The following is a 63,538-nucleotide window of genomic DNA, read 5'->3' on the forward strand; positions in this document are numbered from 1 at the left end:
CAAACAATTGAGAAAGCCAGTAGGGAAGAATAACACAGAAGTGAGAATTGTGTGCAGTTTTTGCCTGGTTTCATACATCCAGAAGTGTTCCCCAAAATAATTTTTCCCAATTTTGAGTCTATCTGGAGTTGCAAAATGGATCCAGGAAACAAAACAAAACAAAACAAAATTTAAGGCTCATCAGTTGGTGTTAGGAATACTTAAAAGACCTGTACTTTGATGTCATGAGCTTGACTATCAGATTTGTACCTCTTGACGTCAGAGAAAAACATGAGAACAAAGAAACCAGTCCTCTGCGTGTTTACTTAGGATACTTTCAGGCCTACAACAACGTCATTGCTTTCAGAGCCAGATATGTGTAATTCATGCAAAAATTGTAGGTTTTTCACAAAAAAACACAGTTTTTGTATTTAAAAATCCATGTTTTGTATTTCAGAATTCGGGGGGGGGGCCCCACTTGTGCCTCAAACCCCAAACTTCCTGTTGTTGGAGTGCAGTTTCTGAGGGATGGTAAGAGCTGTGGTCCAGCAATATCTAGAGGGTCATGTTGTACATCTGGATATTGCTGGACAACAACTCTGGGTACAAACAGTACTTCAACAACAGCAGGAATATTCAGAGGGCTATGTTATCCATTGAGCCAGTGCGGTGTAGTGGTTTAAGACTCTGGAGACCAGGGTTCAAATCCCTGATCAAGTGTAAAAACCCACTGGGTGGCATTGGGCAAGTCACACTCTGTCAGACCTCAGAGGATGGCAATGACAAACCCTGTCTGAAGAAACTTGCCAAGAAAACTGTGTGGTAAGTTTCCCTTAGGGTCACCATAAGTAAAAAATGACTTGGAGGCACCCAACAACAACAATGTTGTCCATTGGTGTTTCAATTCTTGTTCAGTTCTCTCAAGGGGTATAAAACTCAGGAGTTCTTAGAGCAAAAATATCCCAATAGCTTGAAAACTTTCTTTACTAAAACTTCCAGAGTTTGATGCAGAGACCACACTAGCTAGGGGATGATGGGACCTCTAGCCCAAAAATGACATTTGCCCTCCCCAGAGTAATACTATTTAAGCTAAAGACTGACACCGATTTCAACCAGTCTGCATGCTATAAGTTTCACTATAGGTGGCATCGGGTGATGCTCATGGATGACAAGGGATAATTTCATTCCCTTTTAAAAGTAGCTTTCCAAGCTCAGGATAAAAAGAGTGTGGGTTGAAGTTTTGTACTATGATGGTCCTCATTATATGGTTATATTAATTCTTCAGTAGTAGGTAAATTCTCTGCAACAAAATTTGACTCCGTCAAAGATTCCCACTGCCTGCACCCTAGAACAAAGACATATGCTGTTGGAAAGGCATGCCATCCTTCATGACTGTAGTATGCCCACTATGGTGAATTCAGGTTTGTTTAATCTCCGGCTTATGCTTGCCCAATAATTCCCCCTGATTTTTGCTTATGAACGAACTCATTCATGGTCAAATACAAAGCCTCTTTCCCCCACCTTTAAGCAATAAACTGAAAGAAAGGCTCACATTTCACTTTCATTTAGTAAGCATGTATTTTTAAAGCAAAATTCCAGCTTGAGATCAAGGACCTTCATTTTCCATCAAACTTTCTTCAAGTTCTTAATACTACTCTCTTTATTACTGATAGCAAAGGGAGGGATCTCTGACTATATACCTCTGTTCCTATCTCTAAATGCAGTACAGTGTTTCTTTTGGCTTAGTTTTCCAGTTTTTGTGGCTAAAGCAAAAACAAAAAAACGAAAACAGACCAACTCTAATGAAGTTGTAGACAATTAATTGAATACAACCACAGTGGTCTCAGTTGAGAATTGGAATCACACCAGAAGATGTGTTTAGTCAAAGAAGTTAGGGCTAGATGACCATCATTTCTATTGGGATTAAGCAAAGTTCTCTGGACTGGCTCCAGATTTGAGGTGCCACGAGAAAAGTGCTCTCCTAATTTCCAGCAACGTAAGACCAGACTTGCTGTGTCTAGGAACAGCCTATATACTGGAACTATGTTCTGTGCTAGCACCAAGCGAGATGTATACACTACTTATTCTGAGCAGCTATATAAGCTTGTATAAGCTTTTATACAAAGACATAACCACACCCACAATGAAGATACACCTTCCTCCTGCAATGTAGCTTTGCTGATTTAACACTACATCTTAGCAGGTTGGAGCAGGAAATCAAAGATGCTCTGCAGAGATGATCTGGCTGAGGAATATAGGTCACCTAGCTGAATTAACCCAATGGGAATAGGGCCAAGTAATCAAAACAACAATCAAACACAAACTGTGTCATGGAAACTTTAATGATTCTATGTAGCTGGAGCTGCTAGATTTTTAAACACCAGTTCCTGTATATAACTCACTGGAAAACTGGGCTAAAAATTCCTGAACCTTCTAGACACTCACAGTAAGGAGTCATATAACTATTAGTAAATTATGACAATAGCCATCTACATTCCCCTTGAGACTATATTATTATTCATGTTTCTCTAATTATGTACTTTAGATAGCCTACCAGAAATCATCTGAGGTCGTGGATGAGAAATCAACAGCATTTTGAGGTTGTGGGGAAGGAGAATCGAGAGCATGACACATGTGATCAGAGATAAGAGCACATGCTGTATCACCTTGAAGATCCCATTAGTACCATCTACAATCAGTGGACCTGAGATAGCATGTCTTGTAGAAGTACTGTCTGAGGCTCTGGGCCTTCTGCTAAAGTGGACAAAATTTTATTTAAGTGGTTTTCTGATGACTACCCATGGCCACTGCTGAACACCAGCATGTGGAGAGGAATATCTAGAACTCCTTGTGAAGAAGGTAGATTGTAGTCAGAAATTATGGCGACAGTGGTGACAGAAGCTGTTCATTTAGTACTGTGCTTCTATGCTGTCTATGATATCAGTTAACAACTTCTGTGCCCCCTCTGGTACTGTCTACAGTAAAGATCCCCTCTTTCCCTTTAAGGTGATGTTGAATAACAGACACTTGTAGTATTTATCATGTTGCTCCCCAGTTCAGCAGAAATGGAGCACATGTTACTAAACTGCATCTCCCTTCACTCTCTTATCATTAGGTATTCTTGCTAAGGCTGATGGGAGTTGCATCAACAAGATCTGGAGTCCCATATATTCTTTCCACCTGCTTTAAATACTAATTTTATGCATATTTATACAGAAGTAAATGCTACTGAAACTAATGTGTCCTCATTTTTCCAGTGTTTCAAATCTTGTTCCTAAATCTTGACAGCTATCTTTAAAACTCAGCTATGGACAGGCTGACCGTTAGCCAAGATATAAATCCTGCTGAACCTGACTGGCATTTGCAGTGTGTAAATCTCCCCCCAACCCATGTTTATTCCACTGTTTATTTCGGCTTTTCAAATGACACGCCTGTTTTATTGTTAAAGGCTCCTTTCAAATGTAGGGTCTCTCTTTCTCTCTCTCACACACGGTGCTATTTCTGCTTCATGTTTTTCCTAATGAGAAACAGTGCTAGGAGGTACTCTCAACAATAAGGAACAAATTATGAAGGGTTGAAGGAAGGCAAGCAGCCGAAGGACAAAAAAAGTCCCATGATTAAAATTCCATCTAAAGCAAACAAGCCAATGATGTCAGCATTAATAAGAGTCAAGTTTTTTAGATGGTGTTATCAATGGCCTTCCCCTAGATCAAACACAAGTCAAAACTTTTCAGATTTCAGGACTATATAGAGTTGGGAGCAATGCAAGAGAAGGCACAGAACAGAACAGCATGTAAAAGAAATAAAGGAAAAAGCAGCTATCCTTAGAACCTTTCATATGTTGAGATGTGGATCCATATACACACTGGCAAGGGGTGACATCCCATCATTAACCTGTCGTTAAAGTGAGATTGGCCGGCATTTTGCTTTAACGGAAGTTCACATTATTGCAATGCTGCTTTAATAATGGATTAATGGCAGGATCAGCACTACGATTTGAAAGCTATCACAGTCACGGACAGGTTAAAAGCATTTTAAATAGTAATTATCATATTTAGTAATCATCATATTTACAACATTGCAAATGCTTTCAAGCTATAGACAGGTGGAGATGTGTGTGTATATGAATATGAGGGGCAATCGGAAGCCTGGTCTTGTGGTATCAGCAAGTAGTGAATGATCTTAGTGAATGTTTTAATTCAAAATGTTTTAATTATTGTTTTATCTGTATACCCCATATATTTTATGTATTTTCTAAATATGTTATTGATTTTATTGATTATGTATCTTCTGGTCTGTAACCAATGTAAATCCAATAATAATAATAATAATAATAATAATAATAATAATAAATATGGCCTTGAATCTAACACTGACCAAGGGTAATTTCAAATGGCCTGAAGAAAATACAAAAGAGGATCCTAATTTAATGTTCTAGAGGTGCTTGAAATAATAATAATAATTAGATGCATATTGGAAGAGGTGATAATTTAAAAAAAATACATTTATACTCTGCCTTTCTGTCATCATGGAATTGCCTTGCTGTGAGGAAATAGTCAGTCATGTGCCACAGAAATAGTTGCTGCCTGTTTTATCAAGGCCAGTCTTACCATTAGACAAGGTGAGGTAGCAGCCTCAGGTAGAAAATGTTGGATGATGAGAAAGGGGAGCAGAGGCCTTGAACCTGCCCATCAACAGTCATTACCTGAACAAAAGACTGAAAGCAAACACAGAGGTCACAGTCTTACACGATGGTGCAGTGTATTTCTATTTAACTTGATTTTATATATTTAAATTATCATATGCAAACTTGATGCACATGTGTATCCTACAGGGGGTGGATTGGTTGATATATCTCCTTTTCCTTTCCTTTCCCCAATAAAATCAATGGAATGAGTTCAAAGTATCTATGCTATTAGTGAGATAAAACTATGTTCTGTGTTGATATTGAATTAGGTCCCATGCATTTCCTGGAAAGCTCACTCTGCTAAGGTTAAAATGACTGCTTCCGTCAGTGCCGTTCCACTGCAACAGTTCTCACAAGCATGCATCAGTATTACAAGAATGCTATCAAAGTGCCTTGTTATTTTGTGATGTGCCTCATGCACATACTGCTTGTCAATGGGATCTCCATTGTTCCCAAAAAAAGGGGGGGGATCTTACCTGGGTAAGAAAACTAACATTTCCTCTTGTTAAATCACATGGAAAGCATATGTTGCAGGACAGTGAAGCATCATTATTGAAAAGATGTTCTAATAAATGTTAGGCATAATGCTTGATTTAGGAGGTTCAAACAAAAGATAACCATCACTTGTTAAAGATTAGCTGACTCATTGTTTGTATATCCAAAGAGGTAGAAACTATAGCTATGTTAGTTTGGAATACCAGTATGTAACGGGATCTAGAGCATTAAGAGATTGTAGCGTTAGGTCTAATCCACATGAAGAAAGTTTGACTATGGCCTGTTACAGACTGCCAAAATAAAGCTGCTTCAGGTCTCTTTGGAGGTATGCTGTTTAAATGATGCATGCATCCTAAGAATCCGGAAGCTGCACCAAAGCTGCACTCCAGTGCTTAGGAATGGAGTGTGGCTTTGGCACAACCTCTGGACTCTTAGGACCCATGCATAATTTCAATAGCATACCTCCAAAGAGACCCAAAGCAGCTTTATTTTGGCAGTCTGTAACAGGCCAGTGTTTCAAATGCTATGGAATTCTGGGATCTGTAGTTCGCTGTGGCACCAGAGCTGTCTGAGAGAGAAGGCTAAATATCTCACAAAATTACAAATCCCAAAATTCCACAGTATTGATCCATAGCAGTTAAAGCTGTCAAACTGCATTATTTCTACAGTGTAGATTAAACCCTAGTCTACTTTGTCAGATGGAGTGTTTTGTTTTGTTCATTACATGCAACAAACACCTGCTCAAGTGTGGTGTAATGGTTAGAGTCCTGTATTGGAACTTGGGGAATCTAGGGCCTAGTACATGCAGAACCAAGTAATTCACAGGGTGACCACAGACCAGTCTTTCTCCATCTAAACTATTTCACATGGTTATTATGAGGATAAAGTGGGGAGGAGAGAACCAGACAGGTTGCCCTGAACTCTTGGGAGGAATGGGGGATAGAAACAATATTGATAGTGATGATTTCCAAAAGATGTCCTAGCAAATATTTCTATTAAATCTCAAGAAAGACAGTTTCAAAGCAACGGAACAAACATCTGAGATCTCTTCAAGCACTGTTATTTCAACCTTTGATAACAGTTATGGGTCCTTAAAAGGAGAGTTCTGGCATGTATGGTCTCCCTAGAACTTTCATGTACAGGCACATGGTTTAGTTTTAGGAGAATGTGCTGCTTTCTTCAGGCCTTGGATTTATATGTTCCTTCTTGTTTTAAAAATGAGAGACTTAAAAAAAATCCAGATACAATTTATGATAAATTGTAGTTTGTTACAAATGAGGAAATGATGATCCAGGTAACAAACTGAAGTATCAAACCTGGTTTTGGCATGATAAAGAATATGGAGTCTGCCAAAATTCTCCCTTTGGTTCTGTGAAAAGCCATCCAGTACTGAATCTGCCCAAAGCACCTGAAGTCTGAGGTTTTATAATTCAATAAGAACATAACAAATGTCTCAATTAAAAGATTACAGTGGGCAAAAGTAGAAACTGATGTAACAGCTTTTGGTCAGTATCCCACCACAGCTGTTCAACAGTCAAGATGGTTTCACAGCTTTTTGCACATGTTCCAGACAGAGAATGGAGTCAGCAAGTGGGCTTGATCCATGAGTAACCCTTTGTTACAGTCTCATGAGAAAAGAGCTAAGGTGTAAATTCTCCAACAAGTGACAAAGGGCAAATTCCTTTATTGACAACTATGATTAGTTATTCTTTTCAGAAAGTTTTCGCAGAAACTTGCCATTCCCCTGGCAACCTCGGCTGCCCCTTCCTTACCCTCTCCTTCCCCCAGGCGGTCTCAGGGTGGAGTGTAGGAGACCACCTGTCATTAGCTCCCAGTTTATATTGGAACCTTTACATATAACTGGCGGCTAGTTTTTAAATAATCATTTAGAAATGGGTCACAAGGTGAAGTCTTTCATCCACATTCTCCCACAGGCCAAAAAATGAAAAGAAAAATTCTCAGTAAAATTAATGCAAGTCATCCAGTGCAATCCCATAACCTCCAACTGTACTGATTTGGCAAGGACAGTCCCAATTTATTGTCCAGCATCCCACTTTTCCAACTGTTTTGAAAATGTCCCAGTTTCTCTCTCCTCTTCCCATATCCCTCCTTTGTCCTCAGCTTATTTCTGCTGCTGCATGCCAAGGGCGTATTCACACTAGCGCTTTTGTCCCGAGTAGATCTGGGGAGATTCGATGATGCAATACTGAATCAAAGTTCTCACTACATTTACTCCGATTGAATCTTTCTGTGGCAATTTAACCCTGTTGACGTTCACATTACCATTTGTATCAAGGTAAAATGAAGCCACATTTTGATTGTTCCCATTTTTTAATGTCAATCAAATTATGCGTATCTATGTCACACTGTTTGGGCGAATCCTCCCACTTCTGTCAGTCTCAGAGGATGGCAATGGCAAGCCCCTCAGAACAACCCTTGGCATGAAACCCTGGGACAGGTTAGCCTTGGGGGAGCCACACTATCTCAGCCAAGAAACCCCCACAGGTTTAAATGTGGGTTATAAATGCAATATAATATGTGTGTGAGAGCTTTGTTTGCAACTTGGGAGTAGAGTCTGTTGTGGTTTTATTTATTGGGAAAGAGGAAAAAATAACCCCTATCCCCCAGCCTCACTGATAGGGTTTTTTTTAAAAAATGTCAATCAAAAATGTGCACCTTTGTCAAACTGATGATGCCAGTATTTAAAGGTACTGTCTACTGCTGCCACGCAATAGCAAAAGATGGGGATAAGCTGTCAAATGTTATTTTAAAAAAAACACCAAAAAACACTTTTAAAAAAACACTTTAAAAAACCACTTTTTTAAAAAAGCTTTGGCTTTGACTGGCAGGGAGAGAGCAAAGGGGTGGGCATGATCTGCCCTCTGCACATTAACCCTTCCCTTCCTGTGTTCTCAATTGAATCGACAGCAAGTTCCATTGATGTCTAGTAAAAAAAGACCGGTTCTTTTGAAAAGACATGCTAAAATCCCTGGTTCCAATAGAACCAGGCTAAATGGTTTTTTTTGCCAGCTCCCCTGCAAACTGCACTGAATCTACTCAGTGCCAGTGTGAACAACCCTGAAATAACCCAGTTTCCACACCAGGTTATTGCGTAGTGTAAACAAGTTCAAGGTGCAAAAGTAGTTTACACTCAGTTAATTCAACAGGAGGGGAGGGGTGGAATCTTGTCTTTCCTGATATGCTCAGGCAAAAGCAATCTGTGGCAGCCTCCCCTAGCATGTGTGCTCTTTCTCACTAATAACTTTTGCCATCTGCTGTTGCTTAGCCTCATGTGTCCTGTTTTTCATCTGTGAAATATTGGAGGGTATGTAAGGAGGGTATGTAATTATAAATACACTTTCTTATAAGTAACTATCTCTGTATCCAGACAAGGGTTACTTTTGAGTAACTGTGTTTAGCACCAGAGTCTTATAGTGCCAAAGTCAGCTAGACTGTGTTACAGACAGGTTACCCCAAAAGCCATTTATTCATCCCCACCACTACCAGCACAGACCCACAACACTGGTTCATTATCACAAGACTGGAACTGGATAGAATCTGCAAGAACCCAGATCCTTTGAAGAAGGGTTCCAAGGCACATTCTCATTCATGCTCTCTCACTCTCTCAATCTTTCTCACTCCAGACAACAGCTAAACAAACATGGTTGAATCCACACTGCAGAAATAATCTAGTTGGACACCATTTTAACTGCCATGGCTCACTGTTATGGAATACTGAGATTTGTAGCTTGTTGTGGCACCAGCCTTCTCTGACAGAAAAGGCTAAATGTCTCATTCACCAAACTACAATGACCTTGAGTCATGGCAGTTAAAGTGGTAACAAACTGGATTATTTCTGCAGTGTAGATGCAGCCACTGATTTTTCAAAACTACATAGCAGATTGGTTTACTGAAATTAATATTCTCAGTTGCTTTTACACTTATTTAAGAGCTTCAAAATGACCAATAAACCCATTTCCTCTTAAGGTAGTTTTGACTTGATATTCTTTAAAGTTTATCTATCCTTTTAAAATGTTGGCTATATTGTTCTTTTTGCTCTTGTTTGTGTTGAGAGACATGCGGAGGGGAGGGGAGATTTTTTTAAAAAAATTGAGCAAGGCAGACTGAGAAAGAACTGTCTGAGGTTTGTATAATTGGAATCAATTACTGGCTTAACCAGGTATCAGATATAAGTGGCATTAAGCCTTAACATTTCAAATATCAGCTTTAATTGATGAGATGAATCTCTTCCACATATGTGAGTCATGTAATAGCATCCCCAATTGCTTCGTAATCTGTCCTTGTCCTTTGTAGTAATTCCTTCCCCGCTCATTTGCCCACTTGTTAGACACCTAAATGCTTAAGTGCAATACTGAAATAATTATCCACATCCTTGTTCTATTTTTGTATATTCTTCCACTCCACCTCCAGACTTATCATCTTGCAAAAGTGCTCTTTTCCCCTCCTTTGATAGCTTTGTTTATACTACGGCCAGCACTTCAAGGAGTTTATTTATTACCTGCCTCTGGAAACACCTTGATACTTTGTAGGACTGGTTGAACAGGAATGGTTGGCATTATTATAATTAAAATAGGTCAAATTGTTACATTTCTTAGTTATGCTTAGTTTCATAGAATATTTATTGAGCTATAGTTCAGGGCTATAAAAGACTCAGAGCAGCAGCTCTAAACATCCACACAACAAAGGTAAGATGATAGGTTTCCAAGGGACAGAATCCACAAGGCACTGTAGCAGCTGCTATAGAGTTCTCTAGAATACAGTATATGTGAAACATTACCACAACACAGTACATCTTTGCAGGCACATGCTGATGCAGCCATCGCTCATCTAATTTCCTCTGTGGTGAAACAATGGTATAGGATAGCCAAGGCTAAATAGCAATACAGTGGCAGAGACACATGACCTAACATTTGGCAACATGCGTGTTTCTGTCTACCTCCCACATCACAATAAATTAATGGATTATTAAAAATCCATGCAGTCTGCTGTGAGGCAATGACACCTTAGGAGCAGCCCAACCCTTTCTTCTACAAAGAAAAAAAGAGAGAAGGAAAAGGGGCAGGACTTTAGGAGGGAAAATCTAGAAGCCAGGCTTACTAGGAATGAGGATAAAGAGGAGCAGCCAACCTCACTGATGATCTTTCCCTTGGTGATGTTCCATTCTCACTCCAGTTTACTTCCATTTCATTTTGAGGCGAAGGATTTAGTGAAGCAAAGATGACTGAAGCTCGGCCACGTTATGTCATCAACCGCCCGGCTTATTCTAGTGAATTATTTGATGAAGCGTTTGAGAGGAAAAGTAGAAGTTACCCTCTTGGAGAGAAAATAAAGAATCTTTTCAGGTATGTAGATGTTTTCATTTAGGTGTTGTGGCATAAATGTTGTACTGTACTAAATGATAGATAAACCAATCCAATTTTCTTTATGAGAAAATGTCAAATCCAATTTAACCCACACTCTAGTTTTGCTTAAACCAGAAGCAATGATGCTAATTTTAAGACCAGTCCTCCTATTCAAAAATGAAACTGTACAGTTCTCCAAATGGAAAATTCTCTAGAAAATTATCTGGCAGAATCTGCAATCTTCTTCTTGTTGTTGTTGAGACTGAAGGCAATTTACAACTTATTAAAACTGGTATTACATAGTTAGGTTGGGAAATGCCCAATATCAATATGGTCTGGGCTCTGGGACATCCAAGGAGAATGAGTTCTTTGCAGAATATCTCCATTTCTTTACTTTTTAACGTTAATGAATTATTGCTAACTGTTCAAGAGCAGACATGTATGTTTCTACTGACTAAGCCAAGGGAGATTAGAATGAGCAAACTATAGCAATAGGAGAGAAGACCAAATAACATGCCCAACTTTCTGCATCAAATAAGGTTATATTAACTCATCGCAACCACCACTGTGTGCATATGAATAATATTAATGAGCACTCTCCAAGAAAACTGTCTCATCTTGTAACACCACACCTCCATCCCACCCCAGATTCATCCCTTTTCACTTGCTGCCCCTCACTCCTGGAACCTCCTTCCCCCACAAACACAGGTCATCACTTCTTTAAGTAGTCTGTAACCCCACTTCGATCCACTGAGAGAGGCGGAGAAACACAAATAAATGTTGTTGTTGTTGTTGTTGTTGTTATTATTATTATTATTATTATTATTATTATTATTATTTAACCAGTTTCAAAACTGAATTGAAGACCATCCTGTTCAGAGAAGCGTTCCAAAGCATTGCGTGACTATTATTTGTTATTTGACATTTTTAATTTGTTGCCTGCTTTACTTTATTGAACCCTTTCATGTATTGTTTTGTATTATTTATATATGTTATGTTATTATTTCTTAAATTGTACACCATGGGCAGGTTTACTTTATCCATTTTTACAGTTTGTATGTACAGTGCTGTGTAAATCTACAGTGCTATATAAATAAAACATAAAACATAATTATAATAATAATAACCATGAAGAAAAAGAATTCATTTGTATTAACTATGGGTAGATCTTTCCATTCTTAGGTTCTTGATTCTTTATCATTTCAAAGTAGATTTGGGTTTGTCAAGTAATCCAACAACACTGTTAGACAGGAGGCAGAAACCACAAAATTCCTGTATACAGCTCTGCTTCAAAAAGGATTCAAAATAAGAGTGATGACATACCTAAAAAAGTGTGCCCCCAAATTCCATAGCATTTTGCCTTATTATATTTATTAGTTATAGTATGCCTGAAGAAATGAGGTGTGGTACTCAATAATATATGAGACACAGTCATTACCCTGAGGCTTACAATCTAAGAGACTAGACATATATGGGAAAGGAGGAGTCAAGGGACAAAAAAGAGAGATTTGAGGTCAGTTAGAAAATGTAAAAGAAAGAAATGAATTTGGATCTGTCCATCAAAAGAATTAAATGTGAGTCACATACTGTAGTGTTTTATTCAAAAAAGTGTGTGTGTGTGTGTGTGTGTGTATATATATACATGTGCACCTGCTGGATAGTGGATTCCTCTTTAATTTTTTTCTCCAGCAAATTTTTTGTTTTGTTTTTGTGCAAAACATGGGTTTCCCATGAGCCTTCAGATACCTCCCCCCTTGTGCAGGGATGGGACCATTTTGGATACACAAAGATCACATTCAGAAACCAAGATTGCTATTTATGTGTATTCTTGTTAGTATTAGTATTAATGTTTGTATTGTACTCTTCATACTGGGTAATAACATCCAGGAGTAGCTATGTTGGCCATACGGCAAAATACAACAACATCCAAAATCCACAAAACAGCGATATCTTTATTGCACCAACCAAAATGCATGAAGTACTTCATACAAGCTTACAAAGCTTCACTGGCTTCTTCATCAGTTAAAAGTGATAAAAATCATACAGGAGAAGAAGAAAAAATGATGATGTTATTACCACAGGCCTACATTTTGTGAAGGCAATGATTCACTGTTTGCAAATTTGGTCATTGTGCCTCTAACATACAACAGGACATATTTTGCCAAGAGCTTGGAAAGTCACTTAACCTCCCAAGACCCCACTCTATCAATCATTGGTTAGTTTGTTTTTTTAAAATAACCTCTTTACTTTTTTTCTGTACAAAAGAAACTTTAAAAAGAAAGAAAGAAAGATCAAATTTCTACAAGGCACTGGTCAGTAATATTAAACACACCTAAATAGTCAAACCATAAAGTCCTGTAACTATAAAAGTAACTTAAATATTAGCGTTGCACCACAAAAAGGAGTGAACCTTCCCTCATAATGCAATATAATTTAGTTATGCTATAGTTCAGGGGAAGGAATAATGCATGCCTGCAAATGTCATTCAATGGCAAGTGCCAGCAACCCAGCAATAGTGAGGAATGCCACAAAGTGCAAGTCATTAATACCTGCAGTGCCACATGACTACCACCCCTGCCTTATTTATTGTAGAAAGGAATCACTTATGAATTGTAACTAGTTATGCCCAAATACTGCATTATCCGTATCATATGTCCAACAGAGCTTCCCTTTTAGTCTGGAGCTTATTCTACAAGCATAGAGGAAAAAATCCAGCTATTTAATACCATGATGCTACCTAACACTGTCTATCAGCAGAGGCATCATATGTATGGCCAGATGCACAGTTCCATAGTTATTCTCTGCACTTCCACTCTTGCTTTAAATGAATGACAGAAGTGACTTGCTTGGGCACATAACAGAAGAAACGGAGAGATTACATAAAACTAATCTCATAAAGTGGACTCACAAATACACATAAAAACACAATCCAAGCACAGAAAAGAAAAGAAAACCACAATCAGACACAGATATTAGAACATTAATATTTGTCCTCAGTGGTATATGGTTCTTACATATTGTGTGACGTAGGCTTATGCATGGCCAAGAATGCATTACTTAAGTAAACTGGACCCATTAATTTGGACTACACAATTATTTCTATGTTGACTTTAGATTTGGGTGGCACCCAGTATGATTGAATGGGCTCTTAAGTGGACAAAGTTATGGAATCATGCCAATGGAATAACTGGTCTCTGGGTGATTTCTTAGATTTTCTTTTTAAAAAATTGATACTCAGGGAAGAAAATAAAGTCATGATACATTAGATTCCTAATCTAAAAGAAACTACTTCAGTGTTCAATTGTCAATTATACCAGCTACATTAACACTTGATGAAGAATAGCAGAATTTTTAGTCATTGCCATAGCCACTTACTTTAAATGCATAACACATTTGTCTGGCATGAGCTATATTTCTTTCCAGTAAATCTGAACAAAATATAAGTGTTGGATAATTATATGCTACCAGAACATAATTAAGGCTTTAAACCTTTAACAATTTGGGAATAGGGCATTTAAGGTACCTTTTGAACCCCTGTATCCCTACTTGGTCAATCTAATCATCTAGAGAAGCTTATTTGTTGATGCTGCAGGATCCCGGAGTTTGCTTTACTCAGACCAATGTTTCTAGTGTAACAGTGACAGTGTTAAGCAGTTTATGGATGCTTTTACACATGTCTCTCCAGGGACATTAAGCAAATGCCAATGATATTGAGTTTCTAATGCATGTTTAAAACTTTTTTTTATTATAGCAAATCTTCCCAGACGTATAATTTTAGCTGAGTGTATTACCAGCCATTAGATTGCACTGAATGTATGCTTTACTGTGGTTTAAATGATCTTTTAATTATATACACCATTTAAGTATTTGTAAGTGTTACACAGCTTATAAACTGTTAAAGATAAGTAAAGCCAATAACTTTAATATGGAAAGTACAACATAAAACTATGCTTGATGATTTTCACATTGAATAAGCCAGACTACTGCAAGCTATTGAGTGGAAGTGACTTTCCTCACTTCAGTGCCGGTGGCAGGCTGCCTGTTCTTTCTGTGTGTGTTGCCATGGGTCTTTGTTCTTCCTTTAGTTGAGTGACTTTGGCCAGAATGTAGAGACATTACTTTTTTGGACAACAACTCCCAGAATATCGCAGGCAGCCTGGTAATTGGCCATGTTTAAACAAAGTGGCTGGTCTTTCAACAGTGGGCTCATACAGACAGGCCAAAATAAAGCTGCTTTGGGTCACTTTGGAGCTATGCTGTTTAAATGATGCATGTGTACTAAGAGTCCGGAAGCCACACCAAAGCCACACTCCAGTCCTTAGGATTGAAGCGTGGCTTTGATGTGGCTTCCGGTTTCTTATGACGCATGCATCATTTAAATAGCATACTTCCAAAGTGACCCAAAGCAGCTTTATTTTGGCCTGTCTGTATGGGGCCAGTGTTTTATATGGCCAGAGTCCTTACTGAATGCAAAAGGTCACAGCTTCAATCTTTGGCATCTCCAGCTTCAGCCTTTGGCATCTGAGTAGATATGCCTGCATCTGACACCTTAGTGAGCTGCTCTCCATCATGAGGTGTAAACATCACCAGGCCCATTTCCATCTCCCTGTTTTGATGTAGTCCTGTTCGGACAATGCATAGTCCAAATCTTGGTTCTAGTGCAATCATTGTGGACACTGTCCAGCATGTTCCACACAAGAAAAGGGGGTATAACATCATTAAAACAGAGTAAAAAAAAAACCTGTTGCTCCAGATCTTCTGGGAAGATCCAAAGCCCTCTGTTCCCATACTGTGGTGGCTGTCTTCACAGGAATCCTACTGGGTCATCCAGTACGTCCACTGCAAGTCATTCGCTCTGAAGTCAGAATGAGGTGCCCAGCATATGATTGTCACTAGACACTTTGTTCTGACCTCAGAAGCAAGTGGCCCACAGCAGCAAAAGATGGGCTGGGTGGTCCAGTGGGAGGCCAAGGTAATGGGAACACGGCCAGGATACTCTGGGCTGCCCCTGGAGTATCCTGGCCAGTGCAGACAAGGCCTATGATAGGTCTATGATGGAATTCTGTACAAAGCAGCCATTTGGAAGATGTTATGTGGAAGCAAGAGGACAATATTTGAAGCAAACATTCATAGGCCCAGACTAGTAAATGCTTTGATGTTATGTTCTTAAGTGTGCAGCTATATATTCTGACTCAATACAAGACACTTTTTGGAGGAGATACTGTTGAAGCAGTAGGACCATCTATGAAGTAAGCATTTTTTCATAAGACCAGGGTGTTTAGTGTTTAAATGTACAGTTATATCCTGTTGACTTCTCATATCCCATTGTTAAAGTAGGCCACACAGGATTACTTTGTTCTGTTAGCTAACAGAGCTATTAGTTCTGTTGAGCTGTTGTACAAGAGCTGCCCAAACTAGTAATGTGATGGTTTATTACACTCATCATGTTTAGTATGCTAATAGCACTTCACATTCTATAATTTTGCCCAGATTTCATTTTGGTTATGGACACAGAATTCCTAATGCATACCTTCCAATTGTCCCAATTTGTTAAGGACAGTCCCAATTAATCCTCTGTTGTCCCAATTTTCAAGCTACTTTTTAAAATGTTCCTATTTCTCTCCTCCTCCCACTCCCCCCCCCCCTTTTCCTCTGCTTACTTTCATTGTTGCAATGTACAAAAAGTACAAAAGTAGCTTGCTCTGAGTTAACTCAGCAAGGAGGAGAGGAGAGGAGAGAAGGGGACAGAAACTTGCCTTTCCCATTAGACTCAAGCAAAACAAACTGCTGCCTCTACTAGCTTCCTCATTGATAACTTCCATCATCTTAATCACACTCATTCTGATGCTGTCTGGCCACATGTGTCACAGTTTTCATGTATAAAGTGTTGGAGGGCTGCTAATGTTTAGAGTATCATAACTGGAAAACAAACCTAAGTAAACATCAACAAAAGCCCTTGGCTAGGTCTCATGGTCTGCAAATTTCAGTGGAGATTGAGATAATGGGATACTGAAATATTACAGCATTAAAATCAGTAGAAGACTAATTATGAATAATGTAAGTGATCTATTTTTTCCACTGATCCTCATGCCAACAATGTACAGATGTAAAACACCACATGCCCAAACAGCCCTTTTTTGTCAGTGAGGATTTAAGCAAGGCTGTCCAAATATATTTTCCTGCTTCCCTGTACAGATGACAACCAGATAGGCAATGGAATCACTTCAACAATGGCAATTGGATAGTGTCCCCCCATCAAACCTGAGGTCATCAGGCTACTTTGTTTTTATTTATTTTATTAAAATATGTATAACTTATTCCTATATTATGGAATCTCAAGATGGTATTCAAGTAAAATCAGCATAAACAATTTAAATCAGTACAGTTTTTTTAAATGAAAATATCTTTCAAAGACTAAAATATACCAGTTAAAACCGCTTTAATGGTTAGAACTGTTTAAAAACATATGCATGCACCTTTTGAAATAAATCTATTTGGCCCCAATGGCTTTTAAAGCTGTGTTTTAACTTAGCACTGGAAATACTCCAGTGTCAGTCCCACCTGGGCCTCTAAGTAGAAGGCATTCCCACATTTAGCAGGAATGTGGGACAAGGCTTTCTTTGTGGTTGCTACCAGACTATGGAACTCCCTTCCCAGAGATGCAAGATTGGCTCTCCCCTTGCTGTTCTTTCATTGGACTTTCCTGTTCCAGCAGGCATTTGGGAACAGATTGTTTACATGTAAGGGCTTTCCATTTTAGCATGCTGTATTAGTTTTCATTAGTGCTTTTTAAAAATGATTTTAATCATTTTAGTTTTTATTGGTAGTTTATTACTGTTTTAATCTTGATTTCTGTATGCTTTTAAACACGTATGGCTTTATTTGTATTTCTTTTAATCTGTAAACTGCTTTGAGGTCCAATGTTGGATGAAAAGGTGGGGTATAAGTAAAATGATGAATTGACTGACTGATTGACTGACTGACTGAGTCCGTTCTATAACCAAGGTGCCAGAGCAGAGACTGTCCTCTTCCATGGCCTCCACCAGTGTAAAACTTCCACTGGTGGGGGAGAGAAAAGACCCCCTCCAACAGACCTCAGCTCTTGGACATGCACATGGAGAGAGAGACATATCTGGACCCCAACTGCTTTAGGGCTTCAGATATTATCACCAGCACTTTAAGGGATGGGGAAGGGTTGTATGCTGCTATAACACTGTCCACCAAGAGAGGGTCAGGCACCTCAGAAGGGAAGGTTGTTCCCTACCGTCTGCCACCTGAGGCATTGTGCCTCATTCTACCTAATGGCAGGGCTGGTTCTGTGTTTGGGGTTATGAACCATCCACTCTCTTACAGTTGTACACAAATAACCTTATAATGGAAATGTTCCTGACTGATTTTATGATGGCTTTCTTCTTTTCTTTCAAGATGTTCACCATCCAGACTCAAACTCATCCTATATAGCCTGTTTCCTATACTTGTATGGCTTCCAAAATACAAAATCAAAGATTACATTGTTCCTGATGTCCTTGGTGGAATCAGTGCTGGGACTATTCAAGTGCCTCAAGGTGAAAGAACATTGCCTTATCCATATTATTCAATTTTTTCTTGGGTAGTTTCTCCATAGAATACATTTAGGAAAATACCTATATATCTTATTTCAACTTCATGCCAACCATGGTTTAAAAATCTATGTTATGTTTATGGCCCAGTGGAATCTTAAAACTGACATGATTTTGAAGTGTGCTTTATCTTTGTCCATATATTTGGGAATTACCCATGTGTAAAACAATTAATATATTTAAGAATCTTCCATGTATATATGAGTCAGGGGTTTATGTCACCACATCGTCCTTTGAATGTCTATTACACACAATTTATCTGCCTTCAAAAGAAGAAATAATGTGTTCAGGTGTTTCTAGATAATGGTTTCTGTTTGCCCTTTACTGTATAAAAGAAATTCCAGTATTTCTCATGGTATTTATTGTCACATTATATATCCTCTTATATTTCTTCAGTGTCTCCTAATGGATTTTTGTCTCCCAAGACAAATTTCTTAAAATCCAAACTTATAGGTATCAGAATAAAACACTTAGGTAGTAGCATAAGTGTTCTAGTTCCTACTTCTTTCATGAATTTACAGTGATGTAGCTCTGCAGTGTGGAGGATTTTCAAATGCTGCTACAGAGGGTCTCAAACAGATATCTTGGTTGTGTGAATTTGTGGTAAATCATCACATATATAGCCTTCTGTTATGACGAGAACATTAATGTCACCCGCAGTTGACATGGGTTGTTTTTTAATATGAAAAACAAAGCACCTCACTCAGTGTCTTCAGCTTACAGTCATTTACTAAAGTCTGCTAGAACACATAGCAACATCTGGCCTAAAAGAAACACAAGGTTCCAGAATTGTTCTGCTCTGAAGAAAATATTATCTTTTTAATTTCTGCTGCCAAATTGAAAGATAGCATAGTCTATCAGTACAGAGGTCTGCCTCTTAAAGGGGTAGTTCACCAATTGTTTGTAGGGAGTCACTTAACCACCTGTTGTCACTATTCCTGTCTGCTGCCTAGCCTTTCTGATAACTAGGGATGGGTAGATGGCATCCCTAGGAACACATTGAGCTCTCAGCTGAGTAGGTCCCAAGAACCCTCAGCAATCAAGTAGTTCAGAGTTCTGGCAAAAGCAATCTGACCTCTGGCTGCAGTCTGCCAGCAAGGATAGGAAAAAAATCATAAGAGAGAAAAGCAGGTATTAGGGAGGAAGGGAGAGGGCTTCCCCACTCATTTTTGCTCTGGCTTATGCCTACTACCAGATTACCTATGATTCTGGACAGAAAGAAGGTGGCCCACTTGTATAACACATCAGCTATGTGTCAACCAGTGTCAACTTGGTTCTATCATTTTGATTAGCTTCTTTGCATGTTTACATTGTTTTCTGAGATAAATGAGTCATTAAAAGAGCCCCGTTACACAGTTCCTGTTATTTTGTGGGTAGAATGTTGATTACCTAGCTGGCTGATGCATTTTGAGGGATAACAGACTCTGAGATATATTTTTCACTTGTGTTTTACAGGCATGGCCTTTGCTCTATTGGCCAATCTTCCTCCAGTCAATGGACTCTATTCTTCCTTCTTCCCTCTGATAACCTATTTTGTGCTTGGAGGTGTTCATCAGATGGTCCCAGGTAAGATCACATTTTCTATTTTAGGGACTGAAAGCACATTATCTAGTCTCTCTATGAGGTCCTACCACCTTAAGCTTTATTCCATTTGCATTACACCCCTGTCCTAATAGCTACAGAGCAGGAGTAGGCAACCGTGAAGGGCTAGGGAGCCATATTAGTTCCCTAGGTGACCTAGAGGGTACACGCTCCACGGTATCCACTATCACAAAAGTTTTCTCTCTCTCCTCAAAACACCCTCTAGGGACATTTTCACCATGTTTTGTGGGATTTCTAAAACATTTTAGTCCCTGGAAAGACCTTTTTCAAAACAAGAGAAAGTGATCAGTAGTAATTTCTTGTTCAGTGCCTGATTCAGAAAAGGCTTCTCCAGGTCCTAAATTGGTCTAGGATCACCACCACCAAAACATGGTGGAGGTGTTCCCCACCCCACCCCTACAGGGGATTTGGGGACAAAAAAATGGAATTTCTTTGCATTATTTTGAACCTTAGGGAATGCTTCAAAACATGTTGGAAAGCCCCTCCATAGCCTCTAGAGGTCATTTTGGGACACTCTGAAGCAGAATTTGGAGGCCATAGGGGTCACAAAATTGGTTCTGAGGGCTGTAAGCAGTCCGCGATTGCACTTTGGCCCCATTCCCACTTGGTTATAAAGGGAATCAAGAATCTGATTATAGGGACATTGTTCCCATTTGAATTCGCATTCGATCCTAGTTAAAGGGAAATTGGTCCCATTTGAATTCAGGTCCGATCCTACTTTGATCGATTTCTCTAACGAAAACCCGAATCAGCAGTGGTTGATCCTGGATTATCCTGACACCACTTTTCAAGCGGTTCTTTTTGCAGCTGCCATGTCAGATCTGGGGTAAACTAATGGGAACGACAAGGTATCCGAATTGGTAGTTTAGGAGGGGAGGAGCAATGTTCAAGGGGCTGTCCCGGGGGTGTCACCAGCTTTGTTCTCTTTCCTGGCATTCCCGACGCCATTTCCCCCCGTTCGCGTAGCCTTTCCCTGGTGGTGCAGGAAGCAGGGTAAGGCAATTGCATGTGTAGACATTAATTTTTTTAAAAAAAAAAGTTTTTGATCGCCTAGGCGCTCTGTCAGGTGTCTGTACATAGAAAATTTCTACATTGACCTCCAAATGCAGAAAGCACATTATGCCTTCCTGCAACCCCTCCCCCCACTCCACATAGATCGACATGTGAGGAGACCCATTGAACACCATTGTTTATTTCCTTTTTTTTGCCTGAGCACCTAAGTGCCTAAGTGATCGATTGACTACTAAAAAAACCCCCCAGAAAAACAGGTTTGAAAGACACAAATGGGAACAAAAATAGCCCGTGTCAAAATGCATCAAAGAAATTGGCATCACTGTGACATCTAATCACCTAAGCGCTTGATTGACAGTTTTAAAAAAACAGTTCCAGAAAGGCAATGGGAACAGGGAACAAAAAAGTCAGCGTCAAAATACAATGGAGAAATATCAATAGGAACGAGAACATGGGTCAAGAAAAACCAAGTCTGTTTCAATGGGAACGATGGACATGATGTGAATACAACTACGAAAACTCGATTCAAGCCAGACTCGCAGCAAGATTCGTCGATTTATATGCCCAATAGGAATGGGGCCTTTGTCCACCCTCACTATAGAGCCTTCGTATCTTGAGCTAGTTATGAGGCTCAGGAAAAATGGACTAGTGGTCTTGTTATACAGCAGTTTTCTGCCCTTTTGCTTCTAGTCATTCCATCCATCCATCCGAGGCATTAGGGCAATAATGATTCTCCCTTCTTCCCCACTTCCCTGCAATTAGCCTTTTAAAAGAAGTATACTTTGGCACTAATACAGGCTTTATAGAAGCTTAAATGCAGTTTTGTGATGGCAGTGGTGGTAAAAGAGAATCTGTTCCTCTGAATAGTGATCCAAGATAAGAGATGTTGAGAGGAGAAAATCTCTTATCTCTGATTGAGAAAAAAGGTTTCCCCTGTTATTATGAAATGGTGAGTAGGCAGCATATGCTAAGAGGAGCAAGGCATGGGGAAGCTGGTGGATTATATCAGCAGCATCTCGCCCTAAATAAATGAGAAGGCACTTTGTATACAAATGCAAACCAACATTCATGCATGTGTATTTCTCTCACAGGCACTTTTGCAGTCATCAGTATTATTGTGGGGAACGTTTGCCATGAGCTGGCTCCTGACTCTGAATTCCAATACTTTAACCATACAACCAATGAGTCCATGGTGAACAACACAGCCATGGAAGCAGCCAGACTGGAGATCTCTGCTACCCTGGCTTGCCTGACAGCTATAATACAGGTAAGGTTGCATTGTACAGCATTCAAAACTGTAAAATGCCCAGACTCTCTTGTATGGAGTTGAGAATGGAAAGCAGGGGGATGACTATGCCAGCACATCAAGCCTATTTACAGTTTTTGTGACTTTGTTATGTTTGTGTTCGATACTTTGCTATGTTTGTGTGTATCTAAAAGTGAACTTCATATGCAAAAGAAGATAGCAAGCAATAGCAAGTACATTTCTATACCGCTTATCAGTGCACTTATAGACAAGCGGTTTACAATGTGTAAACTATTTGCCCCCAACAAGCTGGTTACTCATTTTAGGGACCTCGGAAGGATGCAAGCCTGAGTCGAGCTTCAGACCTGGGCTGGTATTGAACTCACAACGTGGCAGCAATACAGACATTTAACCACTGTGCCACCAGGGCACCCTTTACTTCATGGATGGCATACATACATGAACAAGCATGTTTAAACACCCATAGCTTGAGTCTCTGATTAGGCCCAGTCCCCAGATGTATTCACAGACCTTTAAAGACAGGTGCTTATGTGTGTGTATCAGCTCCCAACCCCCCAAAAAAATTCTCCCTTCAGAAAGCACTGATATTCAGATATTTGTCATATAATGTGTACATTTTCACATTATTACTCTTAAATGTAGTGGAGATACTCTTTCCAGGAATTAAACCGTTCCTAAATAGTTCCCTGGCTGCCCTTCCTCATCTTCTCTTACGTCATCTCTCCAGCAATAGGGAGAGGTCACATGTGTCACTTTTGTACCATACTCCTACACTGGGGAAAACCCCTTTTGGAAGAGTTATAGCAGTCAAATCCACACATACAAGATTATTCCAGACTTTAGAATGAACTGCGAGCTATCCCTCTGAGAGATTAGATTCATCATTCCATCTGAAACATCTGATTGTCCTTTCTCTCCATAGATATGCTTGGGATTTGTGCAGTTTGGCTTTGTTGCTATCTACCTTTCTGAGTCCTTCATCAGGGGTTTTATGACAGCAGCTGGCCTACAGATCCTCATTTCAGTGCTCAAGTATGTCTTTGGCCTGACGATTGCATCCTACACAGGACCCCTTGCCATTGTCTATGTAAGTGAGCAACAGGAGACTGTCGCTATGATTACTGTCCAAATTTGTTTATGCTTTAGCAACATGTAAATCAGTTTGGAAGATATGAATGAATTATTCCCTGAGATAAATGTTTATTGGATCAGGACCTGGAAGATGTACCATATTTCAGAGGAAGGCAATAGGAAGTCACCACTGTATATTCCTTGCCTAAGACAACCTTGTGAAATTCATGGAGCTGTCATAAGTTGACAGGCAAGCTGAAAGCACATGGACACACATACATATAAGGAATAAAAACCAGTGTGTGATTTTAAAAGGCTACTAAGGGGCTCGACAGACCACCCCAAAGGGGCGGTATGATGCCGCCCCTTTTCTAGCCAGATTGGGGCTGCGGCAACCACACACTGCGGCCCCAATCCAGCCTTTTCAGGGTGCAAAAAGGAGGCACAAAAATCATTTCCTTTTTGTGCCCTGGAAAAGGCATCATACCCGCGTTGCCATGGTTTGGTGGTGCTCCTTCATCGCTGTGTCATATGGCTGCAGCGCCGGAGGGGCATCATGATGCCCCGCACCATGTGGAGCAGTGCACAGCATCATAGCACCCTGGGGGCGGAGTCAGGGGTGCATCATCTGGATGCAATGACCCGACTCCATCTCCAGGCCAGCCTTAATGACCAGTATGAAGAGGGCCTTAAATCAATGCTTCTCAGCACTGATGAAGGACCAGCTCCTAAAAAATTGTTCAGGGGACTGGTACCATATTTGTAACCATTGACAACAAGTGTTTCTTTCCTAAAAACTTCCTGCAGACAAGTTGCTAAGGGCTCACAGATCAGCACTGCTCTGTAGACTACTATTTTGAGTGGCACTGATGTCATATCCCCCTTTCCTATTAAAGAACCAATTTTAAATCAAAACGTTTTCAAACATTTTTCAAATAAGAAAAACCAGAGATGGAAATTCTCTCAGATCTTTCAGAGAAAACAGAATTTAATTCGCTATGCTCCATAACAATGGAAGCTGCACATGTGACACGTGTCCTTTCTAAGCAACCTTTGAAAGGTACAAGAGTGCTTTCATGGCCTTGTAATATTAGGGAAGGTGCATATAAGTAACAAGAGTAACTATTAATTCTACCCAACTTTAATTACAAGGTTTTATTAGAAAGACTGCATGCAATTATAGAGTCCAGAGATCCTGCTGTGATCCTCTTGAACCTTCTTCTAAAGTCTCAGCTGGATGCCACTGTTGGAAACCCCAAGTCAGATTAAATGCATCCTGTCTCGTCAGGCCCTACTTACTGAGCCTATTACTAATCCATAGCTGGCTACTAAAGAAACTGTAGCTTCTTAGGTTGCTTTGAGTGCTGTCTACTACTGTTGAGTATAGCCTTCTAAGCTAAATAAGGGCCACTGAAGTACCATCTTTGTGAGTGAGAGAACAAATACTGTGACAATGTGGGGAGGGGGTACCGGTCCGTTGTTAATCATGTGCTTTGTATTCAGAAAGTTCCAGTTTCAGTCTCTAGAATCTCTGGATAAGAGGAGGAAAAAATCCTGCCTGAATCCCTATAGAGCTGCTTTCAGACTAGTTAACAATATTGGTGTAGATGGATTAACAATCTGATTCAGTACAAGGCAACATTGCATGTGCTATATCCTCCAGTCCTGATGGCATGTTGATGAGGGTCCTTGCTCACTGTTTCTCATTTAATCTTTCTCTCCTCTTCATGCCCTTAGACTTTTATTGACATTTGTAAAAACTTGCCAAAGACCAATGTGGCCTCCCTCGTGTTTGCCTTGGTCAGCTCTGTACTCCTGATTGTTGTGAAAGAGTTGAACATGAAATACATGAAGAAAATCAGAGTCCCCATTCCGATGGAGATCATTATAGTAAGTAGCTGTCCCTGAGATCAGTTTATGCCATAACAAACCACATTTTGTGAACATTTAAATTAATTCATTTTTCTGTGTAATTTATTTAGTTGGAGAATAAGCATTCTCCTACTTTACCTTGTAAGGCAAGAAACAATATGCTCTAAAACAGAGGACAGGTTTGAGAGGACTGGGCAGTAGCACATCTATTGCCACTACCTGAATTTCTTTACATCTTCATTTTGCACCTTTAAAGAGTAACAGAGTAATAGATATTATACTGGGAGGGAAACTGTATAGAGGCAAATTACCTTAGTAATGCTGCTCTCCCAAATTGCAGCACAAGGATTTTAAAAAATGCCTAGTAGAGGCAGTGAACAAATTGTTGGGAAGGGAAAGAAGACCTCACCCTCTCATGTCCTGTGATTGCTTCCTTACATATTGTTTTCAGTGATTTTGCTGAAAGTTTGCAACAAAGGAAGGATCAAGGGGCAAGTTTTATATTTCAGTAGCGGGTGGATTGGAAGGTCTTGACTAGAAGCTGAAGGTAGACCCAAGGTAGAAGTCAGGACCAACTACTACTGGGAACACATGTGTGAAGGCCTTGGTTCATCTGTAGTAGCCTCTGTTAAGGGAGCAATACCAAGAAAAAGGTCTCTTGTTAATTCAAAGCTATTCTGTTTGCCTAGATTTCAGAGAATGAAAAAAAAAACCAAAAATGGTTTCTGAAGCAGCCAATCCATTCCACATGAGGGAACTTACCTACTAGTACATGAAGTACAGTATCTGGTTTGTGCTCCTTTTAACACACCATGGAGTGGTCTGATATTAAAAATATTATGCTGTTCATTTTCAGCCTAACAAAATATGCTGTTGACCTATATATCCATTACAGACAATTAGAAATGCAAACTCATAATCTTAGTAGATTAATCAGGAATGGAGATGACCCAGATTTAGCTAGGATCACTGGGGGGGAAATGCATTGGCATATTCAAATTAGCCTTGACTGATGTTTCAACAAGTCTGAGTGAAAATATCTTTGGGCTATTTACATAGCAGGAAAGGTACTGTACCTGCAGATAGCCTGACTATATTCCAGATTACTGAAACATGATGAGACAGGAAACTGTAGATGCCTACATACCTGATGTGACTGGGGAAGGCAAGAGGCCAATGTATACCCAGAGAGCATTGGTGTAGTTATTGCTGTAGGAAATTCAAAAATTTGGGCAGACATTGTCTTTGGTTTCAATTTATAGTTCTTCCAAAGTCTATAGTGGTTTAAACATAACAAGAATTGTGCTAGTTTGGATGAAAAGAATATAGAGTCTTGCATTCTGTTCCTGCAGTGGCTTATCAGACATTTATGGAAAGCCTGAAGCAGGACATAAATGTAGTTATACCCTCCTGTTTGTGATACAGGGCAATTTGTATACCAAAGCATGATGCCTTTAGTACTGGAGGTGATAAATAAGTAGAGGTACTAGTAGCCATTGATTGCTCTTTCCTTCCTTACCGTATGCATTTGGGAAGACATTAGACCCAAACTAATCTGCTGGTGGTGGTTTCAGGCTAGCAGCAAAGATGAAATTATTCTAGATTCAGAAAAACAAATATACAGAAGAGTTTCGAGAAAATGGAAATGTCATATTTCATCCATAAATACACAGCTGTACTCTTGCATATTTTTTTTCTCCAGCTGAGCTGTTGAAATTATCATTAAAGTAAGCAGACTTGGGAACAGACTCCAAAAGGAAATCTGTTCATAGATCCAGATGCATGTAACATATCCATATACTCCAGTATCACCTTCCACCTGCCCAGATCAGGGCACAAGGGATCAACATCTTGAGAGAAAGAAGAAACAAGAGCTACTATTCTCTTGACAGATAATCCAGATATCCAGCCTTCTGGGCTGCTGGAGAGAATGAATTATGATGAGGCCTTAAGTTAAACTCTCTTTCCCCTTGTCACATGCTAGGAACCAAAGCCACATCTCAGCCTTTTTCTGGAACTCAGTCCCTTCAAAAGCTGCATTTCAAATAACAGTAGTTTGTTTCCATGAAGACTGTAATTCTTGCAGACAAGTATGAATAATATTTTAATAAGTGGCTGAGTCACTAGGTGGCACTGGACTTGGTTGTATCCAGATAGAACATTTCTTGTGGCTATTTTTTATTAAAAGACTATAAAATAATTATCTTCTACTGGGTCCCATATGTCTTGTTTCAGTCATGGATCTGAATGGTTGCTGGAAGGTAAACACAGCCTTAATTTTGCAAGTCTGTTTGCTGATGCACATATCTTTAAGAAAATCCAATTGTAACAGGTTTATCATTAAGAGCATACATTCCACTTAGTGTCTAAATTATGCCTAAGCTTCCATGCAGAAGAAGTGAATAGTGTAATGCTTTCCTTTCTTTTTCTTTTTCTTATATTTATATAGTGAATAGATTAAAGTAAAACTCAGATCCATATTAAACCTTCTAGAAATGTAGATGTTGGGAACAAATGCTATCACATATGATGAAACAAGAAGGGTGCCTCAAGATCCAAAGTATCTATGGGGTTTTGAGAATCCCACAATCTATACTTGTGATCCCCAGAGCCCCTCCTGCTACTGAGTTTGGCCAAATGCCACTGAAATTGAGTTTTATGAATAGTAAAATAAAATAAATCTAATTTATGGGATAAAACAAGGTGCACAGGGACACATGCTTTATTTTTTAGGAGACTCATGAAGCATACAGGAAGCACAATTCTCCCTCCAAAACAAGGCATGTGATCCAGATGTGTTTTGCATCACCACAAAAGTCAATTCTTAGAAACTAAAAATGGATTTCCCCCATTTCTGCTGGTTGCCATGCTGCCATATTTTGTAATCCTTTCACATTTATTGTATTCACCCATACAAACTTCCCTGAGGATTCAGATTAACAGGGGAAGCCCTTTTCTCACTGCTGCCGCCTTCCCTCTTCCCAGTACATGCTATGTGAGAGAAGGCTTTCCTTTGGCTATTCTCCAGACTGGCATCATCCCTGCTGTTTTGGGTGCATTCTGTTTTATTTAGACATACATTTAGTAAATAATCTGGATTTTACTAGAATGAATAAATTTTTAATGGGATGGATTTTCTTCTTATACTGAGGAATTTTTCACTGAGTATTAAGTCTGTTTTACATTATATTTTGGTTTGGTTTGTTTGTTTTTAATCATTGCAGTGGACCCTTGGTATCCACTGGAGTTTGGTTCTAGGACCCTCTGTGGATACCAAAATCTGTGGATGTTCAAGTTCAGTTAAATACAATGGCATAGTAAAATGGTGTCCATTATATAAAATGACAAAATCATAATTTGCTTTTTGGAATTTATACATTTTAAAAATATTTTCAAGCTGTGGATGGTTGAATTCTTGGATAAAAAGTCTATGAGTTAGGAGGGCTGACTGTACAACACCTTTGTCATCTTGAGTGACATTCTTTGGGAGAAAGTTGGTGTATAAACATGGTTGATTAATAAACTAATTTGGTGGATTTTAACATATCTCAGTTTACACATGTACATTATAAATAATCTGCTAAAATAGAAAAAAGTACTGTGGGGCTACAAAATTTTAATGTTTTGGTTTCAGGTCGTCATAGCTACCGCAGTTTCTGGAAGCTTTAATATGCCAGATAAATACAATATGCCAATTGTTGGAAATATTAATATGGGGTGAGTAAATGGATTGATTATTCTCTTTTCATAAACTCCATCTTTTCTAGAATGGGCATACTCTAGTCATACCACACATTTATTCCAGTCTATTTAATAGTAAACTCCTTCCTTTCTTGAATCAGAGCTGAAACAGATATGACATGGGGAACCCAGAAACTGTTTCAGAACTGGAAAGTGGTATATTCATCTTAACAAATTTTCACTTGAAACACATGAAACTATGTACATGTAACTACATTTAGGCTGTGTGTATCATATTGTAATTTAAATATATAATTTAAATTTTGCTAGTTGTTTTGGTCACAAATGTTACCATTATATTCTGTACAACATTAGTACAAAAAACATTGCTAAGGGTTCTGTATAGTGTGGTATGGAAGGAAGTTGATGCAGGGGGGTGACACTATGAGTTACTGCACTAGGTAACACCAACCCTAGTGATGCCACTGGGTATATCTAGGAAAGCCGGAAGTAACAAAAATTGAAGACATTTATTTTAAAAATCATACTTTTAAAAAGTCCCATTCTCCTTCTCATTAGTACACTATATCAGCAGTCAAATACTGTATGCTGAAGATGAGGGAAGAGAATACTATATACAAAACTTTCAGCACAAACTGAAAGAAACTTCCAAATTGCCAGTGGATGGATGTTGTTACATCTCAGAGTGAAAAGTAGGCTAAATTCAAAGTGAGCAATTGATACAATTATTAATTACAAACTCTAATCTGTACAAGTCATCCATGAATGAATTTACAAGAGTGTAATTATAAAGTATATAATGAATTGTTGCTGTATAAAACGTGACAGACTTGCCTGTGCTATGATAATAAATAAATAAATAAATAAATAAATAAATAAATAATTCACATAAGGCTACATACCTGTGCTGAAGGAAATGTCTTAAATCCAATAAACACTAAGATCATAGATATTCTGTGACCTTATACCTAGCTTTTTGATAGCCAGTGCAAATATGATTCCTGGAGATGTTTCCCATGCAACACTAGTATGCACATTTTTCTTTTGTGGACAGACTTAGGAGAAATTTCCTCTGCTGGCACTCTGTATTAGCCCCAAGGGAAATGACACAGTGCCACTGAATTTGAACCACTTACAGGGAAAAAATATCTATGTATGGCCACTGCATTGTGGGAGGCAGCCACAAAAGAGTCATTTGACAGTAGCAACTTAGTTGCAAAGTTAAAATTCAGGATAGCTAGCAGTCATAAAACAGTAAAAAAATTAAAAGCATCTCAAGAATGATAATAAAAGTGCAACAGCAGAATACACTGAAACAATATCAAAATGACCTGTATATATGAGCAATCTAGTCTCATTACTTTGTGCCAAACTGGATAGAGTCCTGCAGTGAAAATTAGTAGCACTCAATCTTTGATTGACATATTTATTTCTTGTAGTTTTAAAGGTGTTGATTTTGGATGGAGTTTTTAATTCCCATTAAATGGGATGGCCTCTATAGTTCCAGTTCAATTTGTCATTTGTCTTTAAATATGTTGAGATTTACTGTTATATATTTTTGTCTGTATCTTAATGGTGGCTGAACTGAACCTTGCTTTTGTATCATAAAAAAATGCACTCAATCTGTTCTCTTGGTTCCTATTGCAGCTGAATATCCTCATGATTTTGTATTTTTTGTTGTTGTTGTTGTTTTTCTAGCTTTCCATCAGCCACTCTTCCTGAGGTGGGCAAGTGGAAAGACATGATTGGCACAGCTTTTTCACTTGCCATTGTGGGATATGTGATCAATCTGGCCATGGGTAGAACTCTTGGAAACAAGCATGGATATGATGTAGATCCAAATCAGGTAACATGAATGAGCTTATGGTGCCAAAAGGTACAGAAGAGTAATCAAAACTCCTTGCTCACCCAGAAAGGCTGCACTGCCATTTCCAGAGCTGTAGTCATGTTCTTTTCTAAGATGTGGTGCTAGATTTATAGGAGGAAAGGTAGATGAGCTCATAATGAAATTTAGAGGCCTTATCTCCAGTTCTTCCAATGATCTCCTCTTCTGAACCTTCTATATTTTAAAAGCTAAAGACAAAATATAGCCCATCTTCACAGGTAAAGGAAGCTGTAATTTGCTCACTACAGAGTCCCACCTCCACTTTCAGTTTTCGGACTCTAGTGTTCTTACAGGCTGCGCGATGAACAAAACACAAATAATTATAGACAGATGATTTGGGCTTGAGGTTATTATCAAAGAGGACATTATGGGTCGGGGATACAGGCTAGATCACAACATACTAAAAGGAGTGAGCCAATAGTTCAGCAGGCATACCAGGCTGTTTTCTCTCTAGCACTACCACAGGGTAGTGGAAGAGCAACCCGTGCTGATGTGAGAAAAATCACATGGACAGTGGGCAGTAGATCTGCTGTTCACGTGAAGTGTTTGCTTTATGGAGGCAGCTGCTGATAATTTGAGGATTAAATTACATGCTCCTTTAAATATACACTGTATGCTTCCCTTTTAAAAGACAAATAGGAGGGTACAGACTTGATCACATTAGGATCAGAGCTGTTTAAAACTTTACTACCTGAGTCAGTTTTTCTTCCATTTCCACCCACAGTGGAAGGATGTGGACTGGCAGGATGTGGACTAAGCGAGCAAGTGTTGCAGGTGGAGGTGGAAATTTTTGAACATCTAGTGTGAGGAGTTTTTCAGTTAAAAATTAGTATAGATGTTTAAACTTCCCCATTTGCTCATGATTAGAACTGTAGATGCTTTCCTGTGTTCAAAAAAAGAGAAAGTTATCTTTAACTGTGTGCATAATTAGCATAATATGTAGCTGAGCCCTCTTCCTGGGGTAGCTATGAAACATGCCTTTTTCCCCTAGTGTGTTACATGGTTTGTTGGGTGCTTATTTGTGAAACAGCGGGATACAAACATTTTAATAATCCTAATATCCATCACAGCTAATAGTGAGTGATAATGTGAGATGCAGTTGTCAACTGATGTTGATTTCAGCTTAGGCAACCCTATGAATGAGGGACCTGCAAGTAATCAACTCTGTTCGGTTCTTGCAAACCTAATGCTGTGGTTTTCTTGATTGAATCACCCTACTAGTAATGTGAACTTCCCCTCTTCCTACCAAGCGTTACACAACTACAGACAAGATCCTGACTCAGAGTAAATTCTGGAGCAGATTCATTAGGGTTATTAACTAGACATTGTTTAGCAATTAGTTCAAGGGATTAATTTGAAAATACTTTCTGTCAAATTAAATAAACTTCTTTGAGAGGCAACCTAGAACTATGACACACAAGAATGCTATGTGCACATCGCATGGCTTATAATAGCTATATGTGGTGCAAGTTTCCTCTGCAGAACCTTTCTGTGTTCTTTGCTGCTGAGTAGGTGATTCACTCCTGGTGACATTCTCAGGTTAGATAGTTGTGGTTAAGAGAGTCCTGCTAGAATTATCCTGGCCCAAGAAGTGGCAAGTCACATGCTCTAGAAATCTGACTCAGAGAATTCTGGGATACCTCTGAAATAAGCAGAAGCAGAATTTATGGCGTAGAGATGAAGCTCAGGAGATACAGAGCTGATGGTGAAACTCGTAACCTTTCCATTAATAATGCCACCTTCGTGTATGAGTATTACATGACTGCATGACCTATTTCTAATATCCAAGTAACTGCTGTGAAAGGAACCTCTCTAAAAGGGCAAAGTCATGGGATTTGTTTTGCTACATACTTCTACCCAGCTCTCTCTTCTTGCTTCCACAGGAAATGCTAGCCCTGGGTTGCAGCAACTTTTTTGGATCCTTTTTCAAAATCCACGTGATATGCTGTGCTCTTTCAGTGACATTAGCTGTGGATGGAGCTGGAGGAAAATCACAGGTTATTTATTTATTTATTTATTTATTTATTTAGCTTCTTCTCTCAAAATGAGACATTTTGGTCCTGTGTGCACTGGCCAGGATACTCTGGGGGCAGCCCAGAGTATCCTGGCCCCAGAGATGCCCCAACCTCCCTGTTGTCTCAGCCCTCTATTCTGATATATCTGCTGCCACAATGCATCACTTTGTTCTTAGGTCAAGATGAGGCACCCAGTGATGATCACATGGTTGGGTGCTTCATTCTGGCCTCAGAGCAAGTGACGTGCAGTAGTGGTGCACACACTGGACAGCACAGCAACACACATTTTGAATAGCTGTTTGGTATCGGATTGGAGGATTTAAAATCTTCTGGGAACATCCAGCACAAACAGGAAGTTATTTTAATATGCTTTAAGAGAACTGAACAGGCCATATATTGTTCGATCAGTTTGCAGCAGAACTGGGGTTTGTGCATCGGCCGGTCTCCTGCCAAGCAGAGAAGGGGAGGCTGTTTTATTTGGCCCATGCAGACAGGGCCAATATTAGATGAACATTGAGTATCTCTACCTCTTTGGATGGATTTGAACTGATCCAGTAGTCATTCTCTCTGTCCCACACCAGCACCCAAAATAGTGAATTCTCTTTCTACTTGCTGAATCCACTTTCCCATGATGCTTTGGGGAATATTTTCACTTTTAAATTAATACAATTTATAGCAAGGTTGAGCAACATGTATTTCATAGACCACAAACCCTGATTTTTGAGGACTGTGCCACCATCTCTCCAGTTATTGGCAAATTTCCTGTCAAATTTCAGCTACAGGAGCTTCCCACAATACTCCTTTGAAAACAATGTGATTGGGGAGCACACACAGCTCAATAGTGGCACCGCCCGCACATAGTAGGGCTTGGGACCATGTGGTTGATGCGTGCTTTCGAGCCCTACTATCTCCCAGGATACTGCTTCCTGGCGGTCTGTATCGGCCTTTTGTTGTCATTACGGCAGAATTAGTCATGAGGTGGATTGCCAGAGAATCAGATCCATCTAATAACAATTGGAATCATATTGCACTCTCAGAAAATGTTAGAAACATTTTTTAAAAAAATAATTCTTAAATAACTCTATAAAGGTTCATTATTATCCTCATGTAACAGATGGCTTGAGAAGTACTTCAGAAATACATATGTACTGTGTGAAAATATGCAGTGCTTATTGGTCAAGTTAATTGCATTTTACCATTATCTATGAGAATAATGTAGTTCATAATACCATGGTCTTTCATTAAAAGGCAACTAAAACTATATACACAGGGCCAACAAGAAATGAAATCAGTTCACAAAATTATCTTTCTCTCCCAGTACTTTCCTTCTTTATACATGAAACCATTTACTTATTATTACTTCTTGATTCCTCCATTGACAAATAACATGACATAAGTTTGAAGTCCTTTTTGTGATGTTACTTTTCTCGCTTTAGGTTTCAAGTTTTTGTGTGGCGCTGGTAGTGATGATAACCATGTTATCTTTGGGGATCTACCTCAACCCTCTTCCTAAGGTAAAAATCCAAATAGATTTCTTTACATTTCTCTCTCTCTCTCTCTATCTCTCTCTCATATATATATAGTATAATTTAAAATGCTTCCAGGCTGTGTCCATTGGAATTATCTTCTTTGTGGGCAAAGATAGACAAGGGCCAGCTGAACCAACAATAGTTTTGATGAAGCTGCTGAATCCAAACACCTCCCAAGCTAGCAATGCCAGAATTTACTTAGAATACCCTCATCCTGCCCTAACTTTGTGTCAGCATTATGGCTAATTTCTCTGGGGAGAAAGAAGTTTGGATCAATCATAGCTTACTCTTCCTACCCCCTTTGATGGTGGGGAGAATCTTCTGCTAGCAGATCTTAGTTTGCAGAGCAATCCAACTAGAAGATTACTCTAGCAGCAGATCTCTGAGATTAACTGATAGAAATTGAGGTGAAAAAAACCCTAACGTGTCAGATAAGGTGAAGAACATGATTTCTTGTGAGCCACAGCATTCTGTTACTTCAGTTCAGTACACACTCTTCTGGAAGCAAGCCCTATTTTACACAGAGGAAATTATTTTCACTTAAATATGCATTAATATGGTGTTGCTAATTTTCTTTTGTCCAAGTTAAGATTCTAGCAGATATTGTTGTTATTGGGTGCCTTCAAGTCATTTCTGACCCCATCATGGGATTTCTTAGTACATTCATTTCAAGATTTGTCACTGCCTTTCTTTTAGTCTGAGAGAGTGTGATCTGCTCAAGGTCACCCAATAAGTTTCCACAATTAAACAGGTATTCAAGCCCTGGTCTCCTGAGGTCCAGTGCTCAAGTCACTACAGCACATTGGACCATCATGAAGATATTGACTTACTACAAAAATGAGATCTTTTAAAATGGAAAGGAGAAAGGGATCTTCAAGACTTGTAAAAAGCCTCTGGATTTAGCAGTAGTTATAGTTGTAGTTATCCCCCCCCCCCCCGATACCCACACAGTGTTCTTCCTGTCTCAGTATTTTTCTTGTGAGGTTTCAGTATTAGTAGCAACTTTTTAAGCCCACTGCAAAGTGTGTGTATTTTTCTGACCTGAGAGTTTCTGATACAGACCAGGTGAATGGAGATTATCATACGGGGACAGGACAAGGATGGGATCACTTTCCTGTCCTTATCCCAACCATGACTGCAATCACATGAAAGCCTTTCATACATGTAGCACTGATTCTGTCATTATCCTGTCACTGAAGTGAAACTGTATTACCGCAAACCCCTGTTAATACAGGAGACAATGACATGACAATGACAGGATCAGCACAATGTTGTATGAAATTCTTTCATGCAATTGCTGTCACTCGTGTTTCCCAGACAGGACAATGTCTAGATAAGTGTGACGTCTTGTGAAAGTCCTTCCCATGATTGCGCAGGAAGGACAGGACAAAGATGTCCTTTTCCGATCTGATAATCTCTGTCACACGTCTGTAACTATTGTCTAGCTTCCATATGTTTTTGATAGTCCTACATTTTGAATGAGGATGTGACCTTCACCACAGAATTTAATACTGACCTTCATTTCCTCATTACATTTCCGGTTACAGACTGAATATTTATTCTTCATTATTCTTGCTTTTAGAGTTATAGTGCTAAAACATTATAGTACTTAACACTATGACTGTAACAATATTTTAAATAAATAAGTAAATGTGCAAGACAGAAAATATAGATACTTGGGGGAGGAACAGGGGGTAGGTGTTGAATTAATGGGCATGAAGATGGGAGGGTAGAAGGAAACCACATCACACCACAACTAAATCACACCACAAGAGGGAGAAAGAAGCAGTTAAAACAAAAATGAACATATCAGGGATAGCACTAAACACCAAACTTTCAACAAACCAGGGACAAATCCCCAATATATTTTGGACATGATTAGATGGAAAAACCATTACTAGGTGAGAAATCAAGAAAGAAAATCCTGACTTTTGGGAGAGCTATATGGCAATCTGAAAGTGGGCAGCTAATTTGCCTCCTATGCTTGTAGCTTTTTGCCATTAACTGTAATGTTATTTGATACTTATTTTAGGCTGTGCTGGGAGCATTAATAGCTGTGAATCTGAAGAATTCTCTCAAGCAACTGACTGATCCTTATTACCTTTGGAAAAAAAGCAAGTTGGACTGTGTGAGTATCTAATCTCAAAGGTCTTGGGAGAGAAGGGAAGAACCACAATACATAGTGTAGTGTGTGTTGAGTTGCTTTTAAAAAATGCTACAAAGTCTAATGGAATACAGAGATTTTGCAACAGTGATGGCTATCCTTTATCTTTCCACACAAATGGAACAATTATTAGACTTTGTCATAAATCTCAGTCCCTGAGGATGTCAGAGGCCTTTTTAAAAGCAAGTTTCTAACTCACATGGTTATGAAGATGTATTTAAATCATATTTATCCCATAAACAAAATATTCCACACAAAATTTAATATTAGATTCAGCATTCAGCAGAATATTAAGAGAAGAGACTCACTCACTGCATAAGTTCCATTGTCTATATAGGCCAAAAACAGAATTTGTATTTCATTAGCATGTCCTTAAGGTTTCATGGGATGGTGGTATGAACAGCTAATTTGAGTTCAGCAAAAATAATAGTGCAGCTGGGCACTCTCCACTGAGCTAGAGAAACAAATTATGTGACTTGGTATAAGGCAGCTTTCTATGTTGGCTTACTCCAGTATCTAGAAGTCATGATTTAGAACTCCATCCAGACAAGGAAAGACCTTTTATAAAAATAAAAGTTTCCAGGCAGCCCTTGATCTAAAACTCACTAAACATTGGCACCATAAATGTCTGGTTCGTGGATAAAGAAGATTTATTACCCTAAATTATATTTACATAAATAGTGTCGGTGTTTTACAAATATCTCCAGGCATTACTTTATCAGTGAAAGGAATAATTGAAATTGCCCAGTTACAGCCATCAACAACTTTCTTAAAGTACTGTTCAAATAGAAGGGGAAGGAAATTATGCTTTGGAGTTCTGCATATGACATTATGAGTGTGCCATGCATTATAATGGACCTGAATGTCCTGAAATGTGCTGAGTACAACACCTGACAGAATAGAGCACCTACACAGTAACTTTCAAGCTACTGAAGGAGCTCCTTAACTCTGAGAGCACTTATTTCACAAACGCTCACTGCTGTACTTGACAGCAATATTCAAAGCCACTTACTTACCCATAGCTGCCATAAGTAAACTGCATACAGAAAACAGGGATATAAATTATAGCAATTAATAAAGAAATGCTGACTCAAGTAGAGATATTCAGGAGAAATATAGTTTCTGTTTTATTGTCAAATCTACTTAATCAACCATTCAGTTAGTGAAGTAATTCAAGCTACGCCCTCCAATATTTGCTACACTGAAGAAGGAGATGCTATATTGGAAGTAGCTGAGATTTCCTTTCTTCCACTGTGTCAGCCATTGCTTGAAGATGCCAAAGCTGGGGCTTAGATGGTTTCTGTAAGCACAAGCTCAAGAGTGCTCTGTTTCATTGGGAAGAGGGAGAAGAAACAAAGATGGGTTCCTTGCTGAAGCTCTGAGTGGAGAACTTCCATCTGATGCTTCAACCAGGGCTCCTGATGTCACAAAGAGTGGGATGAGGGAGAGCTTTGTCCTGCTAATATGGTTTCCTACTTTTGGTTTTGAACCCTGCAAAACAGGGCTTGGAAAGTTCTTTTTTCAAAGATGTTTGTTATGCAATCTATTACAAAGCATCTCTTCATGTTCCATTAATGCAATGATAGAATCTTGAACCTCTCAAAATCAAAATAGTTATCATAAGCTTTTGGTATTAGGAATAAAATTCCGGCATGCTGACATCCAGACTGTCTGGATTTAAGTTGTGTAGGAAGATAACAATGTAATGTAACTTCAGCCTCCAGTATCTCAGCCATAGTTATGCATTCATAGTTAAAATGTGTGTTCCATCCCCACTTAGAAGGTTGGCCTCAGTGTAAGGAAGTGACCTGCTGTGTTTATGTCTGTCCACAGATGGTCTGGGTGGTGAGCTTCCTATCTTCTTTCTTCCTGGGCTTGCCGTTTGGACTCGCTGTGGGAGTGGGGTTTTCCATCCTGGTTGTGGTTTTCCATACTCAGTTGTAAGTATTATCCTGGTGATGACCTGTAACATAATGGCACAAGTAGAGAGATTTCCCATCATTTGGGTCAAACTTTCGAAAGCAGGTGTGACTGGCAGCATGTGGAACATGAAAGTACCAGTCCCTGTTGGTAAACAATGACATCAGTTTCAGATAACTGTGTCCTAATCTCCCATTCCTATAAATATGCTTTAAGGCTGGTATAAATATGAAAGTATTTACATCATACATAGAAACACCTGCTAGGCTTATCCTTCACTCTCTCATACATGGGAAATCCCACTTATTACTCTTTAAACTCTCAGTGTAAGAGATAAATGTGCCATATGCTGTTCTTTCTTTATAGCAGCTTCAGACACAGAGAAACTTTTTGTGAATTGGCCTTTTTGATTATTAATGACTTGGAGCCTTATCACACGTGAAACAGGAGCCCCAATTTGAAGCACTTCCGTAGCGAGGGTGAAGCAGGGTCACTTCAAATCCAAGGCAATTCACGTGATGTATTATCACACGTGAAGAATGAAATTGTGGTGATTCCCGAGTCAAAACAGAGTGAGAGCACTTTGAATTACCACACCAGTACATACAGTACCAGTACATACAGTACCATGCGGATTCAATAATTCGAATTGGCACCCTTGAGCATGCTCAGTGGGGGTCTGAACGCATCAAGAACTTTTACGCTTCGGGGGGGGGGGAGAAGGGGGACACTTCCTGGTTCCACTTTCATGTGAATGCAACCTTCACGTGAATTGTTCCTGTCATCTATCCCCCTGGCCTCCGATGGCCCCCTCCTTTGCTCCCATCTCTCCAGCCTCCTGTTTCATTCCTTTCACCCATGCCATCTAGATCTAAATCTACCATCCTTTTCATTCCCTTCACCCCTATCATCTACATCTAAATCTACCCTCATTTTCATTCCCTCCACCCCTGTCATCTAGATCTAAATCTACCCTTCCAAGCACAAAAAGCAAATGGGGCAAAACTGCAGCACAGCATCATGGGAAATGTGGGACCTTGGAGGTTTGGGGGGGTGTACCAGGACGGAAGCAAAGTTGAATTCCACACCAGACCAATTTGGAGTGACATCAAAGTGAGCTTAGAAGCACTTTTTGTGAATTCGCTTGTTGCCGAATTCACCAAAATAAGGAGTCACTTAGGATTGACTGTGGAAGTCTCGGAACAACACCTCATAGAAAGCAATCACGTGAGATACATCACATTTTAGCATGAATCCGCATGGTTGGACCTGCAGTCGCGTCGCAACAGAGCTGCCAAAACCTCCGTGTGATAATTCTCTTGGTCTTTAGGAGCAATCTGCATCTCTTGATGCAGCTGAATTATTGTTATTATAGTAAATCATTATTATCATTCATTTATAAAACACCTCCATTTTTCTAAAGTCTGGATGAAGAATGTAAACGTTACACAATTGTTGAAAAATCATAATGGTAGAAAATTATTAAGATAAGACAGTCCTTGCTCTCTGGATCACAGTCCGATAGATACAAGACAGAATGGGAAAGGACTAGGAAGGGAAGAGAACAAAGTTTAGAATACCATTAATTTTTGTTCAGCTCTGCAATGAGGCACAGAAAGGATTTTTTTTTTTTTAATGTGGCTTTCCAAGCTTTCTCTCACTGCCCATAAGGAATGACGGATGTGTGTGTGGATTTGGTTAGAGGCAGTTCTGAACTTAAGCAAATCTCCACTTTCTTTGCTGCTGCCTCTTCTGTCCACACTCATCAATCTGGGCAGCATCAAGGATAAGGAAGCACAAGGACTGACTCTCCCACTGAAAATGGGCTTTCTTTGTTTGACTAGTTTTCACTTTTGACAAGCAGCAGTGGGAAGTCTCTTGAATAAATATGAGTAGCAGGAACAGCCCACAGCCCTTTTGTGTCTATACTGGCCTACAGGACTGGCTCAAGATCTTTTTTACAACCTGAGGTGAAGACCAATATGGTGTCCCCTCCCATGCCAAGTATAAAAGTTGACTGACCTAGCTGTTGAACCTTTCAATTCTAGTGGTGCGATGGCATCCTCTACTGCACCTGAAGGCAGCAAAAATGCTTAGTGGTTATGGGGCATTCTTCAGGGCACACGACCCTCTCTTTTTATACCTTGCTGACACTTTCAGCATCTGTCCCCTGCCTTACTTTGCCTAATGGTAGGGATAGCCATGCTGACCTTTTGTAAGCAATACAAAAATTAATTCTATGCTTCCATCATTGTTAGGGCGATGTTGGAATCAGCAATTATTACCCTGCACTGGAATAATGATATTGCATGGAATCTTGAGAAACCAGATGTAAAGACTGCTTCCCACATTCATTTTCAAAATGATCAAGTCCCCAGGAAGTGATGTATACCTTACAATTTCAGACAGCAAATCATTTTCATAACTCTGCCCCCATTTAGTGACAGCTGGTATTTTTCTCAGCCTGTTCTTTTTTAGGTCAATGTGCTATCATGTTATCACCACATGGGGATGCATTCATAACAAAAGAATCTTAAGAGATTTTTCGTTATCTATATTCACAAGAAAGCACTTTTTAACTCCTTTGAATATTGTGCAACTTACCCATGCAGTCTACAATCACAAAGGGAGAGTAACTGAGCAGACATTTTTTTGAATATATGGCAAATAATTTGAGTAGACACGCCCTCCCCTTCTTCACACCCTTGACAATCTAGTCTGTTGTGTAAATGAACTCATACATATACAGTTACATACTACAAGACTAATAAAACTATCACAGTCTGAGACAGCTAGACACAATTTCCGTTGAACCTTTCCCCTCTCTCAAGAAAATATATCCTTTACACTGTTCATATTAGAGGCTGGGATGGTGAGGAAGGGACTTGCAAATCCAGCACTGAATATTCCTTGCTCAAGAAAACCCTGGACTAGCATTGACGTACAGGAGACTGTGTAGGCAAATCAGACACATTAAACTTCCTCTTCAGTTCCACTTGCATCACTTCATCTAGTTAAGAGGAAGAGTTTCCAAAGCTATGTTAGTCTGTTGCAGCAAAAACTATAGAGTCTTGTCACATCTTAAAGATTAGTAAATGTATTATTTCATGGACTATAGATCTAATACAACTAATACATCAAAAATAACTGTACATTAACATTATTTTTCTGTAACATTTCATTCCAGCCGCAATGGTTGTGTTATTGGCCCTGTAGCTGCCTCTGATATATACAAGAACCCCAAGGTCTACAACAAGGTAAATGCAATTAAAATTTCCTGTCTTATTATTTTGCCAACATTTGGCATTTACACCCAAGATTTTGTTTCAAAGATGCTTAATGTGATTTGACTTCAAGCAAGTCCAGTTCTACTTAGATAATAAGGTATCTCAAACAAAAAATACTAGCGGTGGAAGATAGCAGCAAAATATTGCTGAACTGAGGCAAGTGTGCCACACAGCCTGTTTAATACCCTCTAAGATATCCTGCAACTCTCAGTTGCAGTGGAGAATGCTATCTTTTCCAGCACATCCTTTGCCTCAGATATGGAAAATATCTTCAGACATCCCTGATTCCAGCCAATTATTCATTGTGTGATTTTATTCATAGTGTTCAGAGTCAAAGTTTGGGTAGTATTGTTCAGTAGGTTGAAACAGATTTTCAAAATTACTTGTTTCTCCTGAATTTTTTTTTTTTTAAAATCCTTATTTCGGGCTCATGAGAAGCTTGCCTTATTAAAGGTCGGTGTGTGTGTGTGTGTGTGTGTGTGTGTGTGAGAGAGAGAGAGAGAGAGAGAGACATTAGTTGTGGAATTTAATCTTTGACCTATATGCTATACTATTTCTGATGACTGAACTTATAAATGTACCATTCTCCCATGATAATTGCATATACACAGAATGGAACACACAATCACGTTTGAACTGTGCAGCAGTGAACCTTATGGAAGTCAGAGGTAGGCAGCAGAATAGGCCACAAGATGTGCTTATTTTGTGGCCTATCTGAGGTCCTACCTTCTGGCATGTTTGACCAGACTGAAACAAGGGCACTTCCATTTATTAAACTTTGTCAAAGGGTGATAAAAATACTGAACTAGGAAAACATATTATAGCTTTTATTTGTCTCTACCATCCTTTTTCCAGTCTGGACAAAAATGGAATTGCCATAGGATGTTGTTGTATTTTCCACAACAAAAATGAGAAAACAAAATTCTAACTACTGCAGGCCTGTTTCCAGGCATAAATCAAAGTACTGGTTATGACAAAGCCCTATATGGATCAAGTCCAAATTATCTGAAGGATCCTATTTCCCTATATGAGCTTGCTGAGTCTTGAGATCTCCTGGGGCAGCCCTCTGTCCCACTACCCTCATAACTGATGGAAACACAGGAGGCGGCTTTCTTATTGGTTGCTCCAGGTTGTGAAACTCCCTCCCTATAGAGAGGTTAGACTGGCAGATGAAGACCCTTTTGTTTTGGAAGGTCTTTGAAGGCTGACTGCTCATGTACTGTGCTATTTATAATTGTTGTTCCTCTTTCTAATGATATGTTTTTAACTACTTTCATTTTTATTGATAGTGTAATTATATTATTAGCTTTTCTATAGTTAAAATGTTGTAGCTTTGTGTGCTTTAACTTTTGTAAGCTGCCTTGAATCCCAAACTAAGAAAAAAGGAGACAGACAGCTAGTCGGCTAGAGAGAGAGAATAACAATCACCACCATAATAGTGATGCATAAACAGGCTAGATGGATGGAGGACTAACCAGTGTAAATACAGAAGTTGAAAAAGTCATTTGTGCAGGTTGGAGGTATATTGACACTCCTGACACACATCAAACACATGCAAATCAGGTGAAGAAGGAGGCCACAATGCCACCACTGCTGTGCACATGCATTTCACTGTGGATGAACTTATGAAGAATGCTCGGTCTTCTAAAGGTTCTTCTTCCCTTGGTTTGGCTTATTTTTTTTTTGCTAGACATCATCTTCAACCTTTCTTTCCACCTTCACATGGTACTCTTTCATTTCATTTGAACCTCATTTAAAAGTCTCTCTTTGTTTCTGCAGGTCCAAGAAATAGAAGGAGTTAAAATTGTCACCTACTGTTCTCCATTATACTTTGCTAATTCAGAGATATTCAGGGAGAAAGTTATTGCCAAGGTAAGAAAATACTGGCCCAAAGTAAACAAAATTTTACATCACCACATTGCTTTCTACACCATAGGTTCCCAGGTGCTTGTTCTCTTTGCAAGGAAAGATCTGGCATCCCATGGAGGTAGTGGGAAGGGATAGGGAGACTCAGTAGTAGAGATTTCAAAAGAAAATACAGGGAAAAAAGGCTGAGTAGAATCTCCCTGCCGGGTTTAAACCTTCCTTAAACCAAGACAAGCATTCTCATGCATCAGGATCTTCAGAGGTCCTGCTTCAGCTGCCCCACATCAAGCTGAGAACATTTACCTTTTCTGGACTACAACTCACGGAATCCCCTGCTAACACGGATAATAGCTAGGCTAGTATTAGATTCTAGGAGTAACCTTTTCCTCCTCTGTATCTATGATGCAGCAGGGTGACAGGGAAAGGACCACCTTGTGTATCACACCCTGTTTGAGAAACACTTTCCTCATGTAGCCTCACTAGGTACCCAATTTGATGTCTTTTCAGCACCACGCTTTATTTTTCCCAGACCTTTAACTCTAAAGTTTGCATAGATGTGTGCTATTGTATGGTTTTATCCATCATGTCCCTGCAAATGCCATCCTAAAAATATTGCGTTTGAATTGAATTAAAGGTTGGCACATAGAATTGTGAAATCAATCAATCAACCATCCTTTCTGAAGGGCTTATATCAAGGGAGAAGCTGCCATTGGATACATGATCACATGCAGCTGCATCTGGATCTTAGACTGCATCCAATATTTTAGCTCTGCTGATTTCCTTCAAATATAAAGAAATCCATCCAGTGGCATCACTGGGGTGTGGGGGTGTAGTCCACACCCGGTGACAGCCCAGAAGGGGAATGACATCCAATCAGGCCCTCCTCCTGCACTCCCCGCCACACCATCTCTGCATGTGCTCCCACCCACCCCTGCGCTGTCTTTGTGCTCCCTCACAAGGGCTCCCACCCCTCACCCCATGCCATTTCATCCTTTTCCTCATCAGGAAAAAGACGGGGTGGCATGGGGGGAGGGAGCATGCACCACCCCCAGAAGCTTTATCCCCTCCCACAAACACATACTGGCTGACACCTGGTGCAGGGACGCTACTGGCAGTGGGGGAGTGCTCAGGGCACCTCCCTTCCCTGCCAGGCACTGGTTTATTCATGAGTAAAATGGTGCCTGACAGGGAGCAAGAGTGCCCAGAGTACCCCCCTTACCTGCTGTGTACCAGTTTACACATGAGTAAGCTGATGCCTGGTAGCAAGGTGAGGGGGTGTACCCTTTTGTCCCTGCCCCTGGAAGCCCCGTCTCCCACACCAGGTGACACCCCAGTCAGGAATGCCATCCCTTACATTTCAACTCTTGCAGTAAAATTATACATTCCCTGTCTGAACACCAGGTTCATATTCAGATATCTTAAGAGCAAAGGCAGGAAAACAATTCAATGTGCTATCTTTTTTTCTTTTTTTAACAGACTGGCGCTGATCCCATAAAAGTCTACCTGGCAAGGAAAAAGTATGTGAAGAATCAAGAAAAGATGATGACATCAGCACAGAAAGTGAGCAAACTAAATTCCCTCTTCAGAAAGAACAAGGTAACTGAACAGGTATCCTAACTATGAGAGATCTTGTCTCTATGTAAAAGAACATAGGATCAGCTTTAATAAATAATAATAAAAGCTTTATTTTTAATCCGCCTCTCTATCAGAGACAATTGAGGCGGCTTACAATTAAAACAAGTGCTTCTAACTACTGTGCGGGGGTCTGACTCCCCTTTCATAACAGTTATTTACAGCATCTTGTCCTTGGTCATTAGCAGAGTGATCAGATATCCCAACTGCAAAGGAGGACGATGCACTGCAAAATGTAGGGTATTCAAGAAAAATGTATGACATCACAAAATAAAAGCTAAAGACATTCATATAAATATAAATTCATGCTTCTTTGTCATGCTCAAAAGGGAGGACATTTTGAGATGAACATTTGATACATATCTTCCTAATCTTCATAAGATGTTCTTCTGGTCAGTTGGACTTCAAACATTATATACATTTTATAGCAGTTTAAAGGATTTATATAATTGTATGTCATAGCCTTGTTTTTATTTCAGCAATGTCAGAGTATGGTCAAGAGGGCCCATCAGATATTTTTAACTTTTTAATAAGTAATCTATTTTAATATTGTAACGATTTAATTCTGTTTTAATGTACCATTTTTCTATGTTTTTAACTGTATTCTTCTTTTAACGTTGTGAGCCACTCTGGGTCCCAGTTCTGCGGAAAAGAGCAGGATATAAATAAATATAACAACAACAACAAAGCCATGCCAGTTTTTAGAATCAGTATATAGAGAGATCTCGTATCACCTTTGACTCTAACTGAAATAAAGAAGTTGGCAGCATGAGCTTTTGTCGACTTGTCTACTTCCTGCGTCTGAGGAAGTAGACTGAAGTCTACAAAAGCTCATGCTTCCAACTTCTTTATTTCAGTTAGTCTCAGAGGTGTTACAAGATCTCTCTACATGTTGTTTTTATTTATTTGTCTCTATTATTTTTACAGTATTTTGGGATACTCTGCCAATCATTTCAGATACCAACAATGGTAGAAATATAGTTGTGCATGCATATGTATATCTAATCAATAAAATAAATATAAATTTATCCTGAATATAGTACCTATTCCTTTCCAGACTATGTCTCTGCAAGAGCTCCAGAAGGATTTTGAGAGCAACTCTCCAACAGACACAAACAACAACCAGACAGCTGCTAATGGCAATAGCATCTCATACATTGCTTTCAACTCATCTGTGAATGCTGCAAGACAGCTTAATGCTGCTAGTGAACAAGGAAGCACTGCTAGTCACAGAAGCAGTACTTTCAGTGTTATCCCAGCTTCAAACGCTGATCCTATACTTACAGCACCCCCATTTGTCAACTTCCACACAATCATCTTAGATATGAGTGGAGTCTGCTTTGTGGATCTGATGGGCACAAAAGCTTTAGGAAAGGTAAGTTGTTCTTAATGGTTATGCTTTAAGTTTATCTTTTTTTATAATCCTGCATTACTATTGAAGATGTGGTCCTTAAAATATACAATTGAGTTACATTAAGTAGGTCTGAAATGAGCTGTAATTACAAAAAGGAGTGGTGATAGGCAAAAGCTTATGTTGAACTAGCTTCAGAGAGTTCGCAGTGAAAGCATTCAAAATAAATTGCTGACTTTGTAGGATGCTGATCAGTAGCCAAGAGAGACTTTATGACATGATTATGGCCAGAATTATAGCAAAGTCCAGATGTTCAGAAAGAGGCTGTTGTTGTGGTCATGAGACAAACAAGACCTGTAAGTAATTGTGTGTGTGTGTGTGTGTTTAAATACAAGGGTTAAGGAAAGAACAAGGGTAAGAATCATACAGTATCAAGAAGCAATGTTTCATGTAGATCAACAACAACAAAATTAGAGACAGGATATAACATACTACTGGACCAAAAGATATACAGAACATCCACATGGTCAGAGACAAATGTAACCTATACCCAAGATACCACTTTAGCTCTATCTATAAGTCTTGTGAGTTTTGTATACACTTATACAATCAAGGCTATTGGCATTTTCTGTAAACCACAGAATAAGGAGATTCTGTTGCAGAATGTTGGACTGATGAACTAGTAGACACGATTCCCCTAAATCCAAATTTTCTGTGACTTTGCTTGTAAAACAAACTTTCCTCTCAAAAGCTGGCCACTTAGTCCTTCTCACTGGAGTTTATCACATGGGAGGAATTCTCTTAATTTTGAATATAAAGAAAGTGGGGACAGAACGCATTCACGTGAATTCGCTAGTTCAGCAAATTTACATGAATTCAAATTGAATTCGAACTGACTTCCCATTGCCCAAAAATAGCTTGCCATTGCCCGAAGTTGTGTGTGATCACCTCTCACGCAATAATGTGAAACCCCATGATTGCGTTCGGACTGACTTCCCATTGCCTGAAATTGTGTGTGGTAGTCTATCACGCAATAACGTTAAACCCCATGATTGTGTTCGGATTGCCATTGGATTATACTTCCAATTTCCCTTGTCTGATAACGTCCATTGTTGTCCACTTGTTAGGATTTGGGAATAGCAGCTGAGTACTGTACTTTTGAAAATCTAGGGCTATATATATCCTCAGTCTCACCTCTGCTGTCCTTTTTCTAACAAGGGAAATAACTATCCTGATATACAATGTCTAGAATTTGCTATGCTTTCTACTTTAATGTTCTCTTATATATTTATTGTAAAACACATGGAAATAAATACTATTTTTCTTCATCTCCTCATATAGCTGTGCAGCAACTATCAAAGGATTGGGATTAAAGTCTTCCTGGCAAATATACCTGGTAAGAAATTTATTCCATGTACCAAACTCCATCTCTGTTCCATTTTTATTGTCCTTGAAAAGGGACAGAAAATGGAAGCAGGAATAAAAATGCTGGCCTATTAAACTTGCTAAAACATTTGTGTGTATTACAAATATCTGCACAAGTAGGACAGGCTTCTTTTTGAGCATTGTTGTGTACAATTTAATATGTAATTAGGTAGAGTGGAACTAAAGAGCCAAAGTTCCAGAATATTCTCCAGAGCTTGGAAATAATGAGTTACAAGTAACTCATTATTTCCAAGATCTGGACAATATTCTGGGTTTTAGGGTGTGTCTACACCATTGGCTTAATCCAGGGCCAGTCCGGAGCATCATGCCCTGGACCAACCACAATGGCAACCACATACATTGGGTAGAATTTGGTGTTGTGCTGCATCATTGTGCACTTAGGCCTGCTGGGCATACACTGCATTGGCCCTGCTGGCCCATCCTGTGTTTTTGGAGCCAGCATCACTACTTCTTCATGGGTAGGAGTTCTGTGTAAAGCCTGCCTGGTGCCCTGCCACTTCCGCTGAGGTCAGAAATGTCCACCTAGACATGTGATTAACAACAAGTTTGGGTATCCATTTCTGCCCCCAGTAGACGTAGTGGCACACAGTTACACAGAACTCCTGCCCACAAGAAAACACCAAGATTTCCCCTGACTGCTTAGTTTAGAGCAAAATAGGGTTAAGGTAGAAAATCACATATCATCCCCAGAAGTAGCTTGTACATTGTCAAGGTTGCCAGCACCAGTTTCAAGAGTGAGGATGGCGTTTCTCCCGGCTGTAGACAAATCCACACTGAACTGTAAAAAGTTGGCATTTCCTATTTAATGTGGACATAGCAAAGTCACATTATGAAACTAACACAAAGAATACAAGTGACAGTTCTGTGGGTGGGTGTAACGATTAACATTTTTTACTTACTTTTATGCAAATGTTTTCAAGTTTTGTGCCAGTCTTAAAACTGTCTTAAGACTGTCTTTAAGACAATAGAAAAAGAAGGAACAATGTAATGAGTTACTTCTTGAAAAACTCAACCCCATAACATTAAAAACAGTAATGTATTGTTTTTGGGGAGGCCTTGTAACAAAGTATACAATGAATTATTTAAAAAGTAACTTCCTAACTCTGATATTCGAATTTGCTGTCCTATTGGCCTCCACTTTAGAAAGAAAAAGAGGTGATAAATTAAAAATAAGTAAAATGGAAAGTTGATAAAGTGGCAGTATTCTTAGTTACATTGACTCAAATGGACCTCTTTTTCTTACTACAGGCTTTGAGTAGACCATAGCAGAAACAGGATGGCATTTCCGCAGCCTGAAAAGCTCAAACTATTACTGCTGTCCAATGATTCATCCTGCATTCCTTTCCTATGCACACACATGTAAAGGGCCATATTTTATTTTATTTAATGCAAAGTAACTTCAGAGTGTGCCAGGCTAGTTGCCTCTCAAAATCATACTCACCAATCTGTTTTTCCCTTTAAAAAAAAATTCTGGATCCTCATGTTGTGAGAGCTCCTGATGGGTTTTTCTGAAAAGTAGCAGGAAAAGTTTGCAAAGCTGATTCTGAGCTGTATTTCACGTCACATTCTTAGAGTTTTTACAGACAGGGAGCTCAAACAGTACTATAAAATCAATGCTTTTCTGTTGTAGGGTATAAGTAGAATTTCAACTGACCATTCAAACATCAGGGGCTCTAGGACATCCACTAGTGTGTTCTGCTTGTTACTTTTCTTCCATACGTTTGTGTTCAGCATAACATGGTAGGCAGGGTTGTTTCCTTCTCCTTCTCCACACTGCCCCGCATGGTTGGTACGTCCCAACAATCAGAAGTAACTGTTTTTCAGCACCATTTTACTATCCTGCAGTATATGTAATTTTTGAAGCAGTCCTAAGCTGATTTGTAGCCAAAAGAAAAGACACACAATTGCACAAAAGTAAATGAGGACAGAAATAAAAGACTTACAGCCACAGCAGACCAGCCATAAAGGCTGGCTTCAGGACGGAGTGGGGGTGTGGTGTCTGCACAACATATGTGCCAATTCTGCCTTCATGCCGGTACAATGCCACGTGCCCCACCACATGGCAGGTGGCATCACGGCGCTCCTCTGGTGCTGCATCCAGATGACACAGTGCCAAAGGAGTGGCAAAAAACTGTGGCACCGGTGGCTATGGCATCCTTTTCACAGTGCAAAAAGGAGCTGCTTTTTGTGGCTCCTTTTTTGTGCTGCAGAAAGGCCAGATCAGGGCTGCAGCATGTAGTTGCTGGGGCCCCAATCTGACATTGAAAGGGGCGATCTGTTCATGTTCAGCCCTGTTCAGGGCTGAGCACTTTGTTCTTTTTGACTACATTTATTTTATATCCAATGATTTTGTTTTTGGAAAGCATTAGCTACTGCTAATGGTTGTAAATGCACAACTTTACTTAACCATAAGAACTAGCATTATTCCTCAAATTTCTGGATTTTATAATGGATGTGCCAAAGAAATTAATGCAATCACATGGAGAAAAGTTGGAAACATAGAGTAAGGAAAGATGTTTTGGGAAGGTGGAGGAAGTTTTTAAATATGTGACTTACATTCTATCCTTCTTTTAAAATATAAAACATGGGGAGCTTTTGCCTTTCCTTTCAAAGATGGGGTTTTGATATGAAATCAGTCACCTGCAGCAGTGTCTCATTCACAAATTGTTTTCAAACCAGCTTAGTATTTGAGTCTTTTGTGAACCTTTCTTAACAAGGGTGTTAGGATAATTAAAGGTGATAGCATTAAAAAATTTCTAGAGATTGGTCGAAGTCCAATGTAATGCTATTGGAATGCAGTCCGCTAGCCAAGTTTCCTTGATTTTTCCAGTTGTTGTTGTGGTCTCTGGGCATGTTACTGCTTATACAACTGGTTGTACAAAGGTTGAACTACTGGTTCTTTAACTGGTTGTGAAACTGTAAACTAAGCTGATTCCCCTTCCACCTCCAGGATAAGGCATCAATCCACAAAAGCAAGATAATTTATTTTAGCCAGAATGACAACAGTGAATATTAACCATTGCTTTATATTCCCCCCACAACAAGCAAAAACTTAATTCAGAGGATCCCATTATTCATGGATATGCTGGAGCTTTGAGTTGGACATAAAAATATTGGGAATCACCATTATTTTAAGGGGCTACTATTACTATTTCCCTCTCTTGTCCATGCTAATTCTTGTTATCTGTTGTGTGCCAGCCAATTGTTTCCTGACAACTCAATTTTTCAATTTAGTCCAGTCACTTTTCTGAGATGGAAACAATAGCAGTTGGGCTATGTTCTTACTCCATTCACCTGTGAGATAATCTGTCAAACTATACCATATGGACTTTAAATTGAGATTTTTGTGCTGCACAAGCCTGTTCCAGCAGGCATGTTTTCTCATTCCTTTGTACTGCAAATATAGCAAACAAAATACCTCATCACAAATAACTTTCCAACATAATTCTTGCTTTCCACCACTTGTTGTACCTTTGTCTCTTTTTTTAGCCCAAGTGTATGATGATATTCGCACAGGGGGAGTATTTGAAGAAGGAGGCCTTGAGCCCAGTCACCTCTTTGTGACCATCCATGATGCTGTTTTGTTTGCAACGATGAATGGCAATAGAGCTGTGCATCGCTCTGCCTTGGACCAGGTACAGATGACTCATACCCTTTACGTTTGGTCATACTAGTATGTGTTTATGTTTCATATTCTTCCCTTTTCTTGATAGATTAGAGCAATAATCACAATTAGATTGGCTAACATGTTAATTAATTTAGGATAATGCATGTTTGCTGTCCTTTTCCACTTTATTCATCATCACCAATATCTCTATTGGAGCTAACATTGTGAAAAATTAAAATAAAATGCATACAGTTGTTAGAAGCCTGGCTTCATGGGCACAGCCAGATTTTAAAAATAATTGGGATGGAAAACTACAAATATATGTATGTTTGTGTATTTATGTATGAGTGTGTGTGTGTGTGTGTGTGTGTGTGCGCACGTTATATGATTTAACTGGTAAATATTCCTGGGTGGCTTACAAATATCAAACAAAAACAATGAAATCACAGATTTTACCATAAGACAAATAAATCAGCCTAAAATGTGTCAAAACACTAAAAAATTAGACTGTTAAGAACCAGATATAAAATGTAAACAGCAAGTGCAAAGGTAAAAATCAAAGATAAACACCTGCTGAAAGAGGAAAGTTTGGCATCTAGATATCACATACTGTATACCAGACAGATCTTGCTTGGGAAGACATTCCACAGGTGGGTGGGGGCACTGCTAAGAGCTCCTTTTTCTGGTAGCCATCCATCACACTGTTCTCTGATGTGCCCAGAGAAATTTTCTGAAGATAACCTTAATAATCAGACAGGAGTACAGTTCACCTTCCACATTTGTGGTTTTGACTTTTGCAGATGGGATTATTTGTGGGTTTGATTAATATGTTATCACTAGGAATCTCTAGGTCCTCCAGTGCAACTCTGCCCATAGAGTTGTGCTAGAGAACCTAGACGTTTTTAGAGAAAACACATCTCTAGGCACATGTAGACCCTCCAGCATTATTCTATGATCAACTTCTGGCATCTGCCATAGAGCAGATGACTACAGAGCTGCAGTGGAGGACCTGGAGATTCCTAGCGAGATGTTCTCTTAGATAAAATTAATAGTGGTGTTTTTTTTATTTGCAGTTTTTCCACATTCACAGGGGGTCCTTCACCCCTAACCTCAGCAAATATGAAGGGACCACTGTATATGGGAGCAAGTGTTTTATACACACACACACTAGCCCTAAGATGCATAGGGATTCAAAGGTTAACACCATCCCTTTGAATAGGGTTAAGAAATATACCTAAGATAGCTAAGAATTAAAACACAGTGGCATCACTGTCAATAAGGTTAAGAAAGTTAGGTGATAAGGGGGAAAAGGCAATAAGAAAGTCAGAGATGGACTATGAAGAAAGGGAGGATGCAACTCAACTAATGGAGAGCTCTCTCCAAATGATGTTTCTCTTGTGGTTGATGGAGAAAAGCTGAGGATAGAGTAACTTCAGTGGGCTGGAGCATGCACATTAGAGAAGAAAGAGCAGGGTTCCTACTGATACTACTGAGTTCTAGAACATTCTGATTGTGGGTCGGTGCAGGTACAAGAGGCACAGAGACCATGGGTCAGAGTAAACAGGTGTGAAAGAGCAGCGTGAGTCCACTCTGTCTGGAAGTGAGTTCAAACCCCGCCAGCTGCACAGCCCGCTCCAAAAGCAGACCATACTTACTCACTAGTGTCAACCAGTGCTTCCAGGAACTGGATTAACCCAGTTTCTTTTTGCTGCAGTCCAAAAGACTGGAGCATGGCTTTAGCATGGCTTCCGGCTACATTGGAGGTGTGTGTTGTCTAATTGGCATGCCTCCAAAGAAGCTGAAAGCCGCTTCATTTGGCCTGTCTGTTCCAGGCCCATGAAGAAAAAAGGGGCAGGAAACAAACAAATAAATATTGAATGTGACAGATACTCAGAAGGCAGAAAGCAAGGAACAAACAATAGCATGACACATGGTGGAAATAAGTGTGTGTTATTTGTTTAGTCATAAGATGAGAAACAGTGGCCACCACCACGCTATCACATGATAACATGGTAAAATACCCCGTATCTCAATTGTGTGTGTGTTCTGGGTGTGCAGACAGCAATCTTTACCTCCATAGTTCATCTAAATGGAATGCTGTCAGAAAGGGTAGTCTATGGCAGAGGTCATCTGCTTTTATGATTCCTTTTCATGGAAACCCTTGCAGGGTGACTTTATTATTACTTCACATATCTGCACGATCCCTGTGTTGGAAAATCCTCAAAGATCAGAGATTTATCAATTCAGTTTTACTATTTCACTAAAAATAGTGAGATATTGTAAAAGTGAAAATTCTATTTTACTATTTCAGTAAAAACAATAAAATTATTCAAATAATGTGCAAATTGGCCTTTTTTCCCTTTTTTTTTTTAACGTTGGGCTCATCCAAACTGGCCAAGAGAAGTAGTTATAGTTACATTTATCTTTTCCCACTAGACAAACAATTATTTGTTAATTACAGAATGTTTCAGGGTATTTATGTGTTGAAATGTTATTACTTTTCAACTTGTCAGGGCCTCAAGGTGCTGAACAACAGATAAAAACATTTTAAAACAAACTTAAACAATGTTTTTAAATGTTTTAAAACTATGCATAGTTAAAGCAGCCAGAAGCCATCCCTGCCCATGCAAAACAATAGTGTTAGCTACCCACTTGACTTAAGCTATTATCACATGTGCTCACCAACCTGTCCTGTGAGAGTGGTGGAACATGCAACAAGGCCACAATTGAGGATCTCAAATTTCTGGCAGACTCACAGGAGTGGCAGCAATCTTTCAGGTATCCTGAGCCCAAGCCATATGTGGCTTTGTAGTTCAAAATAACTGAATTGGGTTTAGAATCAAACTGGAAGCTGTTACAGCTTGTGTATCACAGAGACCTGTGACATGTGGTCTCTGAAAGGCACACCCAATAAGAGTTTGCTGCATTTTGCATTATACCTTTCAAACACTTTTCAAGGGCAGTGCCACATAGAGTTCATTGATGCAATCTACATGAGAGGTAATTAAGACATGAACCACTGTGGTCAAATGCGTCCTCTCTAGGAAAGGGTGCAGCTTGCACACAAACAAACACTAGGCAAAGGTATTTCCCTTCTTTTTTTATTTGTACCAAAAGAGCAGCTTTAAAAATAACTATACCTCCCAACGGATTAATGGACACCTTAGTAAGTTGTGACAATTGATGTTGGTCTGTCCCTTCACCATTTATCAGGTTGTTGTTGTTGCAATCCATAGCCTCATTCTATTTCATTCCCCCAAATGCCTTATTTCAATTATATTCAATTATTTTGTTCACAGGTCAGAATGAGAGTCCAGCCTCAAGCAAATGGCTGGGCACCTTGTTCTGACCTAAGAGGGAGCAACACGTGTCAGCAGGGGGTGCGCCAGGTGGCACAGTCGGATACATTTTAAACAACCACCCAGTGTCAGAATGGGGGGGCCTCCAGATCTTCTTGAAAGATCCAGAACAATCAGGGAATTTTTTAGTTTGCATTAAAAAGGGTACACCGTTAGTTTAGCACTGAACAGGCTGGAGATTGTCCTGTTTGTTAATGCCAGACTAGACATTTGGGCCATGCACTGTCTGGACTGCTCACTGAGAAGACAGGGAGAATGGATTAATTGGTCGTGCAGACAGGGCCAGAGACTGTGGAATTAGCTTTATTTTAAGGGAATGTTTGGACATGGAAGCTCTAGAAAGTGACATTCCATTACATTAGTGCAGCATCAGTCTTCATGACTTCTTATAAGGACTCAGCTTTAGTTTATTGGCCATCACTCTGTATTTCAAGTACTGTTTAAGGAAGTCTGCCACCTCATCTGATTTTATCAAAAGGAAAATCAAGCATGCTGATGGTACTTTGCTACAAAAGAATTTATGAATCAAATCTATGAAAGTGTCGACAGACAGTATGAAAATGTATGCATGTTTCATCTATGACAGTTCATTCAGACTTTCAAGTCACCAGTTGCTAGCCTTCTCAGACAAACATGTATGACTCAGACTTGAAAGCAAACAACTGATACAATAATCATACATAAAACAGACTACCAAAAAATTGCATTTTTAAAAATACAACATTGCATTCAGTTATTGAGGTCATGGAGCAGTCTTGCTGTACTTTCTTTATTTGCATCATTCACTTTGATAAAGGATTTGTCAACTCAGCCTTCAGGTGACAGGATGAAACATCTTATCTTTGTTATATAGCAACTATATTTGCTCCTAAGAGATTTGCTGAAGGTGAAACCATCTGGTTATCATTTGGATATGGGGCAAAGGACTAAGTCCTTGTTCCACAGTGAGGGTGGGTCAAAATGAGGCTCATTCAATGGCAAGAATATAGTTGTTGTACAATCAGTTATAAAACCCAGTCTGTATCCCACTTAGGAATATTTGTAACTAAACATTTATTAAATATATCTTTAATGGTGGTCTAAATTTTTTAAAAAATCAGTGACTGCCACTCTATATCTGCTCTTGGCAAATTGTTCATGTACCTGAACAAAAATAAAAATAAAGAACTCTTAACAGCATTCTGTGCAGGTATGCTGTTCAGATATCTCCTATATCATCACTTTCCTATTTAAACCCATTAAAGCTGTCAAGAACTAAAAGGATCATCCAAATGCCATTGATACCAACTGTTCACAGAACTGATGTCCTGATGTTTCTCAGACTTTTTCAGGATACTGCGCTTTCCTTTTAGGCAACAACCCTACTTCTCTACAACACCTATTTCTATTGTTTGTGCAGCAGCTAGCCAGCCAACATCATCTACCTCAGATGCACCTAGCTCACCACCTGCACCTCAGCCTCATGTGCAAGTATAGCAGTGGCAGCACCTCAGGCCTGCTCCACCCTCTTACCCGCACCAGCCTTACCACAGAAAGGAAGGCCAGATGGCTAGCTGCTTGGTTGCTGCTCCCAGGGTTATCAGGTGCAAAGGGAGCAGCAACCCAGTAGCTGGTCAAGCAGCAAATAAAAAACCTCTCAACTGTACCAGCCTTGTGGCAAATGCCAGCATGGGTGAAGGTTTTCTTGGCCACTGCTTAACCAGCTGTTTGGTCATTGCTGCCTTTGCACCCACTGCCCCCCTGGATCTTTCCACTGCTCCCAAGGGGATGGTACCACTTTGGGAATCACTATTTTTATAAGACATTTAGTACTTTTGTATATTACCACAGAATGCATTTACAGTCTTAGTGTGCATTACAAACTACACCTGCTAAAAGTCCTTGTACACAACTGTAAAACAGACCTTTCCCCTTTCATGTGTCTACCATACTGGCAAGCTAGACTACAGTATTATGCTGTTTATTTTGCAAACAGTAACAGGTTGTTATTGTTTTGTCATGTTTTCATGCAGCGATCGCATCAGACAGAAGTTTCTGTCTCTGATGGATCTCTGGAAGATAGCAGTGCTGAATTCCAAAACTTGGAAGAGGTATGTTAAAAGGGGAAAAAATGATAATGAGTAAACAACTGAACCTTTCATCAGATAATATGTTGGGTCCATACTAAGTCATGCTTTTGTCCGAGTGACATCAATGCTGCAAATTTCTGACCAAAGTAGGTCTCATTTATTTCAGTGTTAGCACAATGTGACATAGTCTGGATTCTGGACCCATGTTAGTATTTTTGTTAGAGAGAGACAGTGTGGTGTGATGCTTTGAGTGTTGGACTATGACTCTGGAGATCAGATTCCCTGTTTATCCATGGAAACTCACTTGGGCAAGTCACAGACTCTCAGCTCCAGAAAACCCAGTGATAGGTTTGCCTTAGGGTAGCCATAAGCTAGAAATGACTTGAAAACACACAACAACAAAAACAATGTTCTTAATACCAGTTCTAAGGGATGTGGTGGCTTAATGGTTAAGACACCAATTCAAATGATCCTAAGATCTGAAGGTTGGCAGTTCTAGGCCCAAGTGTCACATGATGGGATGAGCTCTCATCACTAGTCCCAGTTTCTGCCAACCTAGCAGTTTGAAAGCATGCAAATGCAAGTAGAGAAATAGGTACCACTTTGGTGGGAAGGTAACAGCATTCTGTGCAGTTATGCTGGCCGCAGGACCATGGAGTCATCTTTGGACAATGCTGGCTCATCATCTTGTCAAGGGAAAACCTTTACCTTTACCTAATACCAGTTCTAAACCAATCCCTCCTTTTTTTTCCCCTTAGGAAATGTTTGGAAGCATTTTTCATTCAGATGCACAAACAGCACTGTGAAATCATGAAGAATGCTTGTGTGATGACAAAAAAAATCTTGATGGCATTCATTTGTAAAGAAAGGTTTCTATGTCTGAAGAAACAAACAGTCAAGGACAATTGCCCTTATGCATTTTGGGCTCTAGACTATGGGTACCTTGGCAGCATGGAGCCCTTTCTTATGTGACATTCTATTCTTCAAAATCAGAGGAACTAACTCTTGGAGCAGTTGGCATGGACATCAGAAGGAACTCAGGGATTACCCTTCATCCATCCAGAATCAGCAGAGTTGCGGACAATCACTACTTCTCTCTACTTCCATTTTCCTTCATCCCATGCTTCAAGCAATGCTGATATACCCACAAGAATGTATGAAATACATATGCATACTTAGGAAATCTCAAGCATCAGACAAGTGCTTATAAGAGGGGCAGGAAAGAGAGACAATGTTGTGAGTGTTTGATCACCAGATAGAACGATCATGAGATGTGGCAATTTGGGTATGAAAGAGGCAGTTGTTTCTAAAGTGTGCACTGAACTTTTATAAACTTCACACAAAAAGTAAACAGGGCCCTGATGATGATGCCTATCTCTTTCTTACTGAAAACTAATATAATCTCCTTGAGGTTTATTTGAGAATTATGTGTGCCAGGATATTTGATGACTATCCATCATTTCTTGGAATTAGTTCTACATCTGCAGTGGTACTGAGCATCACCCAACTACTACCTAAAAGTAGTACTGCCTTTCCACTAGCCTTTTTTCTTCTTTTTTAGAAACCTTTCTATTCTGATGGGGGACAGTCTTATTACTTCTCATAGGAACTGCTTGCACAGACAGACCCTTTCAGGTTACTGTTTTGTTTTTGTTTTTTTACAAAATTAAGCTTATTTGACATAAATGTACACCAAAACTAGAAATGTTTTGTTATGGTCCGTGACTAGTTTTTTGTTTAGAAATCTCAGAAGAGTAGCTACTTTTATAGTATTTGGAACTTTAGCTTCCTATCTCCATAACTAAACAGTAAGATTTGGGTTAGGTTCATTTTGAGTATTAAAGTTTCTGAAGGGACCAATTTCCTGACATTGAGTGCCAGTCCCATACGTAATCAGTAAAGAATAAGAGAAGGATAAATTGTTCCTGCTAAATCCATTATTAAAAATATTTAGATTATAGCCATCTCAGTTGGAAAGCATCATCTCATATGCAGTTTAAGCTCAAGGGCAGCATTTGGTTTATTATCTAATCCTTCTTAAGCTTTGATTCCATTCAAATGCTAAATGGATTTTCTTTAATGTTTGCCACAGATGAAGAGAATCTACCTCTAAGGCAGACCTGCCTCCCTAGTTAACCTAGTAAAAGGTCTCTTTTTAAAATTGTATTTTGTAAATGCAAAGTAATTTTTATATAAAAATAAGAATGTAAACTACTGTTGATGTTGTTTTCTGTTGTAATACTTTTCTGAATCTCCAGTGTGTTGAATTTTTCTTTCTCATGACTTAAATATTCTAAAGTAAATCCTGAGATGTTCAAAGACATGAAGCGGGGAAAGGAGTCTGTACGTTCAGGTTATACGAAAATCACTGAAAATGTCACTGTGAGCATACTTTGAAGGGATCGAATCTTTCCAGAAACTTCCAAAGAAAAGTTTAAAAGAGCCAGGGAATTAAAGTAATTTGGGGAAAAATGAAAATAGCTGGTTTTTCAAAATATTTCATTCTTACAGATAGTGGAATATCACATAGATCTTGAGAGTGTGCTTAATGTAGTTAAGAATATATTATTTTGAAGGTGAATCCAAGTATTTGTTTAACACTTAAATTTATCTTCAAGAACAGAAAGAGATGTAAACTTGATAAGTCTGCTACACTGTACCTTCCAGATAAATGGTATCCAGTTGGCAATGAAAACAAAACTTCATAAATGTGATAAATACATTCTGTACCCCATTCACACTATGTTAAAAACTGGTTTGGAAACTGGTTTAAAAGAGGGTTGTTCATACTTGCACTGGTTTTTCCCAACCCAAATTTCAGGGGGTGGTGGCGCATATCCCCCTTAACCCGGTGCTTTTGAAGCCAAGGCATTTCCCATGTCTTTTCAAAAGCACTGGTTTTTTTTAGGAAGCTGCCAATGGGAACGCGCGGCCGATCCCATTTGGGGCACCCAGCGGCAAAGGGTAATGAACAGAGGGGTGGAACATACCCATCCCATCCCACAGGTCTTGGCAGCAAACCACCATTGTTTTTTCCCTCTCAGCACTTGCGGGGTTGGTTTGTGAAGATACGGGCTCTTTAAATCCAGTGGATTCAAATTTCCCACACTGTCAAGTGGTCCCTGTAAACCACCATGCAGCTGTTTTCCTCTTCTGCTGGTGAATTAGTCCCCTTATCTGCACCTGATGCCCAGATGTCTCCAAAGTTGGGGAACATAGTGTGGCTTGTGAGGGTTTTTTTTTTTAAGTTTAACTGTTTCTGCACACCTTTGCATTTGCCTGGCTTCCAGGGGAGTTCTTTGGCAAGTGTTGTTCAGAGGGTCTTGCCATTACCATCCTCTGAGGTTGAGACAGTGTGACCCTCCAAGGTTTCCCATATCTTGGATCAAATATTGATCACAACGGTAAGTGCAGTCAAGAAATTAGAAGACTAGGATTGAGAAGGGCAGCTATGTGGCTGTTACAGTTAAACTAAAAAGCATGATAATCTATCTTGCCAGTATGGTAGCTTCATAGCTGCTCTTCCCAATCCTAGTTTTCTTCTAGATATGAAAGAACTGAGCAAGATCCTAAAGTGTAAAGATATAACTGAACTGAACACGAAAGAGAGGATTGTCCAAACCACTGTATTTCCTATCACCCTGTAAGGATGTTGAGAGCTGAACAGCGAAGAAAGCCGATAGAAAGAAAATAAATTCATTTGAAATGTGGTGCTGAAGAACAATGGTGAGGATACCATGAAAAGTCAAGAAGACAAACAAATGGATTCTAAAACAGATCAAGCCCAAACTCTCCCCGGAAGCCAGGATGTTGTACTTTGGCCACATCATGAGAAGGCATGAATCACTGGAAAAGACAATAATGCTAGGAAAGGGAAGTAAAAAGACCACATGCTGACTCAATTAAAGAAGCTATGGGCCTGAGCCTCCAGGACCTGAGCAGACAGTGGAAGACAGAGGAGTATATCACACGATGCAAATTCATGTCATAACGTGAATGTGTTATCAGAGGAGATTCCTTTATATGGGCACTCCTTCCGTGGTGCTTCCGCAGTGATTCCAAAATGACCTCTCATTTTGGTAAAATTGGGGGAAAAAAGTGAATTCACAGAATTTGCTTTCAAGCTCACTTCGATTTCACTTTGAATTGGTCTGGTGTGGAAGATCACTCCGATGTTGCCCCCCCTTGGCCTTCATCCCCCTCCTCCTCCTTCATGCCATCTCGTCCTCTCTGCCACCCTGTGACCTATCCCACCATCCCCTGACTGCTCCTTCATCCCGATCCAGTCCCCAGTGACCCCGTGACCTATCCCATCACCCCCTGACTGCTCCTGCATCCGAACCCTGGCCCCAGTGACCCCCTGCAACCTATCCCATCATCCCCTGCCTGCTCCTTCAGTTCGATCCTGGCCCCAGTGACCCAGTGACCTATCCCATCATCCCCGGCTTGCTCCTGCATCCGAATCCTGGCTCCAGTGACCCCCGCAACCTATCCCATCATCCCCTGCCTGCTCCTTCAGTTCGATCCTGGCCCCAGTGACCCCGTGACCTATTCCATCATCCCCTGACTGCTCCTTCAGTCCGATCCTGGCTCCAGTGACCCCCTGTGACCTATCCCATCATCCCCTGCCTGCTCCTGCATCCAAATCCTGGCTCCAGTGACCTCCTACAACCTATCCCATCATCCCCTCCTGCTCTTTCAGTCCAATGAAGGATGACAAGCTATGGAGGGGGCAGGGAAGGAGGACAGCATCCAGACCTCCACGGATCATGCGCAAGGGTCCCAATTCAAATAAATGAATCCACATGGTATGCACCGGTGTGGTAATACAATTTGCACTCACTCCACTTTGCATGAATCCACATCACATGACTTGCCTTGCATTCAATTCCCCCTCGATTCGGAAGGGCAATGGAAGGGCAACCAGGTGTGACAAAACATTCACGTTACGACGTGAATCTGCATTGCTGAATCAGGAGTCACCCCGGATCTGAGCTCCAAAAAGCCCCATGTGATATACTGCAGAGGGTCTTGCAGATGTCTCATTCACAGGATCTACATGCATTGAGGTTGACATGAGGGCAGTTAACAACAATTGCATAATTATGTTAAACAGGGTAATCTCAATGCAAATAACTACAGGCTAGGGGAGATTTGCACCTTTACAACAGCATCTTTATAACAGCATCCTGCCTGCATCTTCAGTAGAGGCGGGAAGTAAATTATCATTATCACCATCATCATCATCATCATCACCACCACTAACCATTTACAGGCTGAACACTGGTAAAAAATGAAATGCCCCACAGTGAAGGCAGGGAAGATGAGGAAGACGTTTATGTTTCTTAAGGCAGGTTGCAGCATACAATAGGACCCTTCTTCAAATGTCAGGGAGGCCTAATACCTGTTCTCTATCACCCTCACAAACATTTAGGATATATTCATGCAAACAACAACAACCCAACATTTGCCTAATCTATGTAAATTACTAAACTGTTTAGTTTGCCACAAGTATGTGTGACAACATCACAGCATTATATGCACAGTAGTTGGCCAACCTGTTGTCATGACACAATAAATATTTGCACCGCAAATATGCATGCTTCTCCCTTGGCCCAGCAAATGCCTCACTTAAGTCTATACTAACCATGTGTTAGCGATATACTCCTCTCTATTAAGCAAATGTATTGCCATCCAGTTGAGATTCTGCTGATTCTTTTATGGGTTTTGTGTATATAAAAATTTCCATATTTTATGATTCCTCTATCCTTAAAAATTGCAGAAGAGTTTTTTGTTAAGCTCAAGAAAGATTTTCCTTTTCTTTCACATCCTAGTTTTTGAAGCGTGTGCTTAACACTTAGCCTTAGTTGGTTTCGGTGATTCAGAGTCTGACTTTTAGTTGGTTCTACTGATAAACAAATTAATCAACTTAATTCTATCAGACTAATTAAGGGAAGTAACAGAACTGTTCCATTCTGCTTTGTTCAGACTTTCCCTGGAGCACTGTGTTCTCAGCACTAGTTCAAGGGTATCAGTATTCTGGAATGGGCTCAAGGAAAGGAGACCAACAGGATAAAAGGTCTGGGAAATAAAACAGAATAGTGGAAGGAGTTAGACACGTTTAGCATTCAGAATAGCAGACTGAGAGGTTATACATCAGCCTTCTTCAAATGGGTTGCTGCACAACTGAAAAACAGATCACGGAATAGGGATTCAGCCTGAGTTAGATGGGGTTACACTCCTAAAAACACAGGTTCAGTTTGATTCAGCCCTGAGCTTGGAGGCCCAGGTTTTAGCAATGATCCTTTCATACTACATTTATAGCAGTTTGCTTCCATTTTAACTGTCATGGCAAGATCTTAGTCAATCTTGGGGTTTGTACTATGGGAAGCCACTAGAGCTCCCTGGCTGACAACTTTAAACCCTCCCTAAACGATTAGTGTCTGAATCATGATTTTCTAATCATTTTCCATGGCTAATTGATTTTCTACCTTATCTTGCACTAGAAAACTTTTATCCCCTCTATGTTTTCAGCATCAAGAAGAGTGCTGCAGGAGACAAAAACTAGAATACGTACTTGTGCTTTTAAAATGATGATGATGATGATGATTCAGACATTTGTTATCACTATTATTGTTTATGCTATTTATTTCATTTGTAGGCATCCTTTCTTCCAGAAGGGGCTCAAGGCGGTTCACAGGTAAATTAGTTTATATTATAAGATTATATCCACCTTTCTC

At 39.6% G+C, this 63,538-nt stretch overlaps 1 protein-coding gene across 1 annotated transcript; it reads left to right on the forward strand.

The window, feature by feature from the left end:
* The first annotated feature begins 10,384 nt into the window (after window positions 1-10,384).
* SLC26A9 (solute carrier family 26 member 9) lies at window positions 10,385-58,164 on the forward strand. Its single transcript, XM_042464038.1, has 20 exons — window positions 10,385-10,524; window positions 17,950-18,089; window positions 19,599-19,709; window positions 21,848-22,023; window positions 22,946-23,110; window positions 24,832-24,984; window positions 28,601-28,683; window positions 30,367-30,514; window positions 32,437-32,550; window positions 34,005-34,082; window positions 36,130-36,225; window positions 38,095-38,201; window positions 41,369-41,438; window positions 43,248-43,340; window positions 44,811-44,930; window positions 46,024-46,341; window positions 47,659-47,713; window positions 51,253-51,398; window positions 56,742-56,819; window positions 57,557-58,164. The coding sequence occupies exons 1-20, from the start codon at window positions 10,400-10,402 to the stop codon at window positions 57,602-57,604; spliced, it is 2,424 nt and encodes an 807-aa protein (XP_042319972.1). The 5' UTR covers window positions 10,385-10,399; the 3' UTR covers window positions 57,605-58,164.
* Window positions 58,165-63,538: the final 5,374 nt, after the last annotated feature.

This window comes from Sceloporus undulatus, chromosome 4 (genome assembly GCF_019175285.1).
Source record: "Sceloporus undulatus isolate JIND9_A2432 ecotype Alabama chromosome 4, SceUnd_v1.1, whole genome shotgun sequence".
NCBI classification, from domain to species: Eukaryota; Metazoa; Chordata; class Lepidosauria; order Squamata; family Phrynosomatidae; genus Sceloporus; species Sceloporus undulatus.

Bases quoted from the DNA above. Each gene is read 5' to 3' on its own strand.
- SLC26A9 (XM_042464038.1), top strand. From the start codon at position 10,400: ATGACTGAAGCTCGGCCACGTTATGTCATCAACCGCCCGGCTTATTCT. The intron at 18,090-19,598 runs GTGAAAGAACAT...TGTGTTTTACAG, and splicing joins GACTATTCAAGTGCCTCAAG to GCATGGCCTTTGCTCTATTG. The intron at 46,342-47,658 runs GTAAGTTGTTCT...CTCCTCATATAG, and splicing joins GCACAAAAGCTTTAGGAAAG to CTGTGCAGCAACTATCAAAG.